The sequence below is a fragment of the Lineus longissimus genome, chromosome 2 (genome assembly GCF_910592395.1).
Source record: "Lineus longissimus chromosome 2, tnLinLong1.2, whole genome shotgun sequence".
NCBI lineage: Eukaryota > Metazoa > Nemertea > Pilidiophora > Heteronemertea > Lineidae > Lineus > Lineus longissimus.
The window spans coordinates 12176197-12248285 of record NC_088309.1 but is presented as its reverse complement, the minus strand read 5'-3'; the positions used below and the strand labels follow the sequence as shown (position 1 = coordinate 12248285).

Sequence of the window (72089 nt, the reverse complement as noted above, 5' to 3'; positions counted from 1 at the left end):
CCGTTCTCAATGCTAGTCAAGGACTGAAGTCTCGTAATGTTCTGATTACGGCTTAGCTCCAAGTTGAATGCTGGCTCAGCAGGCACAGGTGATAGATGTTTCCTACCTCAAACCTCGAGATAAATGAGTACAGATCTAGCGGAAAATACGCACACCATGATATTCCCGAGTTTAATACTAGGAACGGTACTTTGATCTTATAGAGTCAAAGATGATGCACTGTTGGTTTCATATTCATTGGTGTCAAAAGAAAGGTTGTCAGAGTGGTAAATGGTAAGACCAATGTTGGAATTAATATTAATGCCAGCTGCACCTCTGCTGCAGTCATGGTTGCATCTTCCAGTCAGTGTACATCTTGACAGTCAAGGTGACTCTCTCTCACAGCTTAGCTACCTTTACTCTTAACTTGCTTAAGAGGCTGCGGTTTTCTCCCACCTCACATTACAAATCTCTCAGATTTGTTTTGAGCTAATAATTTTCTAAGCTATCAACCCAATATTTTTATTTTCACTAAACTAAGTTGACCGTGTTAGAAAACCTGTCAAACCATTCAACTTTTTGGACAGAACAAAAAGCACCTTACATCATTCCCCTTACCGAATCCAGAAACTTTTCTGGTGAAACCAAGGAGAGCACAAACTGCCCTATGACCATTTCAGGCCAGTTGAAATACCAAGCGGCACTGATCAAGCCTAGAACCCACAACCTTCCAATCACAAGTTGGATGCTCTTCCACTGCAGTGCCATCCCGTTCCCCAGTCAAAAACATCATGTTTAATTCTGATCACCAGGTACCTCGGTTACACTGGTGATAGAGTGGTGGTGTGACCAAGGCACTTTCATTTTGTCAGAGAACTTTTTTCCCATTAGAAAGAGAAATTAGGAGTACCTCATTCTTCTCTCGCCCTGCCTCTCAACAATTAGACTGTTTTATCACATGTTTCAACAGGGTGCAATATTTTGATCAACTTGCATTTTAAGACTGCCAGAGGTACAACCCCAAGACTCAACTTATGTTCCTCGCTCACCAAAAGGCCTTTCTGAAGAACCGAAGCTTCAGGCAACGGAGTAGTTTTACAAATGGCCACACCACAAAGCTCTCAACATGCTCACTGAGAGTGGCAGCACCGCACAGACCACAACAAATGGACGAAGGCAGACAAATGGAACTGTTCTGCACACCAGTAACAAGACAAGACAGATCAAAACAAACATTGCTCCCAATTATGTCAAGAGCCGTACAGACTGATCAAGTTTGTGAGCTGATAAAAAGAATTCCATGATTACTGTCAAACGATTGGCACACTGTAAAGACCAGAAAACAAAATTAAGTATAGGCTCCTCATCCCCACTAAGGAGTTAAGCTGTGGTGATTCTCACTCTTGACGGGAGTAGCAAGCCCTAGATTCCCTAGGACAGATTACCTCAAAGTTTCAGGTTGATAGCCCCAGCATCTACAAAACTGTGCCCTGTTAATGATGGAGGGACGGTGAACGAGGCATGATTGTAACATCTTGTTGAGCTAAAGATTACAGACATGGCTCCTGTTGTGACATTTCAAGGGCATTTTCTAACTGATCACACCACCCAAATGACAAAGTTCCGCTAATTACAGCTAATAACACAAAGAAATTCACGGAAGTCAAGGAAATGAAATATAGAAAGACCTATTCTCTGATCATGACTCAAGTTCGATTATCAAAAAGAGCTGGTGTGAGCAACAAGCACTGCAAATGATTTTCACTAATTTCCTTGGTTTATTAAAATAATACCTCTGTCTGTGTCTTTCACAGAAAGATTTGAATGACCTTTTTCATGATCTATACCAAAGCTACAAACACAGTTTCAAGTTTCAAGTCACCTGGCATAGGATTGATTCAGATCGCCCCGAGTCTGATGTTGAAAAGCAATAGAAAGACTGAATGGTGGAATAGTGGGAAGCAATAGAAAGAATGGTTGGATGGTGGGAAGCATATTTAATCAAAAAACTTGGAAATGATTTAAATCTACAGTGCATGTTTTGGGGAATTCAGAAATTTACTTGTAGAAGTATATGTCTGTCAATTTAAGAGTCCTATTTCACTTTATCATCATATCACTGACTTGTATTTTGGCTTGCTCATTGATGCTGGTCTAGATACTCAGTTTACTCTCAGTCCTATTCATTCCTGAACAACATGTATTATATTGATACTCAGTTCGCTCTCAGTCCTAATCTTTCCTGAGCAGCGAAGCAGCCTGTCGGAAAGACGCATACATGTAGGGCGACTAAAAAAAACCAACACATGAAAATGTAGATGAAATTCATAATCACTTTGTTTTCAAGTCCAGATTTTGTACACACTATCTCTAGTCGATACATGACCTCCACACAAAGTTTCAAGCCGGTGGGTCTATCAGTCCATCTGGCATAAAATTTTGAACAAAAAAATAGTTCAATAGTCTGCTTAAATATCCCTTCAAAAGTATTGCTTTCCGATTTTTCCATCTCAATGTTATTGAGTGGAAAACATTGCCTCAAAACATTGGTTTTTCGATTCATATCGGAGTTTTTTGTCCATATTTAGTTCTAGAGAATCAATATTTGTTTAAAAAAAATCAAGTGTTAATTCCAATAATATCTGGCCCAATCCAATGAATACAGATATGATTAGATAACTTTGTCAGTAAACATTAAAAAAAACTTTCTTGGGCCAACATTGAGAAAGCTATTGTGGTGTCTTGTGCACTCTTACAGGTCGGTCTGATCAGTACCGAGTACCAATCCCCCAACATGAAACTGACCAGATCCCTCCCCGAGCAATTCCAACCTGTTAGAGTACGAAGCTTCTAACATTAGACACTGACCTAGCCACTGGCACCAGAGATGCAATGAGTCATGTGCGAAGATGTTAGACGAGTAACACCATTGAACCGTGTCTAATTACTCCCGATTTAATTTCCTTTTACTGGTAGGATATCATGTCCTAATGCAGTGTTCCAACGAACAAGATCAATTTGTTATTCGAACAGGTGTCGGTATTGGGGAGGAGGATTCCGATGGCGCCAGCGAAGCAGTTTTACCTACGAATCTGATGTGTATTGATCTGGGAAAGATATGAACAAGGTTTCTAACTCAGAGAGTGGGGTTGGGAGGGCATTTGGATGTCAGTGCATTAAAAGGGTACACCTTTCATTAACTTATATTTACTGTTGGTCCAACTATATCTTTTTCCTACTTCTAATGCCAGGTGACACCAATAGTTAGTCATGATGCATGCACACGTGTGCATAATATCTATGCAACTGATGGGTGTATCAATTTTCCTGATCGCTGCATGTTAACTTACCGTAGCGTATATGTGCACTCATCGTCAAATGAGAATCCTACAGGGTAGGAGTATTGTTTCACTCATCAAAAATCGCCCAAAGAGTTTTTTCTTATCTTGGCAGTGGCATGTGTTTTCATGGAAACAACCACAAAAGAGAACAAACGTTGCAAGCTTTTCGTGAAAGCTCTAGATTTATCCACGTACATAAGTTTGTACATAAGTACATGCAAGTTACTCTCAAACCCTCTGAAGTGCTGTCGAGTACAGCAACCACCACAAGCAAGCACTGAGTTCGTCCACACACAGCTAGACTATAACGCTGTGTTGTAGTATATGTGTATACACATGTAGTGCTCACCATCATAATGAACTCTCTTCCGAGACAGTTGCCTGTCCGTCATTGTTCCTCATTCATCGCTTGATGGTAACTTCCCACTGAGTTAGCATGATACCCGCTAAGCTAGCAAAGTAAAAGAAGTTGCCTGGAAGTAAGCCACCTGCTAATTCACTTCTTGCTTTTTTGTCAATGCCCAACAGAAAAACCCTAAGCCTGAGTACAACTATTGTTTTCCATTAGTTCTCAAATTGTTGGTTTAAAGCAGTACAAGATATATTCACTCCATCATCTTATCCACTGTTTTATCGGGTGGCGAATAAAATTTTCTAAACTGAAAAAAAAGAATTCTCAAATTTTCCAGCCAGGGTCAATGAATATTTGGCGTAAGTGGGATTTTGTGGTAAGATTTTTGTATTATTTTGTGTTATCAATTTCAACTGAAGAAAAAAACTCTTGATTGTCCAGGTGACTTACAAAACCTAAAACACGTAAATGGAGAGAATTTTTTACTCCTGCTAAACAAATGATTTGACCAGGGATGTTTCGTTTTTAGGACCTTTGACTGGAGACCATCCACTCTTCAAATTTAACAAGTTTTGCACAAAGTTTGAACATTTATATTCACAAAGTGGCCAAGGTTAATACAGGTGAACAAGATGACAGATAAGAAGGCAATATGATTACAAATGGATAACCTGCTATGAATAGCCAAAGACAATAATCTCCAATGCAGAGGCTAATTCATGTCCTTTAGACGAGACAACATGGTGGTTGCGGACACTAAAATTTCATCTGCTTTTCAGTGCCTCGTAATTACATTACACAAGACCTAAAACGAGGAGCCTCATAGCCTAGTGGTCAACACTGCTGGCTACCACGCAAAAGGGCCCGGGTATGATCCCGGGGAGAACCCAGCATATTTCTGGATGAACCGGAGTGGCTTTCAAGGAACTAAAATTCCTGGATCTTCACAACATGTACAACGCATGAAATACTCAAGGGTCTGTTGGATGAGACTAAAAGCAGTGGTCCCTTGTACCTAAGTGTAGGGTAGTTGTAAAACAAGAAACACAGAAACGAAACAGAAACACAGAAACGCAGAAACGAAACGCAGAAACGAAAATCAAACGGGTTTTCATAAAAGTTGGAATCAATCGGCACGCCGATACTTTCCTTGCCCAATCCGTTGTTATTGTCGTTTATAAGTAAAATCTGAGGTTGGTGGGTTGCAGCCAGCCGGAATGCAATAGAGTTGTTGAGGGGATACATGGAGCAACTTGGGGGGGGAGGGGGCGGCACGATATGGGTGAAGTCTTTTGAGGTGGTGGTGTAGTACTTTGGTAGGTTCGATTCGATTCCTACAGCATGTTATTTTAAATGAAGGTGCAGTGCAACATCTTGCCTTGTAGTGTTCAATTTACATGAAGTATCAGGATTATCCTACAAATCCCGTCTGATGCAGCACTAAATGCAAGGTACGGTACCAGTACATGGGTGAATCATTTCGACGTTATGTGAGACGTGAGAGACCAATTTTGGCGACTAGAATAGAGTAAAGTGGGGGGGGGGGGGGGGGCGGGCACTAGACTTGGACTTGGAGTAACTCAATCTTGCCTGCCCAGCTGCTGCCTTTAAATAGTCCCTTTAAATATCTGTTTATGTTAATGAGGTTGCAGTAGGGAAGTTCAGCCTAGTGTCGTGCACAGGCCATGGAATGTACAAAAGAACAGGACTCGCTATTCGAAGGACTATTTTCTATTTACGCCGTGTAGTACATACATGTAGTGTATTGGCACGATCAAGGCCGGATGCTGCCAATCTGCGCACACGTTGATGAGGCTAAAAGGGGTATTGGGAAATGAGCATTCCTCCTTCCATTCCGACTGAATACCAGTTTTAGTTACACCCGCGTTCGCGGCCACAACCATGGCAACAAGATGGAGTCTGCAGACCAGAATTCGCCACAAGACTGGTTTCTGCGTTTCGTTTCTGTGTTTCTGTGTTTCTGTTTCGTTTCTGTGTTTCTTGTTTTACAACTACCCCTAAGTGTATATGCCAGGACAAGTAAAAGATCTCACATAGGTCAACAGTAGCCTATAGTGGACTCCATACCTCCGGCAAAATCCAATAGGGTAACAACGCAAGTAATGATATGATATGATATGATATGATAATCGTACACTTGCAACCAGATTATAGACCTCAGTAAGATGATGATGATGATGATGAAAAAGCAGTTCATTAATACCTTCTCATATTTTGTGAGAACAATGTACCACAATGTCTTACAATGGCCTTGCAAGTTGCCCCGGGAATAAGCAAGATGACTACAACACAGACTGCCTTGACAATTTGGCAGCACTTGAATTTAGGATCAAGACAAATCAGCACATTACTTCTTTCTTCTCTCGATTAAGGTGACCTGCCAATCACTGTCAAACTTTGTCAGGGCTATCAGCTTCCCTCCACATGATGGATTCCACCATGGATGCATTGATTTTTTCTCCCTGACAAGGATCTGGGAGTGCCTCCAATTCCTTCCAGATTCACCAGAATGATCTGATGGGCAGCCTATTATAAAATCCATTAGAATGTTCCTATATTTAGATCATAACTGAATCAGTTTTTTGTCTCATGATTGATCGGTCATACACGCAGAAAGGTACACGCGCTGCTGCCAAATCGATTAAGGCAACTCGCCTCGTTGTTGCAGTTCAATGAACACATTTCAGTTTTTTAAAGCCTTTTATGCAAAAATATTTCAGGAGCAGTAACGTTTTCCTAATAGCCATTAACCTCTTTCTATGAGAAACAGACAATGATAACCGTTTTTGTTCCCTGTACTGTAGATTAATTTGGCACCGGCACCTTTAAAAAGTGTTGCTATCATCATATTATATCTTTAGGTCTGTCCTTGACTTCTAGCTGCCATTCTGATACCATGGGCAATAATACTGATAACATCAAAGGCTAGTCTTATTAATTCTTGATGTCAACAATGTTTAAAGATAAAGTTTGCCACTTTTCTCGATACGGCGGAGATGGTGTTTTCTGTTGAAACCCTTCATTTTCTACATTGGTGTAGCATTATACCCAGATCAATCAAGGAGAAGGGTACAAACCCGGTTATGTATCAAAAAGAGAAAATGTAATGGTAAAATCTTATTCACCAGCTATATTCATCTAAGTATCTTATCTTGCATTGAAAGTAAGCTTCCTCCCACCAATAATCTACCGGTATGGATATAGATCCAAGTCATAAAGGTTACAAGAAGTAGTGTTCCAGAAGGATGGCTGTCTCTTAGATCAGGTTATTCAATCACAGTCAGAGGAAATGAACATGGCATCTATAATCTCCAATATCAAATCTAATATTGTTTTTCTGTGCATAAAAATGAGCCAACTGACAAGATCTCGCTTCATATCTAGACATGATGAGAAAAAGTGATACTTGGATGAAAATGTTAATCAGGAAGACAGGTCAGACTGAATCCATTCATGAGCCTTCACAGGCCACAACATATCTTCGGACGTATTTTTTTGTTACCTTGATTAATGTCCTTGGGTAATCTTGGTAGTTGTGTTTGACAACCAAGGGTTTTGGTCATTCCAACCCAGGCTATCTCTGAAACAATGGGCCGAAAAAAAGCTGTTTTAATCCTTGAATATGAAAGCAAAATTAAGCAAAATTAGCCTCGTCCAGATGGTCTCTAAAGAGAAAAACAGGAAGTTGTCTGCTAAATGATCGAAAATTGTTAAATTCTATTCGAGGTTGGGTTCATTCAGATTTACTCCCAAGTGATGACATCGAGCCTCTTCAACTGCTTACAAACCTATAAGCTCACCACAACCTTGGTCTCTCTGATGCCATCAAGCCTCTTCAACTGCTTACAAACCTATAAGCTCACCATAACCTTGGTCTCTCTGATGCCATCGAGCCTCTTCAACTGCTTACAAACCTATAAGCTCATCATAACCTTGGTCCCTCTGATGCCATCGAGCCTCTTCAACTGCTTACAAACCTGTAAGCTCAACATAAATTTGGTCTCTCTGATGCCATTGAGCCTCTTCAACTGCTTACAAACCTATAAGCTCATCATAATCTTGGTCTCTCTGATGCCATCGAGCCTCTTCAACTGCTTACAAACCTATAAGCTCATCATAATCTTGGTCTCTCTGATGCCATCGAGCCTCTTCAACTGCTTACAAACCTATAAGCTCATCATAACCTTGGTCTCTCTGATGCCATCGAGCCTCTTCAACTGCTTACAAACCTATAAGCTCATCATAACCTTGGTCTCTCTGATGCCATCAAGCCTATTCAACTGCTTACAAACCTATAAGCTCATCATAACCTTGGTCTCTCTGATGCCATCGAGCCTCTTCAACTGCTTACAAACCTATAAGCTCACCATAACCTTGGTCTCTCTGATGCCATCGAGCCTCTTCAACTGATTACAAACCTATAAGCTCAGCATAACCTTGGTCTCTCTGAGTCTGATGCCATCGAGCCTCTTCAACTGCTTACAAACCTATAAGCTCACCATAACCTTGGTCTCTCTGATGCCATCGAGCCTCTTCAACTGATTACAAACCTATAAGCTCAGCATAACCTTGGTCTCTCTGAGTCTGATGCCATCGAGCCTCTTCAACTGCTTACAAACCTATAAGCTCACCATAACCTTGGTCTCTCTGATGCCATCAAGCCTCTTCAACTGCTTACAAACCTATAAGCTCACCATAACCTTGGTCTCTCTGATGCCATCAAGCCTCTTCAACTGCTTACAAACCTATAAGCTCACCATAACCTTGGTCTCTCTGAGTCTGATGCCATCGAGCCTCTTCAACTGCTTACAAACCTATAAGCTCACCATAACCTTGGTCTCTCTGATGCCATCAAGTCTCTTCAACTGCTTACAAACCTATAAGCTCACCATAACCTTGGTCTCTCTGATGCCATCGAGCCTCTTTAACTGCTTACAAACCTATAAGCTCACCATAACCTTAGTCTCTCTGATGCCATCGTGCCTCTTCAACTGCTTACAAACCTATAAGCTCATCATAACCTTGGTCTCTCTGATGCCATCGAGCCTCTTCAACTGCTTACAAACCTATAAGCTCACCACAACCTTGGTCTCTCTGATGCCATCGAGCCTCTTCAACTGCTTACAAACCTATAAGCTCATCATAACCTTGGTCTCTCTGATGCCATCGAGCCTCTTCAACTGCTTACAAACCTATAAGCTCATCATAACCTTGGTCTCTCTGATGACATCGAGCCTCTTCAACTGCTTACAAACCTATAAGCTCACCATAACTTTGGTCTCTCTGATGCCATCGAGCCTCTTCAACTGCTTACAAACCTATAAGCTCAACATAACCTTGGTCTCTCTGATGCCATTGAGCCTCTTCAACTGCTTACAAACCAAGCTCAGCATAACCTTGGACTCTCTTGAGCCACCGTAGATAAGTCTATCATAATAAATCATTTTGCAAATAATGAATAACATTTCTTTTTTGATAGATATTGTGCCAGTGTGGCGGCGGTGGTTCAAGACTTAACCATTGACTTGCCAACAGAAATCAGCCAGAATGGATGTCCAAACTATCAAAGGTAATCTTTTCCAGAGAAGTAAAATGTTTTATTTTGCAATTTTAGTGAAGGCATTGACAAATGTGAACAAATTAACAATCAGCCTCAGAGATTTGTCACGGATTACAGTTATCTGTATCTATATGAACAGATTTTAAGCTGCAGATGGTCAGTTCAGAATTCAATATGAAATCCTTCCCTCAGCATCAGCTTGCAGTAAATGGTCATAGACAAATTTAGCCACGAAGACCCATATTACGCACCTTTCTATAAAATCTATTCATCCTCTGCCCAGGGACGTGCAAGAATCAAAAGATGTTAAGTTCCTTCAAATATGGCACGAAATAATTTGCTATTAATTTTGCAAATAGTGGTAAAACAACCAGAAAACAATGCAACATTTCCTGCTGTACTTTCTCCAAATCTGCATGAAAATTACTTGCATACAAGAAGACACTGTGGTCTAGTGACCCAGACTCTCAAGTAGTGGTCAACAGGTCCCTGGTTCGAACCCCTCAGTTTATGTGAAACTGTGGGGTCTCTTTGTATGACTTGCCTTACTCCACCCAGGTGTATAAGCCTAAATGGGACAGGTCAGAAATATTCGAGCTAGCTGCAGCTCTAAATTAGCAGTTCATCTAAATTCTACTCAAGGTTTTACGAACACAAGTGTAAGAGTGTGAAATCAATTAACCTCTACTAAAGTTGGTAACAAACTAAGAATTGAAAAAAAAGATCATTTTAAACAAAAGCTGCCAAACATTCAAAACCCACGATTGAGATTCATGATATTAGTCGCCTAACTTCAGACCATCAGGCCTGGTTGTTCAAAACAAATTTTGTCACTTACTTGGCATTATCTCCTTCAGTTAAGCCTTTAGACCTGACACCAAGGTAAATTAACGCTGGCGTAAGTGACAAAACCTGTTTTGAACAACCGGGTCCAGAATTTTTTCACTCTCACTTTAGAGAATGTAATAACCAACTGTAACCATGGAAACGTCAAAAAGGTCTATCACCATCAGAGATGATTTGGGCGACAACGCCATAACAATCTTTATAGTGAACTGATGAAGCAAAACATAAGGCAGCGCCTCCTAGTTCGTGTGGCAAAACTGGGTAACTGGTGGCCTGAATAGCTAGGACTAATACTTCATTTCATGAGAAATAGTATGCTTTTTGGTGTTTTTAGAAAGCAAACACAGCAGCTCAACAAACTGTATTCTTTGCCAAAACAGGACGACACATGACCAAGAGCGAGCAATTGGAAACGAAACACAGCCAAAATTATCATGGCTATTTTCATAATTTTCTGCATGCTTGCTAACCACTTCCAAATTGAAATAATTCACAACACACCAAGATTGACCCTTCACCACAAACTTTACTAACTCTGGAAAACTCTGATGAAAGAAGAAACCTTAATTCTCTACAGAAATTTGCAGATTAAAAGCCCGAGGAAAGATTAATCTCCACCATAGAGTACTAAGTGTCACATATCCTGCAGCCAATGCCATCCTGACAAAATCACTTCAAGAAAACCCTATCAGCCTAGAGCAAGGTATGTTAGTCTAACCCCCGGGTCAGAAGCAGCTCTAAAAGCACCGCGGGTAAGACAAGGAACGACTCCAGCTCCTCTTGAACCAATCCATTTTCTCTCCGGCAGAAGCAATCATCAAAATTAGTTTGACTTCAAGTGGCGTTTTGTAATTTTGAAAAGGTTTTCCATGTTAGAGAAGGGGCAGGATAACCAGTTAACTCCTTTCCCCTCGGTAATTGATTAACTTCAAACTACAATTCTATCAGTGACGAAATGCCAGATCACAAAAATAGTCTCTCCGTCTTACTTGTAGTAAATTACAGGCCAATAAGACTCTGAAGTTAATTTCTTACCTCGTTAAAGTACCAAAACTTTGTAAAGAGTGCAAAATAAGAAGACCAAAAATCCAGCTACAATCACTTCTTTAGTAACCAGCAGATGCATTCTCTAGGGACAAGGAAAGAAGGGGCACCAAGGCGTTTTAATGAAATTTTCCCAAAGTCCGTAATTAATTTTGCATCTTTTTCTGAAATAAAGAGAGGTGGCATACCCAGTGTGCAACCCGTTGGATTAGCTCCCGACACATCCTGGTATTTCACTGTTTTTCTGGAATCTTTTTCTTGCCAGATGCCTGCAATGGGTAATGAAGGAGAAGAATGTCACTGATATGCTCATTTGGCGAAATATCGAGAAATGTGATGGAAGTATGAGAAGGATGTCATTAACCCCACATGAATGCCCTTTATAAGAGCAAATAATTTGGGAGAATTTATTTTTTGAGTGATAACGAGAAAGATTAATAAATTGGTGAATGACATGACAGCGAGTGATTCTGGTTCTTGACAGAAATGGATATGATCTGAAGGTGAGTTATTTGCCAAAAATGATTTTGGCAAAAAGGTAATTTTTTGCCCAGAAGAATTAACACTGGGCCGGATGCTGCTTGGTAAATTTCATTTAAAGTGTTTAGGAGTTAATTCCACCTCAACTAAAACATCAATTTTAATTGAAGAAAACCTCTGTTTACAAACTTAGAAGAGACTTTCAAAATATAAAAGCAAGGAAATTTCTACTCAAACGAGATTGACCATTTAACTGGAGAGTAATGATGAATGAAGCCATGTACGCATCCAGACAGTTACTCTTTGATTTAAATATTGCTCTACTATATAGAGATGTCCACATTGAGGAATGCTAAGACACCATCTTACCATACCTCAAGACTGAACATGCACTGATACCTAAAATTCGATATAAACTCACTGGATTGAGAAGCACCAGGAATCTGAATCTACTCGCTCAAAATCATCTGACTGATGAAGTTCTCACTTTCTAAAGATGGCAGCACTTGCTAGATAGTGGATGTAGAGAGATGCCTGGTAAAGGGACCAAGGTGCCATCAGGTTATTTTTATTCGGCATAAGATTGTGTGACGACTGCCAGTATGCAGCATAACGAGAGGCAACCACCAACATTTTTTTCAGGGCTACTCCAACAAACCCTAACCCGGTTATTTTATAAACCAAGTTGAACACAGATTTAAAGGTGATCAGGTGCAATAATCGCAAAAGGAGGTTCATAGAATTTCTACTCTACCTAATGATTAAAATCAATCTGCAGCACACTGACGGTGTGCCTCCACTCTAACACAAACTAAATAACAGCATTTGCAAATGGCCAATGACAGTCCCAAGTAAAAAATTTGCCAACCTCTTGTAATATCCTTTTTTAACAGAAGGTTTTATAACTACTGGAAATACAAAAAATATTTTCAGTAATTTGGTGAACAGGAGACAAATTGAGAGAAAGGCTATGATTCTTGTGATACATTACATCTGCTTTCTCCTCTCTAATCAAATATTCGTTGATACGACAGATTCAACATACTCTCAAGAAAATGAATTTCAAAGTTCAAATAAGTCTTCTAAGCTCTCTAAACTTTTCGACAGAACAATCAGATAACTTTAGTTGACTAGATGATAAAGGCAAAATGAAATCTGCAGGTTCTTCAAGTCCAAATTAACTTAAAAGCCTGATGTGGTACTGTTGAAATGCACAACCCTAATACCATTAATAGTTCTTTGTCAGATATCGGCCTGAAGCCAAGAAATGTCATGACACAAAATGTGATCGAAATTCAATTAGCAAGCTTTTATATTAAGTTCAGACCCTATCAGCAACACTGCCGAATACTTGTTCTATACCAGCTCATTCACTGGCACTGGTTTAACGATTTTTTCATCATCTGAACAGCGTTCAAAATAGATTATTCTTCAGTGGCGGGGTAGGAAGCCTACTGGTACCATTCTCCAACAGCAGGGTACATTCCGAGATAAAAGGCAGTGTCGGGGTAAACACCTCAGTGTGGGGGGAGGGACATTCATCAACGAGAAATTGTGTCAGTGATGTGGTTTCAACCTGATTTTTTTTGATCAAACAAGAAGGACACCATTATTGTGACATTTTGGACCAAGATTTTCGCCTATTATTCATTGAATTAGACTGTGTAATGCGCATCTCCTTACAAAAGAACTCGTGTTCACTGACAATGACAATCCTCATTAAATCATTTTCGGACAAAATACGGAAGACTCTAGGCAGACACTTCTCTCTTAGAAAAAGTCTTGATAGTTTTCAGGTCTGCACAAATATGGACCCCTTGAGGTTTTCCTGCCAAGTGAAAAACTCTTTTTCACTTTCAAAAGCCTTTCGGGAGTTTTCATTTTACCCAAAAATCTCTACAGGGTACAAATTTGTGTGGGCAAAAAAACTTTTTCAAAGATAAATTCGAAGAGTGTAGGGAAATATCAAGCCCAATGTTTCCTAAAGGCTTTCATTTGCAAATTTTCCTACAACAACAAATACAACATTGGACCATACTGATTTTTTTTGGTGACAAAAACGGCAATGGAACTTTCCACATGTTCCTAATTGATTCCAAGTTATTGGATGAAAATGGCATGCCGTCAATGCCAATGGGCACTTTCTGGGTGCCGCAGGCTAAATGGAGGAAGGTTGCCTGAAATGTCAGGTGCCAATAACCCATTAGAGCTATCGAGGAGAAATGGTTGCATTAGCCATACGTGTGAATGACCAAGCCCTTCATAGAGTGGCTGGTGGTCATTAACCCTTCTAAAGAATGGGATGCAGGGAACCACATCAAGCATTTCATATCTTGGATCCCTTAACCATACACAAACTTATAAGCATTAAAAGATATTCAATATTTTATATCAGATCAAACCTCTCCCCAAAATCAACGGATTCCAAATTCACTATAGCTGCAGTGGCGGCCATATTGAATATCCTAAGCGGCGATTTTGAAGGAAACCTTCCCCTGGTCACTCTCCCATAAGCCCAACAAAAATGGTACCCTCGAGGGGGATGTTTGTTTGATAAATGATGGAAAGCGGAAAGATGCTGACACTGCCATCGACACACGGGCCAAGACAAAAAGTCCAAATCACAGTTGACATTCTTCCTGCCTGGCATCAGTTACGTGCAATGTATGCGAATTGCACCCCAGTGATGTGCTTATTTCTCTAGGTTTCTGTTAATATGTACATATGCCCAATAGGTGTGTGTCTACATATCAAAGTTGAAGAGTCTAGGACAATTAATGACGAAACATGCCCTTTGCTGAAATTGAGTTTGACCTCTGTGACCTTCAAAAGTAGGTCAAAATTAAAAACCTATACATTATGTCTTGTAGTACCATCAGAAATATTGACAGTAAACATTTCATGGTTCTAGTTCTAAGCGTTCATATTGACAAAGTAAGGTTTTCAAAGATGACCGCCTGGAGCCCAGAAAGTAGGTCAAATGACGATGATTTTTTGTGTGTCAAGTCATGTTGTCATAAGACATCCAAACCCGAGGTTTCAACTTCCTAGTCTCAAGAGCGAGCAAATGTGCCACCATTATTGACGGATGACAGACCAATGGACCAACGGACAGACCCGACGACAGACAACGGACAAGACCTAGGTGAGCTAAAAACACAGGACACATGCTGCCCTCTTCATGTACATGTTGCTGCTGGTCATCTTTCAACTCAAGAAAAGAGGAAATTTGAACAACAATGGTCTCCAAATTGACAGCCCCATGCTCATCTCAACATTTAAATCTATTCAATTAGACACACAACACAGATTCATGTTCAAAATAAATCAAACAGAACTTCCTATTGAAGCTGTCTACTTGGTATGCATGCTTCATCATTTAGTACAATTCCATCTGATGAAAACACCGAAATAAAACTGAATTTGAAAAATCTTCCCCTACGCTGCCAGATAATTTTTTTACATTTTGAAATCTGTGTGCCCCAGCATCTAATGAAGCGCTACAAACCGGGAAGATAGGCAATCATTTTACATACCAATTAAACCGCTGTCCCAAGTGCACGATTTATCATCGCAATCTTGCCTTCACTTGTGACGAGATTTCTGAATTCTCAAATGCCATATTATCATCTTAACTCTTGTCAAACTGGAATTTGACTCGGCGTGTCATTTTGCCAGCATTTTCATTTCACGGTGATCATTTTCTTTTTCTAGGGGAGCAGGGATGCTGGAGGAATGTCATTACTATTTACTGTTCTTGACAAAGCCTTTTTTAAATCCCCGTAATAAGAATGTGTGAACCTTTTTATCCCAGAGATTTTTTAAATCTCTGAAATATGTGAAAGTAATGTTGTATCCTTTTATGACTTATTTGCATGTAACCTTGAGGAAGTCACTTCACACTTTCGTTTTGGTCACAGGTTCTTTTTTTAATATACATGTATATAAATATATATATACATGTACGCATCTTTATTCAGGACACTAATGAATATTTCAACATTTCACGAAAGGGGACATCAAAATATTGCTGGCCATATGCTTCAAGTAAGTTGTTTCATGCATGTCATAAATCCACTTAATTGATGACTGATACAACTCACTTAAATTGTCTTAAAGCTTATAGTGATCAGATAATGGGCACCCTCTCCTTGCCACATCTAGCACAGAATTAAGCAAAAAAAGAAAATTTTTCCACCATATTTAAATAGGACTTTCCTTATACATATGCCATATAAAGAGCACATGGGTAAAGAAAAAAATTTCGAAAAATGATGGTGGACCTGAACCACCAGGCCAGTACCACACGTGGGGAAACAACGGATTCAGAGGCCTGATGGTGGACACAAACCATCAGGCCAGTACCACACATGGGGAAAGAAATGATTCAGAGGCCTGATGGTGGATACAAACCACCATGCCAGTGCCACACGTGGGGAAAGAACTGATTCAGAGGTCTGATGGTGGACACAAACGATCAGGCCAGTACCACACATGGGAAACCATTAGGCCAGTACCACACTTGGGGAAAGAACGGATTTAGAGGCCAGTACCACATGTGTGAAAAGAAAGGATTCAGAGGCCTGATGGTGGATACAAACCATCAGGCCAGTACCACACATGGGAAAAGAACAGATTTAGAGGCCTGATGGTGAACACAAACCATCAGGCCAGTACCACACTTTGGAAAAGAACGGATTTAGAGGCCTGATGGTGGACACAAACCATCAGGCCAGTACCACACATGGGAAAAGAATGGATTCAAAGGCCTGATGGTGAACACAAACCATCAGGCCACTACCACACATTGGAAAAGAACAGATTTAGAGGCCTGATGGTGAACACAAACCATCAGGCCAGTACCACACTTTGGAAAAGAACGGATTTAGAGACCTGATGGTGGACACAAACCATCAGGCCAGTACCACACATGGGAAAAGAATGGATTCAGAGGCCTGATGGTGAACACAAACCATCAGGCCACTACCACACATTGGAAAAGAACAGATTTAGAGGCCTGATGGTGAACACAAACCATCAGGCCACTACCACACATGGGAAAAGAACAGATTTAGAGGCCTGATGGTGAACACAAACCATCAGGCCAGTACCACACGTGGGAAAAGAACAGATTTAGAGGCCTGATGGTGAACACAAACCATCAGGCCAGTACCACACATTGGAAAAGAACGGATTCAGAGGCCTGATGGTGAACACAAACAATCAGGCCACTACCACACATGGGAAAAGAACAGATTTAGAGGCCTGATGGTGAACACAAACCGTCAGGCCAGTACCACACATGGGAAAAGAACAGATTTAGAGGCCTGATGGTGAACACAAACCATCAGGCCAGTACCACACGTGGGAAAAGAACAGATTTAGAGGCCTAATGGTGAACACAAACCATCAGGCCAGTACCACACATTGGAAAAGAACAGATTTAGAGGCCTGATGGTGAACACATACCATCAGGCCAGTACCACACATGGGAAAAGAACAGATTTAGAGGCCTGATGGTGAACACAAACCATCAGGCCAGTACCACACATTGGAAACGAACAGATTTAGAGGCCTAATGGTGAACACAAACCATCAGGCCAGTACCACACATTGGAAAAGAACAGATTTAGAGGCCTTATGGTGAACACAAACCATCAGGCCAGTACCACACATTGGAAAAGAACGGATTTAGAGGCCTGATGGTGAACACATACCATCAGGCCAGTACCACACATTGGAAAAGAACAGATTTAGAGGCCTGATGGTGAACACATACCATCAGGCCAGTACCACACATGGGAAAAGAACAGATTTAGAGGCCTGATGGTGAACACAAACCATCAGGCCAGTACCACACATTGGAAACGAACAGATTTAGAGGCCTAATGGTGAACACAAACCATCAGGCCAGTACCACACATTGGAAAAGAACGGATTTAGAGGCCTTATGGTGAACACAAACCATCAGGCCAGTACCACACATTGGAAAAGAACTGATTTAGAGGCCTGATGGTGAACACATACCATCAGGCCAGTACCACACATTGGAAAAGAACGGATTTAGAGGCCTGATGGTGAACACAAACCATCAGGCCAGTACCACACGTGGGAAAAGAACAGATTTAGAGGCCTGATGGTGAACACAAACCATCAGGCCAGTACCACACATTGGAAAAGAACGGATTCAGAGGCCTGATGGTGAACACAAACAATCAGGCCACTACCACACATGGGAAAAGAACAGATTTAGAGGCCTGATGGTGAACACAAACCATCAGGCCAGTACCACACATGGGAAAAGAACAGATTTAGAGGCCTGATGGTGAACACAAACCATCAGGCCAGTACCACACATGGGAAAAGAACAGATTTAGAGGCCTGATGGTGAACACAAACCATCAGGCCAGTACCACACGTGGGAAAAGAACAGATTTAGAGGCCTAATGGTGAACACAAACCATCAGGCCAGTACCACACATGGGAAAAGAACAGATTTAGAGGCCTGATGGTGAACACAAACCATCAGGCCAGTACCACATATTGGAAAAGAACGGATTTAGAGGCCTGATGGTGAACACAAACCATTAGGCCAGTACCACACATTGGAAAAGAACGGATTTAGAGGCCTGATGGTGAACACATACCATCAGGCCAGTACCACACATTGGAAAAGAACAGATTTAGAGGCCTGATGGTGAACACATACCATCAGGCCAGTACCACACATGGGAAAAGAACAGATTTAGAGGCCTGATGGTGAACACAAACCATCAGGCCAGTACCACACATTGGAAAAGAACGGATTTAGAGGCCTTATGGTGAACACAAACCATCAGGCCAGTACCACACATTGGAAAAGAACTGATTTAGAGGCCTGATGGTGAACACATACCATCAGGCCAGTACCACACATTGGAAAAGAACGGATTTAGAGGCCTGATGGTGAACACAAACCATCAGGCCAGTACCACACACGGGAAAAGAACAGATTTAGAGGCCTGATGGTGAACACAAACCATCAGGCCAGTACCACACATTGGAAAAGAACGGATTTAGAGGCCTGATGGTGAACACATACCATCAGGCCAGTACCACACATTGGAAAAGAACGGATTTAGAGGCCTGATGGTGAACACATACCATCAGGCCAGTACCACACACGGGAAAAGAACAGATTTAGAGGCCTGATGGTGAACACAAACCATCAGGCCAGTACCACACGTGGGAAAAGAATGGATTCAGAGGCCTGATGGTGAACACAAACCACCATGCCAGTACCACACATGGGAAAAGAACTGATTTAGAGGTCTAATGGTGGACACAAACCATCAGGCCAGTACCATACATGGGAAAAGAACTGATTCTGAGGCCTGATTGTGGATCTGAACCAAAAGAACCACACGTGGGGAAAGAAAGATTTAGTGATCAAGGTCCTTAACTTGGATAGCGGAAACCAGCCAGTACCTGACACTACATGGGGTTATTCATAGAAAAAGTGATATATTTCGTGATCATGGTCTCTTGCATGTCAAACAGGAAGGCATGACTGGCATGCGCTCGGCGGAAAGAAACATCTATAATTAGGGAGGAGAAAGGGATCAACTCTGGCAACGGAAGCAAATAGAGTGGGTGAAAAAAACACCCAACGAGATAGTCTTGATCTGCTTGACCACGGCTCACATGCAAATAACCAGGGAAACGGAAAATGGAAGAAAAAATGACGAGCTCGTTTTCTCGATGTATGACATGATAAGGAAGATGTGCTTGACATACAAGTCCTGAGTTGCATGTCAAAACTAACTAATTTTTTCGCACTTTTTTATGGGGAAACTTTAGAAAAGCAAAACTTTGTAAAATGAAATCAGATGAATTTGAATGCAAATTATAAATGTCACACAGAAGTTTGCGCTAAGAGAAAGATTTCAATTAATTTTTTTAAGAATATGAAAGAATTCACCTGATGTAGGATTATATCTTACCAAAGAACCATAGACCATAAATTTCATCCAATCACCTCGAAAACAGCAAAATATTTTGCCCAAAATAGGACGATATAATCAAATGGAAGAAATCTCATAAATTTAACTGCATGCCAGCCATATCTGTAATTTTTCAGCACCGAATAACATCAATTGTTTTTCTGTCACTTTTCAAAACTTTAGGACCAATAGGTTACAGAAAATTCGCTTACATCGATTTGTGATTTCTCGACACCAAGATTGCTCGAAGATAAAACATGATTGCACAGATTTTTAAAGTTTTGAATCGTAAACTGCTGGAGGCTGTATTCCCTGATCATAATCAATGAACTGTAATAATGCACATCACGGTAACTCCAGCCTTGACGTGACATTTTGAAATATATGATCTGGCCATAAATGATGGAATATGTGTAGAAGCTACCCAAGCGTAACGATAATGATGAATGGGGCTCCGATATTTGTAATTTCTTGTCTCGATGGATGACAAAACGACAGATGACAAGGGCCATCAGTAGTCAAGCATAAAATGCGGGAAGTACTTGTTGGTATATGAGCCTTGACCATCCCAGGGTTCAAAGATCTAAGTAAAAACCAATGGGGGGAAGGGAAGGCAATTGTATGGGGGTCACAACAACAGGAATATTAGTGAATTAGATTGCCTTTGGCGTCACATCACTTCACTGTCTGATATAGGTATGTGAATATGGAAAGGTAGTGCTCTGTTGCTTGAGTTATTATGATATTGAGGAGAATGACTTGGAGTGGTACTTGTATCAAGTGAGCCTAAGAAATCTCAGGGACGTTAGATTGGTTCATATATCTAGTTTATTAGAGCTTGATCTGCAGTTTTTCAGAGCTAACTGCCGAAGCAATTGTCAATTGGTGAGATTTAGCAATATATATAATATTTTTTAAATGTATGAAATACTCTACATTCTGCGAGGTTTCAGCACAACTAGATCTAGCTATTTCACAAAGCTAGTCGTGGTATCTCCATGACATAGTCAAGGGGTTGTCACTGGAATTGGCAACAACTGCCCAATCTGTGATCCGTGCATGAGTTGTAAAACCAAGGTTCATTATATCTGTTGCCTATATGCTAGGAAGACTGCACAAAGAGAGATTTGTGTAGCCTTCATGGACCTCTGGCCGAGGAGAAAAGTCAAAGGATCAATGATCCAATTTGCGCCTAACCATAGTGGCACATAAAAAGCTCATCCCGCCTATGAGGAGGAAGTTTCTGTGGAACATAACACCTCCAATTGCAGAGCGAACGCTTAACAATGCTGAAGAAGATCGTTGGTATGAGTAATCTGAACCATTATAACCATCACAGAAATAAATAATACCGACACTTTAAAAAGTGTTGCAAAAGGCAGTTTCATTGTCAGATTCACAGTGGGAACTATAAACGATATGTTAAATGAACTTGAGAGATAGGACACAGCAGGAAGAGAGATGGAACAAAACTCTAAATAAAATATTGACATCCAAAATGTTTTGAATTAAGATTACCAATGTACTTTTACATTGTTTGACTTAATAAACAAGATGAAGGTCTCTTAAGTCAAACTAGGCAAACAAATAAAAGCAATTTCATAAAACTTGGTCCTGAAACTGATATTCCAAAATCAATCCATAACGCATGAAAAGGATTATTTCAAAATGAAATGACTTGGTACTCCTACAAAGAGGATAACTCACAAGGTTTATACGATTTAAGTCAAAGGCATTTATGTCTTCATAAGCGACGCTAAACCGCTTATGATAATCTCCGGCAAACAAACCCCTAAAAACCAATAAACGACATTTGAAAGGATCGAAGTCAATTGGATTGGTGAGAAAATGATAAGAGCAGAACATTCTTCTTTAGCTAAAACGACGTTCTTGAGCCTAATGTTAGGACTGAGGAAATCTCATCGCTCAGTAATGGTTGACGAAGATAGGACGGGCTGCGCATACAACCACTGATGATAAAATTCAGACTATATTGGATTTGGCGAAATCTGGTTATCTCGAAATTCTCTTCCAAATAGCATTACGCATACTTGATAGGCTAGGACATTTCCCATTGATGCTAAATGCTGCGACTGCTCGGCGATTTATTCAAAGATTTCACGCACGCGACAACATCTCCCGCAAAATATTCTATAGGCAGAAGATCAATGAAGTGTCGTCTGCAATAACATTTTATTGATTTCCCGCCGTGAGCTGTTCAACATTTTCAATTCAAATGCCGTTCTTTTGCCTCGGAGCTGTCTAAACACTGCTATTAAGAGTCCCCTTGCATGGCTACAACCAATAAAGTCATAACTGTCATGATGAGTTCAAATAAAAACCTTCCCCAAAGAAAAATTCCCACGTCACAAATTGACATCCGAAGCAGCTATAGAATATTTTCTAATTTTTAAATGGGTAGGTAACGATGATGAACTGGAGATTGAGTTACAATACCCCACCATAAATATGATTGCCTGAATGAGAGGATTCCAATGAAGGAAAATAATATGTCAGTTGTAGATTGAGGTTAACTTTCATTTAAAAGTTTGAGCATCATCAAGAAGAATCCAATCATCAAGAAGTAATTCCAATGAAGCAAAATTTCTGATAGACTAAGGTTAACTTGTGCTTGTTCTAAAGTTTTAAATTTGGCAGCACAGGCATCATTCAGAAGAATGACAAAGCAATTCCTCCTAAAGAATTCCAAACATCGGGAAAGTATTTCTGCACTAATTTCCAAATGCAGCCACATCAAAGGTTCTATCAGTAGCTTTGAATACTTGTTCATGCAGCAACAGCAGAATTTCCATCTGTTACCTTTTTAATGCTCAAAGAAGTACAGTCCAAATCACAAATAACATCCGTCCTGCTTCGCGTCAGTGACGCGCAACGTACGCGCAAGTTACATGCCGAGTTGGGCATCAATGACGCACCAGTGACGGTTTATCTCTCTATGTTTCATGTAAATTATGTGCGACCTGCGATGTACCCGCGACCTACAGGCTGGGTAATGCGTCTCAAATGACGCGCCAATGACGCAAAACTAAGGGATGACAATTGTGATTTTGCCTGGATCCATTAAATAAAAGCCTGGGAAATTGAACCTATATACACATGACTGAACATACTGAAATTTGCTGTTTTTCCAAGCGATTTAGTTTTAATTGCGCTTTTGTTGTCAGCTGTCAGAGTTGCGGTCGGAGAATAAATATCACTTCACAGACTCCGGTTAGGCATTCCAGCCAAAGTTACTATTTTCCAGCAAGAACAATTCCGGCAGCATCATAGCTGTGGTTGCTGTGGAATGCCCCAGCAAACATCATTCGGAATGGCAGAATGACATCACCAGCTGGGAAACCACTCGCCTGAGGCAAGCTATGTAATGGCATGACATGGAAATCGCAGTTCGGCAGTAAAGTACCTCGAGTAGGGAGCGATGATCCCGCTAGATAGCAATTAGTAACCACTGACCATGTAGCACTTGTACCCAACGGTCATCTGCAACCCTCCAAATGCCAGGGGCAGTGATTCACACCAGGGTCGACTCTTGACAAACCACCTCATTAATGTGTCCTGGACAGTTCCTGGCATACAATTAGCAGCGTACCAAACCTCAGGCAACTAAGTTGGGATTCTTCAACCAACAATTGACAGTGAATAACGCTATGCGAAATGAATTAATTCGTACTCCATTCCGAATAGAACCTCAGAAGTTCAGTTTGGGTAAGGTCACTAACTAATTGCTAAAAGATTCTTTACCCAAGAGGCCAAACCTCTCTCTAGGGGACTGGAACACCAGTGTCTCTTCAAGAAGTCTCCTTATGATTATATCGCATCTCGTCAAAACATTGTAAAGTGTAAGGTCCTGTTGACTTTGCCTACTCGCAAAAGACGCCATCACCATAAGACATTCTTGATCAAACATCGCGAGAAGGTAATGAATCAATAGTGTTCATGATATGCACATAGTTTTTGCAACCATTCTTTAGAAAATTGAGCAAGCTGCCTGTACTCTGTAAACATCATTTCTCGTCCATGATAGAACAAAAACAAATCCAGGCTTGACACTGTTTTGATAATAGATGTCTGCTTAATCTTGCCTTGGGTGTGACCATCTTGGTCAATTCTATCAGGTCCCCTACCTTACTTGTTTCAGTCATAAACTGAGTAAAGTGACAAGAAGCCTTTCTGATCATGGAATGGAAACAGTCAGGGAAGGATCATCCTGAAGAAATCTAGGGTTAATGTTCGCTAACAGGGCCGGAGAAGTGAACATTAACCCCTGATTTCCTCACGATGGAGAAGGATCAGCGATGAATGGGTGACCCACCCAATCAAGCTTTTTGCCCAAATGGCAGGTCAATTTGCCTGTCAAATCAACCATTTTGCCCAAATAGAAATGATGCCAGCCAATCGACCTGCTGTCCACCAAAACTCGAGTCAACCAGAACAATATGTGTAATATCATGGTTAAGGGGATTGCCTGCTGAAAAGATCTGTGCTGTCTTCTGCGCAGCAGGAAATAAGAATTAACGTTTTCCTGGGGGGGGGGGTGAAAATGTAAAAGTGGGCTTAAAGTTGGTTGTGTAAAATGCACTTTAATCTCTGAGTGTGAAAAAATGTGTGCTACATCAAAACTATATATACATATAAAAACTGTTTTGATAACTGTATATGGTAAAGGTTGATCGTGAAGTTAAAGGTTGGTCAAGCAGCACCAGAAATGATGGAGTAGAATGACCCAGGCTGATAAATTCACAGTTAACAGTACATACTACAGTAGAACCTCTCTATTAAGGACAGCCTCGGGACTGACAAGCACTGTCCTTTATAGAGAGATGTCCTGATTAGAGATGTCAAATTGAATTAAAACAACCACTTTGAGACCAAACCTAGTGTCCTTAATGGAGAGGTTGTCCTTTATAGGAAGGTGTCCGCTAAAGGAGGTTCCACTGTACTTTTATTCCCGACTGACATCAAATATTCACTAACAAATGTATTTTTATGTTGTTTGTAAAATTTCTAAATTTGAATTCTTTCAAATTAGATTATCAGCATTATACCAAACTTGCACCCAAACACTATTCTCCACTTACATAACAATGGAACAGATCACACTATCCTACCATGTTCTACCATCCAAAACCTATTGTCACAAAATCCATGAAAGGAACAAAAAGACAAAGTGAGTCAATTCAAAAAGAAGCAAAATATCATATTTGTGGTTGATCAATATATCAAGTGGGTGATATGAGATATTGGATTCGGCCATCACTGACAGATCGAGCCTCATCATCCAATAACACACCCATGTTTCCCATTGATATCGAAGTGGCTTAGCCGACATGCGAAAAGGTTGGCCGATGATGTCATCAGCCGGAAACAGCAATGCCAATCAATATAGCTTACAAGGGCACTGTGGGGTATTGAATGAAATGGTCCAGGGACCATGTGCTCACCTCAGGTAATGTAATGCATGTCATTTGCAGTGGATATGGGGAGAACAGTTTCTGGCTAGTTTCATCAGTTTTGATTCCATTGAATAATATTATTCTTCTCGGCTCAATGGCACCAAAGAAAATTACCGGTACCATCTAAGTATAGCATTTTGGTTATAAAGTTGACTGAATTTCAGGGTTATTGAAGAGTTGTACATGTCACATGGAAATTGGTTGACATCTGTTCAACTGTTTAGGACTACTAGGACTTTGTTGGATTTTCAAGATGGAGGCCTGGTGGCCATATTTGTCATCGGATTTGACTGAAAATTAGGGATATTGATAAGAGTGCATAGATACATAATCACATGCAGTTTGGTTGCAATCCGACCATTAGTTTCAGGGTAATAGGACTTTGTCTAATTTTCAAGATGGCCGCCTTGCGGCCATATGGGTAGATGGATTTGACTGAAAATCAGGGATGTTGTAGAGAGTACATAGATATACAATCACATGAATTTGGTTGCAATCCGGCTTTGTTTAATTTTCATAGATGGCCGCCTGGCGGCCATATTTGAAGTTCGAGCGGGACAAATTTTTGGGGTAAGATAGAGAGTCCTTAGATACATGTCCTCACAGGTTAAGAACCTTCTAGCTAAAATTGAAACGAAACGTGCCACCTATCGGTGATTTAGTGAACTTTGACCTCTGTGACCTTGAAAAGTAGGTCAAATCAAAAAACCGGGTGATATGTCATTTAAACTTATTAGATACACCCACCCTAAATATTTCGTCACTCTACGTACAACCATTAGCTTTGAAAAGGCAAAAAAACAATTTCTAAGATGGCCGCCTGGAGGCCAGAAAGTAGGTCATATCGTGAAAAAGAAAAACAAATCCGGGCATATTGCCCAAAGCTACCATCACACCAAGTTTCAGCCATCTAGCCCTAGCGGTGACGAAACGTGCTCCACTAACAGACGACGACGACGGACAAAGGCGGACGACGGACGCCATGGTATCGTATAAGCTCCCCAGAGGTGAACTAAAAAAAACTATGGATTACAAAACACTGGACTGGACTGGGAATGTCTTGACTGACAGTCATCACTCTCCACCCTGTCTCCATAACTATTTGCTTGAATTTTTTCATCAATGAGTTATAATGATGCTCATCAGCCAAAATGTCCCTTTTTCACAAACTACTTCCAGCTTTATCTCATGAATGATGTGCGTAGTCCACTAAGCCAACTTTACTATCATGTCACCTTCAGCGTGTGTGGGCTAAGGGCTAATGCTCGCTTTGCGATGCTATTTTTGTGGGTTCCTTTAATAGGGTGCTATCCCAATGTTCCCCGGGTCCCAATCAGAATGGCAGGGTGCTGCATGGGTGAGCTAGCCACGCGTTGGATGTGCATCTTTTGGAGACATACTAGTAACCGAGTGACCGAGAGACTAGCTGGGCCCAACATATACATGCAGAACACTGGTCTTACAATTGAGGGAACAAAGAACTCTGTGAACAAAGATACACACACCCTTAATAGCACAATCAATTATGCCCGAGAAATGATTAAATAATGCCAATTTGCCCCCTAGGCAAATGCTGATCCACACCTCACATTTCGTGACCCTTCTGCCAAGTGTCTTGTCCAAGGACCCACACCTCTCACTTGTGACCTTCTGCATGCCAAGTGCCTTACCCAAGGACCCTCACCACTACCTTTGTGACCCTCCTGCCAAGTGTCTGGTCCAAGGACCCACACCTCTACCTTTGTGACCCGTGTGCCAAGTGTCTTGCCCTAGGACCCACACCTCACACTTTGTGACCCTTCTGCGTGCCAAGTGCCTTACCCAAGGACCCACACCTCTACCTTTGTGACCCTTCTGCATGCCAAGTGCCTTACCCAAGGACCCTCACCACTACCTTTGTGACCCTTCTGCCAAGTGTCTTACCCAAGGACCCACTCCACTACCTTTGTGACCCTTCTGCCAAGTGCCTTACCCAAGGACCCACACCTCACACTTTGTGACCCTTCTGCCAAATGTCTTGTCCAAGGACCCATACCTCACACTTAGTGACCCTTCTGTGCACATGCCAAGTGTCTTTCCCAAGGACCCACACCTCTACCTTTGTGACCCGTCTGCCAAGTGTCTTGCCCTAGGACCCACACCTCACACTTTGTGACCCTTCTGCGTGCCAAGTGCCTTACCCAAGGACCCACACCTCTACCTTTGTGACCCTTCTGCATGCCAAGTGCCTTACCCAAGGACCCTCACCACTACCTTTGTGACCCTTCTGCCAAGTGTCTTACCCAAGGACCCACTCCACTACCTTTGTGACCCTTCTGCCAAGTGCCTTACCCAAGGACCCACACCTCACACTTTGTGACCCTTCTGCCAAGTGTCTTGTCCAAGGACCCATACCTCACACTTAGTGACCCTTCTGTGCACATGCCAAGTGTCTTTCCCAAGGACCCACACCTCTATCTTCGTGACCCGTCTGCCGAGTGCCTTACCCAAGGACACACTTCCCAACTCACAACATTAGCACATGTTCTCAGCTACCGATTATTCCCACTCGGATATCATAATGTTGACAGCACACAGGCGGTGGAGAGCAAAGACTGCCAATCCAGACTTTCCCAGTCCAGTCCAGTGTTTTGTAATCCATAGTTTTCCAATACCCGGCACTGGGTGGTGTTGTGGGGGAAGGGAAGGAGGGGGGGGGCTGGGGGGGGGGAAGGTTTTGTGTTCTTCCAATTACTCCTCATTTTAACACAGAAAATGAGGCTTCTATGACTGACAGTACCCAGCCCAAAAATTATAAAACTAGTATTTTTCCATGGTGCTTTACAATCACATGCCCAGATCCAGCGGGCAGAAAATGCATGCTGCATACCGTCTGCAGACTGGGGGTTTTCTCATGAGTCAATAGAATCTAAGGTTTGGAATTAGGGGACCATATCAGTAGTTGCTTTGCGCCAACTTTTTTTCAAAGTTTGTTTTCTTATATTTGAATTACCTGTGAATCATCTTGCAGGAAGATTTTTTTTGGGTGTGCATGACAGATGACGTACTTAATACAGAACATGTATATTGTATCGGCTTGTGCCTCGTGCGCCTGGTTGATTGGCCGGCAAGGTTGGGTTCGTTTCAAAGGCAGCATTTCATGATAAAAAGTGCTGAATGACATGGGTAAATATAATTAAAGATAACAGAATGAAGAAACCCAGGGAACAGAAAACCATTGTATATCAAACACCCACCTTGACAGTTCTCCTCTGTCTCTTGATGTTAAGTGAAAATACCGGCCTCTTTGACATTCTAAACAGGTGTTGTTAGGCCAAATAAAAAATGTTTTCAGGCAAATGTTTATTACTACAGTCCTGGTCACAAGATACATCCTAGCTGATTAGCATCATGTAGGCCCTACGTGCTAAATCCGTGCGAGTCACACATACATGTAGCGTGCCAGTGGATGCACTTGGTTCACAGTTAAAGGAATTTAGGCCTACACCCCAACTCGTGGTGTATCGCAAAGCCTGTTTGCACAACGGCCTAGATAATCTTTGTTCTTTGTTATATGTTTGGCATATACCTGAAATGGCCTCTTATTTTTTAGTGTGAAAATCACATGGCAACTGTTGAGATGGTCCCCTAATTCCAGATCTTAATTTTAATACAGAAGTTGGCTGAAAGCAACTGCTGATATGGTCCCCTGATTCCAGACCTTAGATTCAATTGACTCATGAGAAAACCCCCAGTCTGCAGACGGTATGCAGCATGCATTTTCTGCCCGCCTTGCCAAGACCAGTCATTATATCGCGATATAGAGGTTCTGTTTGCGAAAACCTGTCTCAAAATCATCTGCAAGACAAATGAGCTGTAAAAGGAGAATTTAAGAAGAAAATAGCTTTTTGTACCTGGGCCTTAACAAAGAATGGAAAACCCTACCTAATTATGGTATGTGTCTTGCCTTCGACCACCAAAAGACTAAGAACTTTCACTCAGCAACATCGCTTTACAATGCAGTTCAGCTCACACCATGCTGGCTTACTGGACATTGCGCAAACGACGCAACCAAGGTGGTTTAGGTGGGGGGTTATCATTGCAAAAGTAGGCCAAACGCAAGCTGGAGTCAAGCAAGCACACATAAGGTTTTATGATAGGATCGACTGGCAGCCAAAACGAAAGTATGCAAATGGGCAAACTATTATCTTGTCACATTAGGATAGTTTGGAATATGAACTCGGCTAAGTTCATGGGTATGGATAGGTGGCGCCAGCATCTAACCGAGCATATTTATTTGCCATTATGGTCATAGAGGGCGCTACTAGTGCAAATTAATTTAGAACTACTCCACAAGCTATTGCTACTCCACAAGCTATTGAACTAGTAGTAGCGGTCCATGGGGATGGATAGGTGGCGCCAGCATCTAACTGAGCATATATTTGCCGCAATGGTCATAAATAGAGGGGCTACAAATGCAAATCACTAGGACTATTACGCCATTCACAATATGGGGGTATTCTGTGGCCGTGTTAGCCCCTAGTTTATTTTAGGAACAAAAACTGGCGGGGTCAAAAATAATGGTCGCTCCCCCATTTCGCTTGTTGCGTTGCGTTGCGCAAAGTCCAGTTGGCCCAAGCGGAAGGGTGAGACTACAGAGCGACATGACCAATGATGTCATTCCAACAGTTAAAAGCTGTATCATTCCCTGCGCGTGCCGGAAAGTCCTTCGGTAGTTGAAAAATATGTTGAAACGAGCCAAATGAACGATCCAAATAAAGACTTTGAGCCTGAACGGCCCGAAAGATCAAGTTTACATGTAATATTAATTGCAGGATTCGGTCAAGTATGTTCATGGCATAAAATATAATATCATTCACATAGTTCCATTCGATTTGGTTCATTTTAAGTTTTTCATGGTGCACAATGGAACGTTTCTTTTACTCATATCATATTATTACCGGTGTGACAGCGGATATAGTCCCCCTGGAGTCATAGTCCGGTAGCATTGTATTTGACCAAATAAGCAGCATGATCTATTGTACCGCTAACCCTAACCAAAACATTTAGCAATGCGGGCTATTGTTACACGGACTATCAGCCCTAGGACTACTATCCCTTGCACACCGGCGTCGTAACCCTATTGGATTTTTGCCGGAGGTATGGACTATAGGCTATTGTCCACCTATGTGGGATATTTTACCTGCCCTGGCAAAGCCACTCAGGTACACGACTTTTAGTCTCATCCGACGGACCCTAGATTATTTCATACGTGAATGTATGTGTTGTGAAGAGCCATGGTGTTAACCAGTGAACTCGTTTATTTTGGCATGTTTAAAACTAAAAAACTAAAAACCAAATTTAATGGGCCTGATTGAATAAAAGTGCTTTTTCGTTTCAGGCAAATATCAACCTAACGCTTGCAATCATATTGTATCTAAACGTGATCTTAAATTTCACGTCTAGAATGTTTATTCGGTGCGTTTCGTTTGGCTTGTTTCATTTGGCTCGTTTCAACATTTAATACTACCGTGTCCTTCCCTACATCGTTCCCCGATACTGCGCCCGGTGGAGCAAAAAACTAATCTGATCTCAAGGTAACGTGTTCACAACCAGGTCCATGCTAAAATGGTCTACAATAATTAGGCAACCAATTTGGCCCACTCAACTACAATTACTTCTCATCGGTATGTCCGCATCACTTCCGAACCACTCAACAAGAAATCCATCAGACGTGATCAGCTACAAGGCTTTTCCACGCTGCCCAGTGCGACTAGGTTAAAGGGGTGTTTCTTTTCTATGGGCTGCTTCTTCTATCTTCTCAAAGGCCATGGAAGGGAAATTGTTCGTTTCATTTCAAGGACCAGTTTTAAATTAATACTGGCATTAAGTTAAATCACCGTTAAGTCTTAGGCCTTTAGGAAGGAGGTTACACAAGTCAACGCCAGACCAACCACGGTTCTGAAATATACAAGCACTGCCCCTATCATCAGATGCTAATACCAGTTCTACATTGCTTTTCAAGGTCGCCCTGCACTGCTAAACTAATGGTGTGCGTTTTACCCTTCTACAGGAGAGCTGCTAAGAGACCACAGAAGGGCAAATGTTACACAAGTCCCACACTGCTTTCCACATTGCCCAGTGCAACTAAACTAAAGTTATGAGTTTCAAGAGGCCAAAGTTAAATCATTAAGACTCGTTTACCATTAGGTTGTCACCCCTTTATGTCACAAGGACAGAATGTACCAAGTGACTAACCGACCCCAGCCTGGTGAAACCTCTGTCTGAACTTCAATATCGACATCTTCTAGCCACAGCAAATTGATCTGGACCTGATCTATTGATTCATGCATTTTCCTATCATTAGCTAACAGCCAACCTTTGATACATAAAGAACACATCGATCCAATTAAAAGTTTTGTGGAGGATAAAAGAATAATGATGCTGGGCAAATATGACACAAAAGGCATTGTCTGCAGATTTCTTTTCTACTTGTTTATATGTTGGGCAAGAAATTTGTGAACGGGAAAACACTACTTTTAAGTTTTTGGGCTTTGACCCCCTTTTCAGGGGTGGGGTTCAGGGTGAACATTCTTCAAAAATACAATCAAGGACAAAAATGGGCCTAGCCGACTGGCCTATGCTTTCTGACCTTTTTATCACTAGACTAAATTGAAAACGCATCTCATGGAACCGAGATATTTATTAAATTTGTATTTTAAGGTAGATATAGTCAGTATACCAGCAGCTTTTAATTTGAAAATGGTCTGAAATCGTATCACAGTGCAACTAGACTAGTGTAAACCCACCCCTCAAAATAATTTTTGTTACCGATCATCATCTTCACCATCCCAATAACGCCACAGGGAAGACGTGCTAGTTCAGATTTTTATTGATAAACCCTGCATTTAGTTACACCTGTTCGAACATGTTTATTTTTACTCGTCCCTCATTAAACAAGTCTTGCATTGTCCCTTTGTGGATTCAGTGCCCATTAATATGGTCTGCCTTCACTAATGAAGTCTATCGTCTCCATTAATGATCAACCCCATTCACATTACAGAAACACAATCGTCGTGTATTTTCGCATCTTTTGTCTATAGTGACAAGAGTGGCAGTAATTAAGGACCTATCAGTATGTTGGCCATGTTCCATTAATTACATAAGCATCCCATTTCCTTTGATACTAAGTGCTGTTGGTATCAGGTTGATGATCTAAGATTTCAGGCTGGGTGTGGCCAGGTGCTCACAAATCTATTAACTAGCATTGGCAAGGAAAATATGACCAAAACTACACTTCAGCACGAAAGCCATGCCTTTGCATGTCGTGATATGGCCAGTGGCGGATTTGGGGGGCAAATGAAATCGGTGCCCCCTGTTTATGTGAGAAAGCAAATATTTTCCAGGGCACCTCCCCCAAGAAGCAAAAAAGTTTAAATTTTAGCCCTACATGTAGATGCCCATCTGGCATTTATATTTAAGACTTTCTGGGGGGGGGCCCTCTCTTTTCCAAGGTCACACCCTGAGTGGGCCTACGCCTTGATCCATCAATGATGGCATATGTGTGGCAAGAAGATTTGTTGTGCTTCCATCACAACTTGGTTGTTGGCCTTAGCTTGTTCTGGTTTTTTTAGAAACAGGAAGATGGTGTTACCTCATGAAATGAATTCATGCAGCTCTTGATGGTACGACAGACATTTGTACTTCACCATGTTCAATGTTTGAAGTGCTAGAAAACCTGTCTAAAGTTGCGCAACCCCAATAGACAGTACAGAGAGATGGACCGAGAGTAATAAAGCAAGATATCTACACAATTTGACCAGCTTTTCGGAGCACCAGCTAATGATGTTCAAGGTATACCTGCAGCCTACTACTCCTGCAACACTACCCATTCCATGACCGCCAGCCCAGACCAGCAACTTTGCGATCCAAGACAGACATGACAAACAATCAAACAGTTTAGTCAGTTTGGAGGCATCAACATGCGTCCTCGTCATTTCAGAAAAATTTATGAGATAAGCCAGGAATATGAGTCCGAGGCATCATCTTTCTTTGAATCCTGGATTTGCTCCTGGCCCTTGTTGATGTGACACTTCTTCTGCAGCAACTTTAAGAAGACGGGACACTCACATCACCCCAGTGAGAGAACCAAGAGAACTGGGTTGCCATCACTAAGACACACCACTCGGCAAATTAACGGAGACAATTATACACATGGCTGATCAGTAAACAGCTTCTGTTTATCAATAGCAAGTGGAGCGTCCAATCACGGCATGACAAACCTTCGCAGTGTCTTGCTATCTAGCTTGGTTAATATGGACGTCCAATATTGCGATCCGACAGAACATGCATGAATACCTCCACAGAAGATATGCCTCTAATATAAGATCGATGCAGGCAGAAATGGGAAAATAAAATCAGAGCCAGAATATTGGGGATGTGTCCACGTATGTCAGTATTTCGAGACAACACCTATCATGATGACAAATTCATTGAGAGACTTTGAAAAGGGTAATCTGGGGGTAAGGAGAGGTAGCTGTGTCTGTTCGGAGAGAGAGACTTTGTAAGGGATAGTCTGGGGGGAGGACAGTTAGCTGTCCCTGTTACGAGAGAGAGACTTTGTAAGGGATTGTCTGACATGTCTCGGGGAAGAGAGGAAGCTGTCCGTGTTAGGAGAGAGAGACTTTGTAAGGGATAGTCTGGAGACTTTGTAAAGGATAGTCTTGGGGAAGGAGGAGTAGCTGTCACTATTAGGAGAGAGAAGGACTTTGTAAGGGATGCTGTTAGGAGAGAGTGAATTTGTGAGGGACAGTCTGGGGGGAGGAGAGACTTTGTAAAAAAGGGATAGTCTGGGTGGGAGGAGAGGTAACTGTCCCTGTTAGGAGAGAGATACTTTGTAAGGGATAGTCTTGGGGAAGGAGAGGTAGGTGTCCCGTAAGGAGAGAGACTTTGTAAGGGATAGTCTCTTGGGGAAGGAGAGGTAGGTGTCCCTGTAAGGAGAGAGACTTTGTAAGGGATAGTCTTGGGGAAGGAGAGGTAGCTGTCTGTGTAAGGAGAGAGACTTTGTAAGGGAATAGTCTTGGGGAAGGAAAGGTGCTGCACCTGTAAAGAGAGATAGACTTTGTTACACTTAATCTGGGCGGAGGAGAGGTAACCGTCCCCATTAGGAAAGAAGGACTCCTACTATCAACTTTTGTCTGACCTCAGAGTGGACACACTAGCAAAAAGAAGGTGTAGCAAAAAAGCCAGTTCAGGGAATTTGAATGAGGAGCAGGATAGATCTGTTGTTGTTTAGCAATAGTTCTCATCACTTCCAAATAAGTCACATCTCAATCTCCAACGATCCTGTGTAACTTACACATGTCTTATTTTGTACGTTATCTTTTTATACGAGAACGAGTCAACACCATGCCGATCTACCGTCTATATCCATCCTTCAGGAGGAGACTTACTGCCGGTAAGTCGGCATGGTCAACACTTGTACTACTCTCTTGATGGGCTGGACTAATGTTCAGGATCCTTCACAGGGCCTACCTTTAATTTATACCTGTCTGTTTTTTTTACTTGATTTGATTTCCCAAAGGGAAAAGTTACGAATTAATTCCACTTTCTCCACTTTATTTGGTAGTTTACAACTGAAATGTAACGCAAAATGTGGCACGGCACAGGCCCGAATGTCATCGTCACCCCCATAACAGACTTAGTGTTGAAGTGTCATGGTGACTACTGCTGAGAGAGTAACATTCAAATTGGCTGCTGATAGCCTGGTCATCATCATTTCCTAAAAAACCAGGGTTTTCTAACGAGTGCCTTCCCTAACGAGTGAAAAAAGAATTGGGATCTCTCAGCCAAATCATTAGCAAGGGAGTTTCAAAGATGGCTGCTCAGCAGCCATGTTTCCAAAGTGGCACTGCTAACTATTGAAAGAAATCTTCTTCTAATCACCCCCAATGAGTCTCAGAAAATTGGGATAAATTGTCTACAAAATGAAAGTACAGAACAGCATCGACACTCAAATGCGTGCAATTGAATGAGCAAAAGGCAGCCATTGAATATTGAATCCACAGATTTTCAAAAGGTTCCACCCTCCAGTGACTCTCAATAAGTCCCACAAAAATCAGAACAAGTGTGAAATAGTTCAGTGATGCCATCTGCACTAAGATGGCAGGACTAAGGTTAACACCAACAGTTACGTGATGAGCACGGTTGTCACTAGTAATCGAGCAGAAAGGAATTTCAAAGCGGACCACAAGAACACTGATGGTGCATAAAGAATGAGAATTTGAACAGATATTGTCAAAATTTACCCTGGGCCATTTTACCCCAACCGCGGGGCAAAATGATCAACCCCCATAACTTATCCCCATAAATACACCAGGCACGGTCCGAGTGTTCTTAAAAAGTACTGGGTACCAGCACTGAGTACGAAAATGAGGTAACATATGCCTTCCTATGGCCGAGCACAATACATTTCGTGAACCAAACCGTTGTATTTGAGGTTCATGCCCATTTCGCCTTGTCTTTTTTCGCCTTTTCCCATTTTGCCTTTAAAAAATATACATTTCGCCTTCTCCTATTTCGCCTTTTCCAATTTTGCCTCTTCCCAATCCGCCTTACTCTATCTCGCCTTTGTCTTTTTTCGCCTTTTCATTTTTCGCCTTATGCTATTTTGCCTCTGTTTTATCTTGCCTTATCACAAGTTGCCTTATCCATTCTTGCCTTCGTCTCAGTTTGCCATTGTCTTAATCTGCCTTCTCCTATTTCACCTTGTCCTAATTTACCTTTGTCCTAATTCGCCTTCATCCTATCTCGCCTTTACCCGCCCCGCCTTTGTATATTTTCGCCTTCTTCCCATTTCGCCTTCTTCCTACTTTGCAACAAACTTGGTGTCTTTACCCAGGTTTGTTGAGTCAATCTTTCATATGAAAGTGTCTTCAACAGTGTTGAAGGGCTTCTAGGGTCCATTCGGGGGTACCCCCAACCAAAACCCGGTGGACATTGCCAAAATTACAAGTGTAGATAACTTCTCAGCCATTATAGTCATATTACATTACATACCATATTACAAAAGACTTTTGTCTCTTTTACCCATGTTTGTGGGGCCAATCTTTCATATAAGAGTGTTTCCACGAATTATGTTTTGGTACCCTACCCAAGGCTGTTGTTTAATTACCAATATTTTCAAATCTTCATAACTTCTGAACCATCCACATGTAAGCTTACATGTATCTCCAAAACCAACTTAGTATCTTTACCCATGTTTGTCAAATCTTAGAGTTTTCCAAGTCTTTCATGGAAATATTTTGGCATAGTGTTTTGGCATTCTTTGATAAGTAAGACTTGTGACCTGGTACTATATAGGAGGGATGGGGGTGCTAAGTATTTTATTGATCATTCAAAGTGTGAGTGCTTCTGAAGTTCTTTATTATGGACTATGGTCAATAGGCCTACTCAAATCCAGCAATCTGGAAGATGTATTCCTTTGATCATTGGGGAATTATGAGGCCTTCTCACAGAACGAGTTAGCTCTCAAGACAACAAGGCAAAATAGAACAAAGGCAAGATAAGCAAAGGCGGATTGATAAAAGGCGAGATGAGATATGGCGAAACAGGAGAAGGCAAAATGGGAAGAAGGCGAATTGACACAAAGGTCAATCAAGAAAAGGAAAGATGAAATAAGGCAGGATGAAACCAAGGCAGAATAGGACAAAGACGAAATAAGAAAAGGCAAAATAGGATGAGGCAAGATGAGAGGAAGGCGAGTTAGGAAGAAGGCCAATTGGAACAAAGGCGAGATAAGACGATGGCGAAATCGTAGAAGGCGATTTGAGAAAAGGCAAGTTAGGAGAAGGCTAAATGGGAGAAGGCAAAATTGGATAAGGCGAATAAGGTTAAGGCGGAATGGGCAGATACCGTATTTGAGGGGGGACATTTTATAATACGGCCCTTCTGGTGCCAACGACATTCGGTGAAACATACCATCCTGAGGGAATCGAGAATTAATGTTCACCTCGTGCAGGGCCGCAGAAGCGAACATTTACCCCCGATTACCTCAGGATGTCTAAAAACATTACTCCGGTATGTAAAGTTCCGATTGCTCACTGTCATTCCCCTTAATATTTTCGCGCAAGAGAAGAATTCGGCGACTTGTTTCTCAATGTGTCATGCTACATCTTTATAACCGTTGGAGGTATTGATAAGAAAATGATAAATTCATTGATAATTTGATTGATTGTTACGGCTTATCCCGTTATTCTCTGTTAGGGAACATCGAAATGGGGTAAGCGAGGCCACCGGGGTAGGTAATTTCTAACATTAGAACAATGCCGCCTTCTCCATACACGCTCCCCCGAAACGTTCAATAAGAACTGGTTCGCCCCGGGGATTTCTCAGCACGCTCCTTGACCTACTCCTTTGTCAACCGTGAGGTGATGGCCCACTCGTCCCATAGAAACTGGCTTTTGCTGCACGACTCCCTCCATTGCATTTAAATCGATAGGAAGATTAGGTTCTTCATCAGGACGAAAAATTTGAAATCCAAATAAGCGGCAATTTCTTTTAACGAACATTTTCCTGTTTTGATTTTTCCTGTTTATTGAAATTTTTAAAAAAACAACGTCCAAAGGACAATAACGGTGTATCACTGCAATAAGCATTAAATTTATCATTCAAGTAATGTTTTTAATTTTTGTCTTCAGGAGCATGCTCTCTTTCCTTTTGCCAGTACAAATGAAGGCCTAATTCCTATAAATTGGGTAAAATTGTAGGCCTCTATTTGTTATGAGGATTCCGAAGGAGTTATGTAAAGGATTTTCAAGGTCATTATATATGTATATACACATTATAAGCTTAAACATAGGGCCTACAAAGATATACGCTCGTCATTACCCCACTCTGGCTTGAATTGGTGTTGGATCTCAAGTTGGTTCAACTTATATATGGCGACGATGTTCGATTTCGAGACTGATGTTCCACTTTTGGGCATCACGATTGACCCAGACAATCCAGAAAAAAGCGTGAAAGAAGTTCTTAAAGTCACAAAAAAGACGTGGAGCTTGGAGGATGTTAAATTAGAGGTAAGTGTCTGGTTTTTTTACTCCCAAAACATATGGCGCATGTTGAAATCTCGTATGTGCACTTATGAACACGATATCTGGAGAAGCCAGCGACGTATCAACGCAAATTTTTTGTTCCATATAGGAATAAAGTAAGAACCTAACCCAAAGAAACTAGGTTTGAACATCCCCATGAACGACATTGTAACATCGGTAACTCAACTTTACTTCATAGCATCCCAACACAGAAAAGGGTGCCTGGCTGCACCTTGACCGTGGGGTGCCCCAAAAGGTGGCATTCGTCCGAAGCACCCTTTCTGGCACCCCGGTTTATATAGTGCAGAAATAGAATACGTGATTGATTTTCTATTGCAGACAGGTAATATCGGCTATGTCAACAAAACACTTGTAGCCGTGCTAAATGGAGGTCCGGAGAAAGTGGTCTTCAGGGTGTTTACCGAATCTTTCGCAGCCATCATGAACAAGGAACGGGAGAAAGTTGTAACCCTCCTGCTCCACGAGCTGAAAATCGCCCCGAGCGTTATCTGTGTGTTCGCCAATGGCATCTGCTTCGAATTTATCGAAGGGGAGACGTTCCACTGGAAGGATTTCTCGGCGTTTGACGATATTCGCCTTGTCAAGTAAGTTACATGTATAAAATGTATAAAATCATCACACTACGCTAAAAAACGGATTTTCTTCTCATTTTCTTGCTGCCGGTCGCCGAGGGGTTCTTCTTCTTCTTTTCCTGCTGCGCTCGATTTTTGTTGATGGCTTTCATTTTGGTCTTTAGGCTTGTGGTATCATTGACTGTCTGAACCTTAGTCAGCGAGGCAATGATATTCTCTTAGACATTGACAACAGAGGCAACCATTATCTTACAGCTCAGGACAGGCTACTGTCGACTTAAAGCCGGGCCTCCGTCGCTCGTTAAAAAAATTGAGATTTGTAATTAAAATTGAAAATATCTAATTACGTAAATACGTACTGAATATGATATTCTACATTGCCGATGTGTAGACAGATACATGTATACCTGGTTCTGTCATGCCGACCCACCGTCGTTGTGCATAATCCATTCTTTCACGACTTTAAGACTGATATTCAGCGCCGATAAATCGGCATGGGTTCTGTATGTATAGTATAGCCATATGAAATGGCCAGGGCCATTGTGCTCACCTCATGTGGAGGAAAGATGGATAAAGAGCATGGTATTGTGTCATGTAGTGTTAGGTTTGATGTAGGTCCAAGCAATTACAATTTCCCCAAAATGGCCAATTTACATAACATTCGACCTCTGTGACCTTGAAAAGTAGGTCAAATCAAAGAAGACCCGGGTGACACATTGAATGGTTGTTAGAATTAGATGTACCTATGATATAAAATTGGTGCCAATCGGGCAAGTCATTACTAGGAATAATGGCATTTTGAAGAATTTAGGATTTGGCCCCCTCCCTGGAGGCCAAACGGCAAATCAGATCGCACCAAACTTCGGTACCTGAGATCACCTGACCAAGGGGTACATGTGTACTTAATTTGTGATCAATAGTCATTGCAGTTAAGAAACGTGCCATAGTTACGGCCTGACGGCGAATTTACGCCATTTGACCTCTGTGACCTTGACAAGAAGGTCAAATTAAAAACCTGTGTGACATATACTGTATGGTGGTTAGATGTACCCATGATATCAAATTGGTGGCAATCGGGCAAGAAGGTAAGGAATAATCACATTTTTAAGGTTTTTGGATTTTGCCCCCTGGTGGTCAAGTGGTGAATCATATTGGACCAAACTTCGGTCCCTGAGATCACCTGACTAAGGGGTAAATGTGTACCAAATTTGGTATCAATAGTCATTGCAGTTTAGAAACGTGCCATCGTTACATCCTAACGGCCAATTTACACCATTTGACCTCTGTGACCTTGAAAAGGAGGTCAAATCAAAAACCCGGAGGATATATGATGCACCTTTGCTAGAAGTACCTACCATATTTTTTTCAAAATTTCCCGACTACTATTAAGGGAGATATTGCATATTTTCACTTTTAACGTTTGGCCCCCTGGTGGCCAAACCATGAAACGAATCGGACCGAAACTTGGTCTCCAAGGTGTCATTACATAAGGGTACATGTGTACCAAGTTTTAACTCAATAGCTCTAACAGTTACGAAACGTGCCCTGCTAACGGACGACGGACGACGACGGACGACGACGGACGACGACGACGACGACGACGACGACGACGACGACGACGACGACGACGACGACGACGACGGACGACGGACGCCACGGTATGGGATAAGCTCACCTCTGCTAAGAGGTGAGCTAAAAACGTAAGTCGAATGCTAAAGAAGAAAATGAGAAAGATAGAAGAATAGTGCGGTCTCTACTCTGCTTATAGGTCAGTCATGAGGGAACTGGCCCGTTTCCATAGCCAAAAGTCGCGCGATTTAGCCATCAACAAATACCACTTGGAAGAGACTGACTTCCTGAATGGTCACATGAGCAACTGTTTGAAGATGTATCCAGATGAAGAGAGGGTTCAAGCCTTGCCAGATGGAGAGGTCAAATAATGGTAAGTTCCAGACTATGTCTTTGCCCAATCTCAGGCAGTTTACTTTTGCAACACAGCAGAAACAAGGCTCTCCTATTTTGGGGGGGGGGGGATAACAGTAAAAATTTTAAATGCCTGGCCATACGCCCCTCGCCTCCCGAAATGCGCTAGTCTTTTGTCTGTTCTTTTTTTTCGCATGGCCTCTCCAGGAAACACGTATTTCAAAAGATAAACCGATATATTTACGCACCATGATAGTAAGGCAATGACATTTTGACGAAACACTGGTTTTCTTGAACTTGTTAACACGTTGGAGTAAGAGGTATTCCAACCATATTCTATTAAAAGCTTTGAAGGGAAATTTTAAAAGATATTACATATACGTATGATTGTGCCTCTGAAAAACCCTTGAAAACCGTCATTCTAGTAGTAGACTACATGCTAACTAAGAAATAAAGGTTTTTGAGCTTTTGGAAAACCTTTAAATGTCTTTCCCTGAAGGTTTTTGAGACTCTGAAAGACCCGCATTTCGCTAAAGACCCTCTGCAAATCCCCCGAAACGCCAACGTCGACGCCTATCTCATTGATTGACCTCCTGATAACGAAGTCGAAGAATGTGGACGTTTCGGGGGCTTTGCGGAAATTCCCTTATGTTGGCTAAAAAACCTTCTAAGTGACTGTATATTATTCATTTACTTTCCAAGTCTATGCACGACAGCGCCACCCAAGGCAACTATCATCTCCGAGATGGATGAGATGAGAAAGATAGTAGAAGAGATGAATCTTCCTCTGGTACTCTGCCACGATGATATTAATCCGACCAACATCATTTATAATGGAGAAAATGGTTAGTAGAACTTACGTGATGATTTTAATCATCCCTTTACAAGAATGTGCAGAAGAGAGAATATCACTCCGGTCCTTAACTCACTCCATTGACACGGTTTGAGTATACATAATTACATTTCAGAATCTTGCACTTTCGTTGACTATGATTAGCAACTACAATTTTACGATTAATATAATTACATTTCAGAATCTTGCACTTTCGTTGATTATGATTAGCAATTGAAACCTATATGATTAATATTGTTACATTTCAGAATCTTGCACTTTAGTTGACTATGATATGACCTGTTTCCGATTTGCGGAGTTCGATCTGGCTATTTTTCTTCAATCAATATGCCAGGGTAAGTGATAAGGGATTTAAATATCAAGTCAACACTGCATAGGAATCCGGTATGCATCTCATAAAATTGTCAGTCACGTATAGAACGAATAATGAGCCCATTGCATCAAGATGTGATAAGACTAGTCTTTGTCAAGTTTTGGGAGTCTAATCAACATAAAAATATTGTCAGGAATCCAAGCCACTTTGCGTTGTTACCTGTGCCAAAGACTCGATTCTGCTTTCACTCTTCCTTATTAAAATATCATTGCTCATAGTATATCATCATCACTGTCAGCAGTTCGCATAATTTTTGCGATGTTCCTTGTACCAAAGACTTGATTCTGCTTACACTCTTTCTATAATATCATTGATCATAGTGTAGTATATCATCACTTCAACACTCCCTGCAGGTTTCAATCCGTATAGTATCATCATCATTAGCAGTTACCATAACTTTGCGATGTTACTTGTATACCAAAGACTTGATTCTGCTTGCACTCTTTCTATAATATTATTGATTATAGTATCATCACTCCCTGCAGGTTTCAATCCGGCGGACCCTTCCCGGCCCCGGCGCCAACCGGAGTTCTGGAAGGAGGCTCTTTTGGAATACCTCAAAGCGAAGGCTAAAATAGACGGTGTAGATGAGGGGGAAGCAGCTGGTCTCCTCGAGCAGTGCTATGTCAGAGTCAGAACTTTGGCACTGGTGAGTATGTTCTTTAGGGACGAATTGGAGAAGCGTGAGACCGTACACCGTACACCGTACACTGGACATATACCTCAACCTTTTCCTCGCTACATATTTCAGATCTTATCAAAAGTGTATTAGCGACTTTGGCATGGTGGCGACCACCTTTTTACTTATCATACCGTAAACTCTTGCCAATGACTTACCGTGCTAAGTTTTGCCAATCAATACGTACTTTCTTTACTCTTTGAAGTACATCGTCTTTTGTCAATAAACAAGGGTGCTTCAATTCAGCTAAAGCCATGGCACCTTTTGGGGTGCAATGAGAAGAAGGGTGCCATGAAACAAAGTTGAATAGCTAGAGATAAAATGAAGTCCAAACGCTTATATGTTGCTCCACTCATTCATCACCGTCTGGCCTTCAAATTAGCCAGAAGAAATAAGTCATGGTATCCCAAGCTCCAATCTTGAGGAGAAGTTTCTATAGCACCCTAAGGTACCGTGTGGGCAGCGAATACAGCACCCTAGTGGGGTACTGTATAGGGTGCTAGTGCCACCCACAGGGCACCCGGGCATTAGGGTGCCACAGAAATCTTTCTTTAGGGATGCACTTGCAGTGCGAGTTCCCTTGACTTATTTATTCTGGCTAACTTCCTGACTGGACAGTGATGAATGGGTGGAGCAACATCCAAGCATTGGAACCTCATTTTACCTCGAGTTATTCAATTTTGTTTCATAGCACCCCATTTCGAATTGGGGTAGCATAGGGGTGCCGTGGTGGTACATTAGGGTGCCGCAGTAGTACTTGGGGTGCTCTGTAAGTCCTAGCACCCTAGTTTTAGAGTGCGGTCTGCTTCAAATGCTTTATCCATGGACGTAATGCCAGTTTCTTTCAACGATCTGGAATATTGCCGCCTGGTTTTGATCGGTTTTTCAACGTTATTATTATCAGCATTGGCGTTTTGTCTACGAGTATATACAGGAGACACTGAGAGAATTCTGTAAGGCAATGATAATTTCTGCTGTTTAGTTATCTTTACACATTTTACGCGTTTTACAATCTTCCGTAGAAAAATACTACGATGCAAATATTGTTGGCCGTAATCCCCTTATTTGCATAATGATTGTATTGCATTATATGACGGTCGTCTGTTGATTTCTTTCAGATATACAGCCTGATATTTGTTACTTACTGCTTTAACGTTGGAGTGTCCAACCCCAACCCTCCTTACGGGGTACCAATGGACTACATAAAGTGAGTATAAGCATAAAAGAATAAACCTTAAAGGTCTGGCTACTCGTTAAGGAGACTGTAAAGTGAATAATAGAGATCTGCAAGTGCCCAATGATGGTCAAATTCATGAATCGAGCAGACGGCTGGTATTCTAAATGATTTTTGTTTGGTTATCCGCGCAGTATTCTATCGTGGCACGATTATTCTTCGGAATGAACTGATGGTTTCTGTATGTTGAATCCGGTGGAACTAAAATTGCTAATTTAAATATTTCATAATAGTTGCCTGTTTCGCTCATGATACAATTTGATATTAACTGTGCACTTGCAGATTTATTCGCCAAATTATTTTGTGTATAAAAATTGACACCCAACTCTGGTACATACGTTGTCAACACAAGTGTGTAGCCACTACATGTCATTTATTTCCTAGTTGCGGGGGCCGACTCAGTGATATAATGCATGAGTCGGCACGTGGCGGACTATCCCGACCTCTGACGATCGCTGATTCAAAGTCCGCAGAGGAGTATTCCAAAAGGGATTTTATTTTTCCATACACGTTCTTCTCGTTTTTGCAAAGCCTTAGTATAACAACGTCTGTCCAAAGGGACGTTTTCTTTTTCAGGTAATTTGCAAACTTTTGACTGAGCCCAAGTCGAAAACCTAATAAATGTATTTTTCTCTTCCAGTGTTGGCCTGGGCGCATACCAGACAGACTACCTCAATGTCAAGAATGAGATCATCCAACCCTTTCTCACGGATTTAGGAGGATTGTGATAGATGTTTCCCTGGGCCAGATGGGTGCCCTATCATAGCAACACAGATTTGGGGAATGAATGTAAAGCGCTTTAAGACAGGACTAGTACAGTATAAAGCGCTATGTAAGAGCATAGATCTGTAAAAGGATTTATTTTGTATATTTCTACATTTGATTCCAAGGTCATTTTGCCATATATCCTAAACGTTTTTACCATATGTCGAAGTTTTTGTCGACCTAACTGGTTGTCATCCTCAGGTATTCTGAGCAGTTCCCAGTTTAGGATGTATCGCAAAATGATATCTATACGTTAGTATCTTTATTTATTGATAACGCAGTTCAGCAAATAAATAATACGAATATTAAACGTGTTTCTATTTTAATGTTGCCAATTCGGGACCCCTCGGGCAGAACATCCCGATCGGCTGTTGACAGGCCTTGGCGACAGTTTAGAGTTGTCTACTGACACGTGTATGTTCCTTTCTCTTGAACTGAAGTGTGCGTATCACACTGGGTTATGGTTCACCGCTTGCACAATTGGAGGTTGAAGAGCAGGATAACCGTAATGAAAAACACAAAACGTAGCAGTTAGAATATGAACTATGATAATTATGATTTGTTCATCCCCTAACGGGCTTTATTTATTCATACATTCAAGGAAAAGGGAAGGATAGAAACCCAGATTTTCGTACTGAAGCCTCCGGTCTCTGTGGCGGTTGACCAACCTATGGTACTGGAGACAATGTCACAACCGATCTCTGTGGTGGTTGTCCAACCTATGGTACTGGAGACAGTGTCACAACCGATCACTGTGGTGGTTGACAACAAATGGTACTAGAAACAGTGTCACAACCGATCACTGTGGTGGTTGACCAACAAATGGTACTGGAGACAGTGTCACAACCGATCGCTGTGGTGGTTGACCAACCTATGCTACTGGAGACAGTATCACAACCAATCACTGTGGTGGTTGGCCAACCTATGGTACTGGAGACAATGTCACAACCAATCACTGTGCTGGTTTACCAATCTATGATGCTGGAGACAGTGTCACAACCGATCTCTGTGCTGGTTGACCAACCTATGGTACTAGAGACAGTGGGTGATATGAATAAAGACTAGCAAATGCTTTTATCTAAAACTCCATGTACATTTACACTGGGCCTTTCTGTACAAAACTGAAGTAAAAGCAATTGCTAGACTTTATTCATATCACCCAGTGTCACAACCGATTACTGTGGTGGTTGACCAACCTATGCTACTGGAGACAGTGTCACAACCGATCACTGTGGTGGTTGGGCAGAGACCTGTATTCATCCACGACTGGAAGTGTGGCACAGTCACATAGAGCTTATCAAAATGTCAAGTTGTGGTAAATACATGGCTGGGATGGACCAAAGTGGAATTAATTCTCAATCTGTGGTTGATTCTTAATCTACAGAGTCAGGCCATCACAGAAATATGCTTTTTGATAATATATTTAAGAAAATGTGGTCTCACTGGTCAGTTTAGAACTTGTACTTTGACACGGCCATATCAATGCGCCAGTGACGTTTTGATGGATATGGTGTACGGAAATCTTTTTTTCTCAGGCAATCGGTATTGGAATTTTTAAAAACTTTATTATGCTATTGGCAAAGGGTTCTTCTTGACACATATAAAATTTTGTGCAGATTGATTGGTCCAATGAGTACTTTTTTTACCAAAACCTATGCACTACAATGTACACGTAATGTACACATGTTTTAATAGAGGACTCTGGCCGGTTGACCAACCTATGCTGTGGAGACAGTGTCACAACCGATTACTGTGGTGGTTTAAGGAATTAATACCGAGCTGGCGGTCATTGGTTGTATAATCAAGACCGCTCGGGTAGACCGAAAATGCAGTCCAAAACCCGAGGCGCTTCGCCGAGGGTTTTGGACGTAATTTGAGGTCTACCCAAGCGGTCTTGATTATACAACTGTAGTGGTGGCATCATTCCTACTAGCCCAGGCTAGAGGGAAATTCCCTTTAGCTCAGTCGGTAGAGTGATGGCCTTATAAGCGAGAGGTCCCGGGTTCGATCCCCGGTTGGACCTTGATGTTTTTCCTCTGTTACATTTGGCGCCCAACGTGGTAAAAGGGTACTAATTATTTGTTTAGATGCTGGTGTGTCTTTGGACAATGAATTAACCCTTTGTATCACGGAAGAACCCGGTTGTGAGGACACAACTTTCCCGAACAGGGGGAGTATGTAGTGGTGGCATCATTCCTACTAGCCCAGGCTAGAGGGAAATTCCCTTTAGCTCAGTCGGTAGAGTGATGGCCTTATAAGCGAGAGGTCCTGGGTTCAATCCCCGGTTGGACCTTGATGTTTTTCCTCTGTTACACAACCAATGACCGACAGCGAGGTATTAATTTCTATTCTAAAAGGTTTCAAAATTAAAACAAATTAAATACGATTTGAAAGGTATATATGTTCCGTTTTCGTCAAAGAATGATCCAGCCTGGTGTCCGGAACTCCGCCATATTGCTGCTTGTGAAGATGACGTCACGCAGCAAGGGAATTCCCAGTCAAGTGTCGTGATTTCCCGAGGCTCCTGATTTCTACCATTTCCTCGTCTTTGACCTCTTCTGAATCCTGACTGACGACCTCGAAAGAGTCCTCGGGTATCCTCCCTACTTCACAAATCCCAATATCGGGGAATACTTCAAAATCTCGTGTTCTTGACATTGTTTTGTGGGGCTGAGTCGTTGCTTCTTGGTGAAAATAATTCGTCTGCTAAAATTCAGAATTTTATACCTACCCAGGCGGTCATTGGTTACAATACCAAGACCGCTCCGATCAAAACGAGGCGTAATGTATTTTGTATTAGAAACAATGATATACTGTGACTAAGGCCTTTTAGAATGACCAACCTATGCTGTGAAGACAGTGTCACAACCGAGCACTGTGGTGGTTGACCAACCTATTGTCTAGAGACAGTGTCACAACTGATAACTGTGGTGGTTTACCAACCTATGTTATGGAGACAGTGTCATAACCGATCACTGTGGTGGTTGACCAACCTATGTTATGGAGACAGTGTCACAACCGATCACTGTGGTGGTTGACCAACCTATGCTACTGGAGACAGTGTCACAACTGATCACTGTGGTGGTTGACCAACCTATGTTATGGAGACAGTGTCACAACCGATTACTGTGGTGGTTGACCAACCTATGCTACTGGAGACAGTGTCACAACCGATCACTGTGGTGGTTGACCAACCTATGTTATGGAGACAGTGTCACAATCGATCACTGTGGTGGTTGACCAACCTATGTTATGGAGACAGTGTCACAATCGATCACTGTGGTGGTTGACCAACCTATGTTATGGAGACAGTGTCACAATCGATCACTGTGGTGGTTGACCAACCTATGTTATGGAGACAGTGTCACAATCGATCACTGTGGTGGTTGACCAACCTATGGTACTGGAGACAATGTCACAACCGATCACTGTGTGGTGGTTTCAGGAAAAAACCGTTCGGAGAAAGACTTGAAAAACACACAGTTAACCTTTTTTGAATATTTGAAATAAAAGAAGGCACAAAAAGTCCAGTAGGTACCGAGATGAGCCATTTCAGCTCATATGGATTCAGTGGCGTCCAATACCAGCAATGACAGTAGGACCGCCTCATCACACTATTATCACGGAGTAGTGTGACTTATCCACACTGCTGGAGTTTTTGAATTGTGTTGCTGATTTTTTATCATCGCTGGTTTGAAATAATTTTGAAATGTCCCCAGTAATGCAAACTGGTCTTCATCGAAGGAGTTGAAAGAAAAATTTTGAAAAGAGAAGTTTAACAATATACGGTACCTGTTCATTCAATATTTTATCATGATCATGTTATATACAGACATAGAACATACTCACTGTACAAACTAGACAGAAAAGAAACAAAAGAATGCGCATACTATTCTATTCTGTCAACGTTTTGAAATCTTGATTTATCAAAATGTCCTCAAGAGAAGAGAATATCATTCTTAATAATTTGTTTGGGTCAAGCTGTCAATCGAAGATATGTAATCTCGCTTTATATATCTTAAATGTGTTATTCTTACGTTATACATGTCAAGCGGATCCAAGTTTGCCAATTGTAACAGCCACAATTCATAAATATCATTTCTGGCTTGTAACTTATTTCTAGCTGGTGATAAAGAAAGCCTGTGAATAAATGTTAGGCCATATCGCAATAGTATGGCGGGCGAAGTATTACCTTTGCATAGAAAACGTGTTATCAAGTGGAAAAAAATTATTGAACATAAAAAAAATTATTGACCACAAAAGTTTTAAGATCAAATAAAGCAACATTTGATTGACAATTAAGTAAGACTAACATGTGGACACGCCTTCTGCAGTCCCTCTCATTACCATATCTTGCTAGGTCACAGTGACGGCCAAAATTTTGCATAATTACTAATTTCTCTGCTGTTGAAATTGCAGAGAATGTTAGATTTGATACCTGTTTACCTTAGGTCTTTGTTGTTTTTCATATGTTATTATCAATAAATGCAGAAATTAACCAATATTCTATAGTTAGATGTAGTTTTGCACGAGTGCCACGGCGGCTCGTAACTTTGAGCGAGCTGTTCGCATTAGTGCTCTAGGCAAAGAATAGAGCAAAGCATCATCATGGACATATTTCCAGATGCCTTCCAAACCCAGTTTTTCACTTCAATGCGACATTCTGAGCAGAAACAAGGTTTCTTGTTACCACGTCCCGGTAGAAAAGATGACGAGAATCTTTCGAATGTCATGCAAATTGTGATTGAGGAAGAAACTCGGCCTCTGTTTGGACAATCTCCGGAAAGCAACGAACGGTAATCGGGAGCATAACCAGGTTAAACAATTCACGACAGAGTCAAGCCAAAAGGTTTCAAAATTTCACCACAAAATCACCCAAAACTCTGCCAAAAGGCAGAATTTGCTGAAATAACTCCTGTCAGACATGCCAATTACAAGACTTCAATGTGGCCCTAAATCTGGAAATAATTCCAAAATAATTTAGCCAGACAAAACAAAATTTTGAATAATTGGTTTATTCTATATGTCACCAGGCATCACAGACCAACAGCCAATACAATGATATGCAATATTGCAAAACCTGCAATTGAGCTCAAACAGTTATGACCAACACCAGAAGTATCTAAGCTTGCCTTATGTATTTGCCAATACAACAAGCTGTTTCAAACAACTTGTTTGACTGTGCTGTCCTTTGGCTTCCAATGCAGAACATTACAGGAATGGAGATGAGAGAGGAAGGAGATATGTAGGTGGGAGGCTGGACAGAGCCTAGAGTGGATGGTGTGAGAGAAGGAGGGGTAGGGATACAAGTAGACACACACAAGGAGCAAGAATACAAACAGAAGATCAGAACATATCAATTGAGAAGCCCGGATAGCAGACATTTTCATATTTAGATCAACAGAAAATGAAAGACACCGAAATTTTAATCTTAACAGTGCGTCCAATTAGATTTAGAATAAGGAGAATTTACAGAACCTTAATCTGAGCATCCTTAAGTTCTACTTTCCACATTACAAACATAAATGTACAGCAATGCTCACAAGTCAGAATCAGATTATGTTAGTGAAATATAACAAGCAGAAAATCACTGCCATGATCCATATTTGACTTAAGACTCTGGCACCAAAAAAACAGAAGCTATGGAGATGAGGTAAACGCAGAAAAAGCTGCTATTAAGGATGTCTTGATGTCACTGACCCACACGGTATACTTTGTTGTAGGTGCAACAATAGCAGAAGTGAAGTTTGGCAGTGATGCCAGGGAGGGGTGAAGGGCATTGAGCCCAAATTACAACAAAGCATGACTTCTAATCTCGATGAATATGCCTACAAAGAGAGTTACTTTGCTTTTCCTCAGCGTGTAGACAGACACAATTGCAGAACTTCGTCCTTGTGGGATTTTTGTGAAACTGCAGTCTTCTTTTATAAAAGCAATTTCTTGGAAGTATTTCACATGCGGAATCCTAATACAGGGCCAAAAACAAGACAGATACTATTATCATTCTCTCTTAGTCTACTCTAAAATGAAGAACACAATACATATACATGCTGGCATCCCCTCATTACCAACAATGCAAGGCCTGCAGTTTCAAAACAGTTTTTTCAAATGATCTTTTAACGTAAGATGACAATCACATTTTACGCTCCAATAACTGTTTACTTTTCCTAATCAGAAACAATACTTTACCAATCTCAATACCCTCACCAATGAAAATGTCTGTGGTCCCTGTTTTCCGCGTTTTTAGATCTATCTAAAATTACTGTTGCATGGTTGTCAAAATGCTAAATTAAAAGTATACTAAAGTAGCAATTTCAGAAAATCGTATAACTAACTGGCTGCGAGTATTTTCGGATTTACAATAACCCAACAACCTGCTTGCAATTCGCACCAGTGTCAAATAGAGAAGATTGTCATAATTGGAGTCTTACTCTTCTGTTCACTCACCAATAGAGTGATGGCATTGACTACAATTGCTTTGATCCAGAGCATCACTTATTGATTGTTTCTTCTTTGTTCATAATGTTTGCTGTAAATCCAATGTAACTAGGAGTCATTCCCCCACACTCGTTCAAGTCCTCAAATAGATGAGGTCTACTAGCTTTGGTGGAAAGATAAATAGAATATTCGAGAGAAAACTGATGGTCCACAAATACAACACTGTAAGTCATTTCGGACAAGAAATGAAAAATACATAAGAAAATTTTTTTTCACAAAAAATAATGGAAGCTGTTATTGACACGACGGTCGTGCCCCGAATGATTATTGTTAGCACTGCGGACCCGACTGTCGTTTCCGCAATGCAGGCTCCCTTCATTGCGGAAACGACGACGTCGTGCCAACAAGAACGAAATTTGGTGTTGCGTACCCGACCGTGCGTGAATATAAAACATGGACCGGAACAACCTGAATACGGCTTACCGACCGTCGTGCAAGCAGCGATGAAACTTAGTATTGCGGACCCGACTGTACCGTGGCACGGCCGTCGTGGCTGCAAGTCTTACCCTGCATCACTGCGGACACGACGGTCGGGTAATGTTCTTACAGATTATGGCGCTGTAGACACGACGGTCGTGACACGACGGTCGTGTCAATAGTCACTTCGAAAAATAATTGACTTAACAGACCAGGGGGGCTGCTCTCAATTCTATGCATACAGCATCCTTGAACCAGAGCCTTTTACCGGGACCCTCCAGTGGGTAAAACAATCCCAATTTGTAGGCAGGATACTGCTATACGTGCGCAAAGACAACCCCTCACACTGGTACACACTTTCTGCCCACAACTTGAGTGTAGGGGATATGAATGAACTTTTGTAACCTGACTTTGACAATAAGGGGCCTATGGCAGGTGGCCGGTAACTTTTAAAGTATGCTCCAAGGCCTACTACAGGGCTTGACTAAAAGATAGGGCCTCTTTGCCCAGGCCAGCATGTATCACCTTTTGCCGACAGAAAAAACACCCCCAGTCATTCAGTTTTGTACAAGGATGCTCTACACATGTCATCGAGTGTGACTCTCTGGGGTTTACAACGAACTAAACAGAAGCTTAAAAGTAACTGAGTGGTGGCCTATGACATTCAGTCATCGGCAAACAAAGCTGAGGCCATGGATCCAATCAAGGCAAATCATGGAATCATTCTGGCAACACTAAGTAATCGGGTGTCCAGGGCAATGGCGACTGACTGATTAAATGGTGAGTGAGATGACAAAAAGGCCCACTGCCTCTTCAACATCTTACCCTTCAAGTCTGGACTTATGCAATTCTCAAACATCAGAATCAGATCACGCCATCAAGAGCAAAATAATGGCAGACCCATGTAGCTTGACAGTCCTTCTCAAGACAGCAGGAGTTCAGCACACTGGGCACCCACTGCAGAAACTCATGAAAAAGTAACAAACAGCAATATGGCACCAAATTAATCAACCCTTTCCATCTCAAATAGCATTAACCAGGTTTCTGGTTCTCAAATAGATCATACCACCCAACCAAAACATAGCCAGTACCTCAGCAGAAGCAGAGCATGCTCACTGAGGAATTCCTCATGGTTTCCTGACGCAAGTTGAGTTAGTTGCACTTAATCCAAGTTAGCCAGAATTCTGGCATGTCTTATAAGAATTTTAACTTGTTGAGACAGGTAAATGTTCCTACATAACAATCATGAATATCATTATTATAATAACTACCATTGATTAGGTAAAGGATGAGAATGAAAGGGTTGATCAAAAACATAAGCATTATTTTGTCTTTCAAACAAAACTATCTTTCATTGTTTGAGCCATGCGCAAAACAACTCAAATGAGGCAAAAAAACTTTGACCTGGCGTTTTGGACTCTTTATCATAAGAAATGAAGCAGATCTGAGCAGTTATTTGATTGTCGTTAAAATGGCGAATCCACTCTTCTTGCTCCTTTCTTGGCAGCTTGGTGAAAATGGGATTCTAGTTTATCTGAAAGAAAGAGAAGAATTACTAAAGAAGAGAACATAATAGATTCCTGATTGAAGCTATTTTGATGCCTTTCACAGTGTTGATATCGCTCATCGTCAACGTCTACATCCCTAAAATGACGTCATTTCGTTAATGACGTCATATGCATGATTTTGACGGCATTTGGGCCGGTACTGCATTATTGGGAACAGTATCTGATAAATATATTTCAGTGAATTATGTTAGCTGATCACATGAGTTTTGTTCCAAAAGATTTTGTATTTTCAATTTCTAATCAATTTGTCAACACCGATGGCATGGCGGCAATGGAGGTACTGGAAATCATTTGTTGACTCCTTTTATAATATAGGTGACTGCACTCGTAGTGAACAAACAATTTAGTATAAAAGAAAGCATGCATATGGGCAGCAAGTGATTATTTAAATCCTTTACGTGTTCAAATTTTACAGGTCATGCCATACTTACACAATTTATGCTTTCCTTTCATTGGAAATTTCACAACCAGCTCATGTGGGTCTTGGCAGATGAAAACAAATGGTGAGGCAGACTCGCCATGAGGAAACTGTAATGGATTAAAAATTACAAGTGACGATAATGTCCGACGGTGTTTACATGTAACCATTCAATGATTATACCCTGCAGGTACCCATGGTCGCACTTTGTGTCACTCACCCTGATAGACTAATAATACGAATATCACTGTAGTCGAGGACATCACAATGCCATAGTGATTTCCCAAGCTCTGAGCAGCATGGTGCCAATGCATCAATTGGCACAAAGACGATCTCTGCACAGAGAGCTCACACTTGGAATTTTAATTGTGGAAGCCTTATATTACTGCTAATTCTTAATTTTTCAATTTTTTTGTGGAATGCGGTGGTGGAAGATTCTACTGTGACGTGGAAGGTGACTTGGCAGCCAAAAGCTTGGTAGTAATGGGGATAATTACTCTGTTGGTTCTTCAGCAGAACAAGACTGTTCATAACACGACTGTTCATAACAAGACTGTTCATAACAAGACTGTTCATAACAAGACTGTTCATAACACGCCTGTTCATATGATGACATTTGGTATGAAGTTGACACAACAAATGCAATACTGCTGATCCCCAACTTCAGGAAAATGGTCGATCGATAGTCAATTCAACAACTACATAACAATATATACACTGTTCAAGAATACCCCAATGGAGGTGAAATTAACAAAACTTTGCGGCTAGAACTTGCTAGATGGTGCTGCTGATCCTTTTGTGGCACTCATTCAAAAGATACTTTTTTTACAGATTTACGTGAACTTGATTCTTTTTTTGAGAGGCAGAATCGGTGTCTCAAAATGGATGAAATACGATAAATAGGAAGTTTGGAATATCTGTAATTGCTAAAAAAACCATTATACATCCTAGTATTGTTGGTATCTTGAGTGATATAACCCAACTTGACACTTACTTGTTTGTCATAATCTTCTTGTGCAAGACAGTCAGACACTTCAACACAACCAAGGAGACACCCTACTGGGTAGTGGTCAGGGAAATTTATACTTCTGTCTGGAAAGAAACAAATGGAAAAGTTTGTTGTGGGTCACTCAATGGTCAAGAGTCGCCAGGTCATATTCATAACAATGTTTAGTTCTTGTAGAGCGCTGCTAAAAGTGCTTTTGAGATACCATTATTACCCGGTCCCCCACAAAAATCAATTCATGTCCATTTCATCTTTATGATTTGGGAGGTTTCTTTGGGAAGAACAAAAACACAAGAAAATTTCAAATCAAACGAATATTAGATTTTGCCAACAACTGCAGAATATCGAATTGTTTACCGTCAACTAAAAAATGAACAAATTTGCCAGGAAACTTTTGGTGCCAGGAAAACTAGTGAACTTCAATCCAAGCTTCTTCCTTTCTTTTTGCAAAGACTTGCAATTTTACTTACTTTTATAGATAGCTCTATACTGGTTTTCAACTTGGTCAATATCTGTTTGTAAAGGTGTTTTAGCGGTTGCAGCTATCCATAAGCGGCCTCTATGACTAGTATACCATGTCCGCCCTTCATGCCTAGAAAACAGACATGCATTCAACACCTAGATGACGACTTTCAAATAGAATCACTCAACAGTTGTTTTAGTTTGCGACTGAATTTGGCGTGACCTTTGTACATGTCGGTGGATCCGAGATCATCTGGCGAGGCAGTGAAGTCCGACAATGGCTTAGCGTTTTTATTCTCAACACTTGGTTGGACATTTAAATAGAAGGTCCTCACTCATGTCAACAAGGTTTTTGCGAGTCATGTGACGACTGCATCATAAAGATCCACACACTTGGTCAGCAGCCTTGTCAACAGACTATTGTAATAATTATTTTCTTCAACCCCACTTTAACTCTTCAACATGATTAAAAGCAATACTAAAGCAATGCCCTTGTATCTTTTCCTTTTTTATGATTTTCAAATATCTGGAGCAATGTTTTTTTACACATAACCCACTATGACTGTGAAATAAGACAGAAATGACTCACTTTTTGATTCCCGCTACAAGTAAAGAAGCCCAAGGTTGGTGCATGCTCATGCACATGCCTTCATCTGACATCTCTTGCAGCTGTCGGTCTTGGATTCTCAGATTCTTCCTTTCATTGGAAACTGCACTGGATGATGAACTGCCTTGGGACACAGCTTTACTAAAAGGCTGCTTTAATCCCGTCTCAACAAACTGAGAAAAGAGAACATGTTGTCTTTAATAAACGTGAGTGTTAAATTCCAAGGACACAATAAATAGTATCCTCGTTTTTAATAAACATGAGTGTTAAATTCCAAGGATACCACAAATAGTATTCTGAAGTCAAAGGAGAAAGTCAAACACACCTAAGACAAGTACATTGTCATTATGAAAAGGTGTAGATGATCACTTAGCTTCTGTATTAAGCAAGACCCCACCTTTATTCAGGCTTGTGGTAAATAATATTTCATATTTCATATTTTAATCTAAAAGATTTCAGGATGGAGTGACATAGTTTTGCTCAAGACAATTCTGATATTGATACCAACTGCCTGCACTGCATAATATCAGTAACTACTGTACCCCACACATCATCTGGAATCAATACATGTAACTAAGATACAATAAGAATAACAAACCTGTGGTGGTTCTTGCACAATTCCCGGGTTCACCAAATCACCAAAATCTTCTGGCCGGAATGCATTAGTGTCATTTTTTGGCTTCACGCCATAGAAGACCTCCTGTACGACCGAGTCCTCTTTATCATACATATTAGCACCACTATCCTCTGCATCTATCACACGCCTACCCGCAAAGTCAAAGGTTATTTTTCTGTCCCTCCTTGATCCGTGTCTGACTGACCGCAATTCCTCCTCCCTTTGCTTCAGCTTCTTCCGTTCATCTTTATTGAGCCATTGATTGCCATCAGTAGTAAAATAATCCGATTCATCATCGATCACCTGAGTTCGCCGCACACTGAAACACATGATGTTAAAATGTCAAACACTTTTTGGGGGATTTGCCAATCTTGCACTTGTTAACTGTCAAGGTGTTTTTTAATCAGTTTTTTTTAGTGAACATATTATTAGATTGCGGCATAAAGTGCAAGCCTTGGATTCACTGTGTGTGCCAGTCTGTGTTGACACCTGGGTATATGAGAAGTAAGACTAATTGGTTAGAAGTGTAAACTGATGTTAGTTTCTCTATCAGCTCAGGGTGCAAAGGCCACAATTACACACACCAGCCACAAGCCACCGCCACAAACACCAAACCCGGACATGCCAAAGATGGAAAGACCCCAAACACTGTCGTGCCAAACGATGGGAAGAATGATTACGTGGCTTAACTGGCGAAGTACATTTGTCTCTCTGAACGCTCACCTGGTTCTATCATACTCCAGTAAACGTTCCTTCTGCTCCACAGCACGATCAAATCCAGATTTAAGTTTGGCCGACGCATGCGGTAGTAAATGTCTATCTTGTTTCATTATAGCACCATTTTCATCTGTCATGCCTTTCCTCATCAAATCCTGCCGTAAACGTTCACTCTTTTTAGAGCCTCTTGCCAGAATTTCTTGCTCTTCCTTGTTGCATACCTGGACAATTGACATCGAGAGTATGGTAAGAAAAGTGTGCTCCCATCTTTCCAAACATCAGGGATTTCCAAGTACAGTAGAACCCCTCTATTAAAGACACCCTCGGAACTGACAAGTGTGGCATTAATAAAGATGTGTCCTGATAAGAGAGGTCAATTTGAATGGAAACAACCAATTTGGGACCAAAACTAGTGTCCTTAATAGTGAGGTTCTACCGTACGATAATGAAACGGCCAGGGGCCATTGTGCTCACCGTATAGATATTTGGTGCTTTGTAATTCATCCAGATTAAGACACATTGTACATGTATAGTATATAGGTCAAACCAAAGTCGGTATGACATGTGATGTATCGTTGCTTGGAGTAAGTACCATAAGAATATCATCAAAAACAAGTCAATAATAAACGAGATATTGCACTTTTTACCTATTTTAGTTTTGGCCTCCTGGTGGCCGAGTTGAGTACCAGATCAGATCGAAATTCGGTGTCCGAGGTTACATGACGTAGGGAGTCATGTGTATCAAATTTCAAGTTCAAAGCTTTAGTGGTTAAGAAACGTGCCATAGTTACAATCTAACGACAAATTTACGCCATTTGACCTCTGTGACCTTGAAAAGCAGGTCAGATCAAAAACTCATATGATATGTGATGTATCCTTGCTAGGAGAACCTACCATAAAAATGTTATTGAAAACGAATCACTAAAAATAAGCAAGATATTGCACTTCTTACTTTTTCCATTATGGCCCCCTGGTGGCCGAATAAAGAATCAGATCAAGCCAAAATTTGGCATCAGAGGTTATCTGATGTAGGGGGTTATATGCACCAAGTTTCAAGTTCATAGCTTTACTGGTTAAGAAACGTGCCATAGTTTACACTCTAACGGCCAATTTACGCCATATGACCTCTGTGACCTTGAAAAGTAGGTCAAATTGAAAACCCGTAAGATATGTGATGTATTCTTCCTAAGGGTACCTACCATAAAAATTTTATCGAAAACAAGTCACTTATAAGCGAGATATCACACTTTTTAGATTTCCACTTTTGGCCCCCTGGTGGCAAAGTTGAGAATCAGATCAAACTGAAATTCAGCACCAGAGGCTATGTGATATAGGGGGTTATATGTACCAAGTTTCAAGTTCATAGCTTTAGTGGATAAGAAACGTGCCATAGTTTACACTCTAACGGCCAATTTACGCCATATGACCTCTGTGACCTTGAAAAGTAGGTCAAATTGAAAACCCGTAAGATATGTGATGTATTCTTCCTAAGGGTACCTACCATAAACATTTTATCGAAAACAAGTCACTTATAAGCGAGATATCACACTTTTTAGATTTCCACTTTTGGCCCCCTGGTGGCAAAGTTGAGAATCAGATCAAACTGAAATTCAGCACCAGAGGCTATGTGATATAGGGGGTTATATGTACCAAGTTTCAAGTTCATAGCTTTAGTGGATAAGAAACGTGCCATAGTTTACACTCTAACGGCCAATTTACGCCATATGACCTCTGTGACCTTGAAAAGTAGGTCAAATTGAAAACCCGTAAGATATGTGATGTATTCTTCCTAAGGGTACCTACCATAAAAATTTTATCGAAAACAAGTCACTTATAAGCGAGATATCACACTTTTTTGATTTCCACTTTTGGCCCCCTGGTGGCAAAGTTGAGAATCAGATCAAACTGAAATTCAGCACCAGAGGCTATGTGATATAGGGGGTTATATGTACTAAGTTTCAAGTTCATAGCTTTAGTGGTTAAGAAACGTGCCATAGTTTACACTCTAACGGCCAATTTACGCCATATGACCTCTGTGACCTTGAAAAGTAGGTCAAATTAAAAACCCGTATGATATAAGATGTATATTTGCTATGAGTACCTACAACAAAAGTTTCATCGAAAACAAGTCACTAATAAGCGAGATATCACACTTTTTAGATATCCACATTTGGCCCCCTGGTGGCCAAGTAGAGAATCAGATCGGACAGAAATTTAGTGTCACGGGTCATCTGACCTAGGGGGTCATGTGTACAAAGTTTTAAGTTCAAAGGCCTAGCGGTTAAGAAACGTGCCACTGTTTTTGAACTAGGATACGACGGACGACGACGACGACGACGACGACGACGACGACGACGACGACGACGACGACGACGACGACGACGACGACGACGACGACGACGACGACGACGACGACGACGACGACGACGACGACGGACGACGACGGACGACGGACACTGCGGTATTGTATAGACTCCCCTACGGTGAGCCAAAAAACAGCCAGACAGCAAGCTGAAACAGGGGCACTAGAAAACTGTCGGGCTACTGTCCCTTGCAGCTTGGTTCAAAAAGAACAAGGATTTTCACTTCCCTCATTTCTCACAACTTTCCCACCACACATGGCAAACACAATTTATCCCATAATGTGATTGTGAGTTCATGAGTTCAGGGATGTTGTGCGCCCTATCACTACAATAGAGACCTTCAGCAACAGGCTGATTTAAGGAGAAGTTTAGCAAACAGTTGGAAAACCCTCAAACTGTTTGCTAAACAAAGATTTATTTGCAATTATTTTTTGGGCAATAGTTTGATACATGCGATCATATAAAATGGACAAAAAACTTACCAGAGTTGAACAAAAAACACATGGTCCCGAACCTTCTTGATCACAGACAATTCTACCACATTTCATGCAGTTGCCAACAAGTCTATGTTTGGAAGCTTGGCACTGGCATATATGACGTCCTGTAATAAATAATGATACAATACAATGAACTGTGAAATGTTCGCAAAGCTAACAGTTGGTGATTGCTCATGACATTTCCAATTTGCTAAATTCCACATCTGCAGCTGAAATTTATTGGTTCAATTTGCTAATAGTAAATTCCACATCTGCAGCTAAAACTTATTGTTAATGCATTAATAGAGTGGTGTCATTTCTATAGGGGAAATTTGTGTGAGTTTTAAGAACCGATACGGCATGGTACTTCATACATGAGAAGGTGTTTTCTTAACAGACTACCGTAGAAAAATCAAGACTCCACTTTCATGGTGCTGTAAACTGAAATTTTCGCAAGCGTTTTAAAATTGCATTTTTTGTGAATGCACCATCAAATGTAAACAAAGAAACAAGTCAGTTGAACTCGATCTTTTATTTTCCATTTAGCCTACTGATATATTCAAGAATTATACAAACCTGGTAATTTCACAATAGCAGTATCCTGCCCCTCTTTACTGTACAGGGCGACATATTTCTGTTTCTTTTTATTGGAAGTGTCTTTCAGGGGTGGTTCATCAACTGAAGTACTCTGAAATACAACAAGAAGATTCAAATAATTATTTACATATTGGAGAAAAAAAAGAACCAGGTCAAAATTACATTGAAGTCAGGTCGACAGCTATCATCTGAAGGCACATACACCAAAACAACTACTTTTTGATCAATTTCTAATATTATTTTGTACCTCTTACATGTTATTTTGTATCTCTTGCATGTCACATTCAACCATAAATGTAATTACTCAAGAATGTCAACAAATTCATTATTGTTCAAGTTGCAAAATGCCAATGACCTTTCATTCGATTCACATCAGAGTTAATTGCAATCCTGTAGGCTCTCCAGGCCTTGTAATGAGAGCTTCTTGCATCATTCATATCACCAAGCTAGAAGAACAAACACCTACCTTGCTTCATTTCATTATGACACAGACAGGCTGTCACCCTTGTACACCACAAAACTAATGCAAGACATAATTCTTTCAATCTAATATCCCCACATCATCCAGGGTTCTAGCCCAACCTTTTACATGTGCTGGTCCGCATGTGTACTGTCACAATTTCTTTCTTATCACTTTATCATAATCTAAGGCAGTACAGTTTTACACTTCTAAATTTCAAACTGTACGTAATACTGGTACTTGGATTAGAAATGCTGTTTTTTTTATTTCTTATTGATGGATAGTGCTGTTTTTGGAGATTTTCTCGAAACCAATGTCCAAGACGGCGCATCACTGGACCAGGCTGAGCACAGTGTGGGAATATGATTGTTGTGACTAGTAAAAAAAACATGGCTAGAACCATATCACCATTGAACAAAAAATTGGGATTAGATTTCACATGGCTTCACTTACATTCACACCCACACCATTTATTCCAACACCTTGGTCTTCTTGCCGTACACTATGTCCTTTTGATTTCTTCTTGGATTTCGATTTATCAGGGTTGTGGTGGAACAACACTTCTTGATCAGTCTTTTTGTTGTAAGCCTGTTAGTGTAAAATGAAAACAGTACACGATTATAAAACTCAAGTGTAATCAACTGAGTCAATGGATAAGATAATACATCTATACTATAATGCGCGTTGTGGCCGCTAAATAGGAGGCGATTTTTGTTTCAAAATTGGGCCTCGAAAATGCGTCGAATTCTTGCAACTTTTGGTTTCGTAGGTGTGGATCATAAGTAAGAGTGTCACTGAGGGTGTCATACGTCGAATATCTTCGTGGTTTTAGAACAAATAACAACTTTTCAGAGAGCACGTCGACTGGAGAGCTCCGCTCATTCTCAAAAGCATGCACAAACTTCACCCATATTCTCCCTGCCACATCAGTATTAGCTTCCAGCACGTATGTAGTGCTATACAACCTGGTCCATGGTGCAGGGTATTAGCAGGGAGATTAATGATTAGCCTGTTCTATTTTAGTTCTATTCGAGAAACACTGACCTGAGTGATAAGGCAAATTCTGCAGAGTGGCCTACCGAAACATGTAGTCAGGGTATCAATAAACAGTTATGCCAGGATGGACAAAATATGTACAGTGGCCAGCGCTTGCTCTTTGTTTTATTCTTTACTGACTGATGTTGTCAGTTTGAAATGCGTTCTGCATCTCTCCATGCGCCTGGCTTTGGTCCGACAGTGGCATTGGGTACGGGAGTGGGTAGGTGATATGCCTAATATGTGAGGGCCTTATTTGGAACAGGACCTGCTGTCACTGGTCTCAACGCATTGTGCAAAATAGCGTACTCCAATCAATCTATTGGGGGTTGCATGTAGATAGCAGCAATAAGTCCCTAAATGCAGTTTATTTCGTGTTTAACCTTTAATAAAACTTCAGTAACGTTAGAAATTTAATGTAGCTCAATCATCATGCCCATCAACTAATGTATATTACATTTCAACTTTGCCCGCTCCATGGGTATATGCTAGTGTAGATTAATGCTCAAAGATTAACATCACATTCTGTCATTAATAGGACACTGAATTTGATGCCAAAGTGTGATTGACCGATTCCAAGCCGGAAAACTTCCTCAAGTACTTAATTGGGTGGGAGAGTGACATTCCCCAGCAATGAACAATTTCATCTCCCAACATTGTACACAACGGGCCCTTCAAACACAATATCATATCAGACATTAGTATCAGACATTTTATCGGGTCCTGATGATCTTTCATACTTCAGAACTCAGAGAGCAGTGGGCTGACAATACACAACACTGGCAACAGATTTCCAACTTTGTACAGCAACACAAAATTAAGTTAATATCTTACTGTAAAGTTATCTGGCACATGACCATCAATCGGTCTTGAACGTGCTTTCCATCTTCTCAAGAGTTCATCTATGAATCTTCGATTTCTTGGTTTGGTGCCATCCAACAATTCACACATATACTCCTCCAGGTCCTGCTTGTTTCCTATGGCCAAGATGTAACTGAAAGAAGATGTCATTGAGCATTATACAACATAGCAGAGCGGAAAGTGATCGAAAATGTCAAGTCAAAGGCTGCAATAAATTTAACATTCAACAAGACATTGCACCATCAGTGATTTGTCACTGTCAGTCAGACCTGGAGCTGTTGGTTGATAGGGTAACAGATGATGTGCAAATAGAGCCACATGTAGCATTGAAAGCTTGGGCTAATGAAGCACAGAGCTTCTAACCAGATGGCAACTTCTGTATGCCAAGTTGATGATTTCACCATAACTTCAATGCTAGTCAGATAGAGTGGAGAGGGCGCTTCATCACACACACCATTGAGGGAATGTTACTGCTGGAACACTTTGTTTGCTATTTTCTGACGCATTCAAAACTGCCCTCCATACCACAATTTTAACAACTGTACAACAAATTTACAAAATGTAGGCCCAGTCATCAGTGAATAGGCACAATTTGTTTGGGCACTGTCCTGAGTCACGTGTTTCACCTGGAATAAAGGCTGCTTTTTCTGACATGTTCTGACTCAGAGTGTGCGTAATTGATTTGTTCGAGGAGCTTCTCATCCATTCATGCATTAGGGTAGCCCCTCTTCTCAGGGATTTGTTCAAGATTTTGAGCAGAGGGGAGAGGGAATCTGAACCCCCTGAACTGCAAATTTGAGTGTGTCCTTTTGTAGTTTTGAGTGAGGACAGTCTCCTAATGTATGATAACACCAATGAATGAGGACAATGTCTCCCATGGCTACTGTCCTCCCTGTAGGGGCACCACCTGGGGACATCCACTTTAGTTAAAACCGAGGTCAGTCTCATCCATGTTAGGAGGTCCTTCCATCCTGAAGTGAAGACACCCATCTGGCATCTCCAATATAAGAGTGAGGAGACTGTCTCCAAGGAGTCCGTGCTCTGGTCCTCCATGCAGGGGCACCACCTTGGGACACCCAATAGCCCCTAACATCAGTAACAGACTTCTTCAAAAATCGTCCAGCGCCATCCTCGTCATAAGATCCATGCACTTGATTGGGAACAACGTTTACGAAGACGTCGCGTCTCGTCACGTTACAGTAATGTAAAATGCATGGTGACGTGACGACGGCCAACACTACGTCATGTAAACGTTGTTCCCAATCAACTGCATGAATCTATACTATATAGCCATGGACCAAAAAATGACAAGATCTTCATTCAATGAAATTGAAAGTAACATCCTGGCACTGGGATTGGAAATTTTGCATATGGTTACTGCTTCATAAATACTTATATTCACGCCGTCCTATTTCATAGCAGGTTGGGGTAGTTGTGCAACACCATCATGAACATAGGCATGCGCGCATGTATGTATGTAGCCTATGTATGTATGTATGTACGTAGCCTCAGTTCGCGGTCGCCCGGTGCCGGTACCAAATCCCTGAAAAGAAGTGTCATTCTGAGGGAAAATAAATAGCGAGATGCGACAAAAGACTTCTTTACGTGGGCAGTTCGCAACCAATAGCATTTCGAATGTCATCTTACTTCGCAATGTCATCGTTGGCATCAAAATCGAGCAATTTTGACAACTCAGCACAAATCCAGTCGACCATGGACGCTGACATGTTGCCGTCTTCCAGTGACGGAACGACCCGAACTACCTTCGGGTGATTTCGGACGGCTTGCGGGAAAATTAACGCGGGAAGAGTGCGTGTTGTCATTCATTCACCAAAAGTTCAGTCTCTGAGTTTCGTACTTACAGTTGCGGTACACACTCTCGATAATAGATAAGAGAACAAGATGGTTAGAACAAAATCAGATAATACTGCACGGAAAGGTTTGTTTGTTTCATTGTTTATCTGTTTCAACGTCCAAAATTCGTTTTCCCACCAGCATCATGCCATCATCATGCATGTCGATGTCGACTCTTACATCAATGTATATTGTATACTTTACATGTACTGCTATATTTTACTTGTAGTGTACGTGCTAGGACTAATGATAATGATGCACATGCTTAGCAACATGGACAATGAATTATATTGAATAGGCTTAGGCCTTTTCGAACAAGACGAATCAACACCAAAACAAATAAAATGCGCACACTCAGATTTGCCAGAACACGTCAGAAGGCCTAAGCCAACTTCAGACAATGCATTTCACCTTTTATTAGTTTTAATTGAACAAAGCAAAAGGCTTTTATGATTGATGGCATTCTCCAAAGTCTGCTTGCCTTACTTAGCCTTGGGCCTACTCCCTTGCTTGTCTTTGTCGAAATCTGCGCACACTCGGAACACATCAGAAGGCCTAAGTAAGCCGACTTCAGACAATGCCATACCACGTCACTAGTGTCAGACGGCCGGGCACTGTGAGTGTCCCTTTGCTTAGGTTGGGTATCGACAATTTTTCATCATGATTCTGTCATGGAATGCAATTCACCTGGAACACGAACAAGTCATGACTCCCCAGTTACTAAATGCATCACCAACTGCAGCGATTTAGCCGTTAGGGGGGACGGCGCTGACCAATCAACCCGCTTCCGCATTCACCTACCCCAAAAACAATTTTGGTTTCTATAGGTTTCCAATACAGCTGCAACTAGGCACAAGGCAGTTTCACAACTTACTGTATACCGTACCGGTAGAGTACACAGTCCAGTGATGTGAGATCATCCTTGTCCTGATTGTCCAAACCCAATGAATAAGAAAGGCACAAAAAACTTTTTAAAACTTGACATAAAAAATTCATGTATTTGTAGACATCCCCATCCGCCGATCTTTTGAGAACAGTACATATTTCACAATAACCTAGCCAGCACCACTTTGATTTAATAAATTCCATTTCAGCTGTAGCAGCAAAAGCACCTAGAAAGGCCCTTGTCACACCTTCCCCACGGGCGGGTTTATCATCTCCAAAGGGACGATCATCAGGTAAGCACATGCAATGCTATGATATTTTTTTGTCAGAAGAACTAATCTTTTCTTCAGAATAAAACCTAGTGTTCTTCTTGGGAATTCCTGTCATGCCTTGTGTCCTCACTCACTGAAGTAATGGGGGGAGACTGGCCTCCTTACAGTACTTAGCCCTGGTAGGCAACCCTGTCTTGGAGAGAAAATTCCGAAATCGAACTGGCTGGTCAGGGCTCATCAGTTGGGAAATGGCAAGCAGACGAAGAGCTGGAAACTGCAAAATAAAGCAAGACTGAAGATGGATCGCACTGGCCATACTGGCGTCTAACCGGGTGTGCACTCAACAATAGCCACCCACAGCTAATTTGAAGTATGAATGAAAGGCGTAACAATTTCAGTTGTGAACAAGACTGTCCGAAATGTTTCTGCTTGTTCGAAGAGGGAATTCAACTGTAAACATTTGTAATTTGTTGACTGCTCAATCAATGGTTAGACACAGATCTGCAGGTTAAGATTGTGACTAAGTGTGTATGACTAAAGAAAATATTCCTTTCAGGGTCGAGTAAAAATCGTTGGGCAGGTGGTAACCCAGCCGTGAAGAGAGAGGTACCAGACTGGCAGAAACCAATAACCGGCTTCTTCTCACCAAGTAAAAAAGATAAAGAGAATTCCACCCCAGAAGACGAAGAAAATGACATCGTAGAAGTAGGACAAAGCAGTAATGATATTGAGGAAAGTGAAACGTAAGTACCGACTGCTGAGGCAGGTCAGGCTCAAGTATGCAGTCTATGAGCAGTTCCTTGAAACCCCAGAGTACCTACCTATCTATGGAGATTGGAGCTTTTACAGTGTGAGACGCACTTTGAGACCATGAATGTTTTGACCATTGGTAGATCGAGATGTCCTGATGTACTGTACCCCCAGTTATATGGCACGGCTTAACCCGCCGGCCATGGAGAAATTCCTTTATGGCTGAATGGTTTGGGCGTTGTCTCCGGTGTGAGAAGTTGAGTGTGGTAAAAACTCGGATGGGTGACCAGCACGTATAACACACCTGACACTGATTTTCAAGTCAAGTGTCAAATGTCCAAGTGGACATACATGTAGGCCGAAGGCAGTGAGAAACCTGATGAGTGTTAAGATTTCAAGTGTAGTGTACAGTAGACTGACAAGTGCTGTCCTTAATAGAGAGGTGTACTGATTAGAGAGGTCAAATTGTGTTGAAACAAACAATTTGGGACTAAAACTAGTGTCCTTAATAGAGAGATGTCTGCAAAGGGAGGTTCCGATCACTGTATAAACTATTAAACAGCAGCAAACGCAGCATGAAGTCATCCCGCCGATTGAAAATATGATATGATCAATCAAAGTCTGTAGACCGTGCTTGGTAACTTGGGTGTTTTCTGCAGTTTTTAACCTCATTATTTACAATTTCAGCCCCAGCGCACAATCCAGTGGCTCATCAGAAACAAGCAGCAAAAGCAACAGTAAAGATGACTTAATGGATAGTGATGATGACGAGTGATTCGTTACCTTTTAAATAGACCTGTTAAAATTCAGGAGAAACTTGTGGTGCTGTTGACCTACATTCTGTTCTGTGTTTAGAATGTTTACGTACACATTTTGAGGCAAAATGTTTGTTTTGGAGTGTGCTGCATTCATCCCCAAAGCTTCGGAGATAAGCAGCGCCTGTCAAAAGCAATATTAAGTCCGAAAATATGTACGTATACATTCTACACACACTCTATGTATTAGTCTAGCTGCGCCAAGTAGCCTTGGCCTGCAGAACAAATGCAAGAGAGAGAAATTATTGGCATAAATCTAGCCAAAATGTGTCATCAAAAACCAAAAATTGCTACCATCTTCAATGACTCATCAAATTGAATTGAAAGGTCTTTGTGAGTATGTATGGACATGACAGATGATAACTGTAAAACAGGGAATGCTGATATAAATTTTGCAAAAGTTATGAAGACTATGTTGGATTTTTATACGATCTTTGCCCACACTGCATCCTGCAATGTTGGCTCTGAGTGTATCTCGGGATAAGATGGTGACGTTGAGTCCAGATAGTGAGATAATAATGTGCATCTAAATTATTTCAAATATCGAACTATCCTGCACGCAGGGAATAAAAAAAAGGGGAAGACTGTCTGAACTCTAGGCTCTGAGAGGGAACATTTTCACTACTTGAACTGTGAAAATGGGCAGAATTTCAAGAGAAAGCTTCTTGTGGAGTTTGTCAATTTTTAAATTGCCAAATATGACAGTGAAATTTCTGTATTCTTTGCTGCCACTTCATAGCCAAATTTGGTCCTCTTGAAGGTTAGAGTTGTTTGATTTGAACAGTGTATTATCATCACTTGTGCACAAATACTCGAAAATGTGATGCATGAGACATTGCATTCAATTTTCATGAGCTACCCTGCCACACTAAAATTGTTTTTATTTTGGGGACATTTCATTTTCACCTCTATTGTAAATACACACTCTTTCATCATATTTTATCGTGGAATTATTTTTTGTTTGCAATAAAATGTGTACAAAATAAATATATGTTTTGTAATGATCTGTTTTTCCACCCTTGATGTAAATACTCTCATAGTGGTCCAATGCAAGAAAACCAAATTAAATTCTTTGCAGAGCTGCTGAATAGAGTTAGGGGAAAAGGGTTGTCTTCTGCCTAGATTTACAGCAATACATGACGAGGTACATGTATTGCTTGTTTTATTGTCTGGGATTGAGGGCCATGGCTTGACACACCTTCATATGCTAACAAATATTATGTTGGAGAAAATGTCTTGATTGCGTAAGGTATATTCAGGTTCTCACAGTTGTCTTAAAATGTAAATGCTGGTTGTGACAATCCTCCTCGAGGTTGTCTTCAAATGAAAATACTGGCCGTTGTGACAATCACCCTCCTCACGGTTGTCTTCAAATGGAAATGCTGATTGTGACAATCGCCCTCATCAAGGTTGTCTTCAAATGAAAATACTGGTTGTGACAATCACCCTCCTCACGGTTGTCTTCAAATGAAAGTGCTGATTGTGATTATCACCCTCCTCACGGTCGTCTTCAAATGAAAATACTGGTCCTCCTCCTCAAGGTTGTCTTCAAATGAAAATACTGGTTGTGACAATCACCCTCGGTCCTCAAGGTTGTCTTCAAATGAAAGTGCTGGTTGTGACAATCGATCAGTCACATGCTGCTTGTGAAGTCCTCTCCTATCTGGATCAGTACCATGATTCCTCTTCCATGAAACCATGCATCGTCTTCTAAATTTCCGAACATTCATTTATCATGCATAATCAACTAGAGTAATGTTACAAGTTCAGTCTGCTGTGACATGTGATAAATATTAAAACGGTAGATTTCAATTCATTACTTGTCTCAGCAATGACGGGTAGATAGTTTCAATATCGACATCTGCAGGAGAACCAACCAACCAGCTGCTGCCCTCTTACTAAAAATGAGACTCCTCCGATGATACTCCAAGCCACTTGTCTTGGCTCTATATGTATAGGAGTCTCAGGTCTTCAGCGTGATGGTTGTGACCATCTATCGCAGAGTACTTCTGATCACGCTGAGGCACACACAATCAGCCTCACTCAGTCCTCTTGCTCAGAATGCCCTTGCTGGAGATCCATTAGACCATGAGTATCAAAATCCGCTCCTACTCTTAACACCAGCTGTCCAAGGCTTTCCATTCCAAGTACCATTTATTGAAACGTAAGGTAAACTATAAAGGAAAAGCGGCAATATGCTCTTTGAGGGGGGATGACTGGAAATGATAGCACCCCACGTGACTCCATCCAATCGTGTGCTCATGAGGAAGAGTATTGGGAGGAACTGAGCACGACATCTGCAAAAGCAGAAAAGCGAAAGGACGGAGAACTAGGGTGGGTGGGTGTGGGCAAAGCAAACGTCTCAAGAAAGCTGACGACGCTATTTCTAATGTATGAACTAGGCCTATCAATTAGACGAGTGCATGTTTTTAACTCTCAAGTATATATTTGGAGAGGTTTTGAAAAAATATTTGCTGCGGCAAGTCTACAGATATAAAGAAATTATTTGATGAAAAAATTTATTTCGAATTTTGCTAATTGGGTAATAGGGGCGTGTTTTGAGTTTTTCTGCCAGTTGGCTGAAAAGAGTGGAAATATCAAAGTCTGTCTAATTTGTCGATTATCAAAAAATTTCCGTGGTCAACTACCAGTTTATTTTTCACCATTTACTTGCCCGACTCTCCGGAATAACATAATCTAAATTTCAGATTCACAACCCCACGCAGTATTTGATGCGTCGCGGTCAAACATTGACAATTTAACTGCTAAAAGGCTTAAAAAATCAATTGTGGTCATGTCTCCTCGAACGGGACAGCTGGGGAGCAGCCATTCTCCTCCCCTCTCGGGGCAAAAGGCTGAATGAGGCCGAACAAAAGGATTTCGCACACGGGTCGATGAAGTCACGTGGGGTGTGATAGCACCCCACGTGACTCCATCCAATCGTGTGCTCATGAGGAAGAGTATTGGGAGGAACTGAGCACGACATTCCTTCAATTTCGAATGCGCCAGGCAAAATCTCACTCATTCCTATTCCAACACTCCCACCACTCCCAAAACTCCTATAACTTCTCCAACGCGTGAAAGAAAATTATACAAGGCGGATATATCTTATACAGAGATACTTTTCATCCTTTGAACCAAGACTGAGTACATGTATATACGTGACATACGGCTACAGAAACGGGAATTAACATGATGCAAACGCAAAACGTATTATTACCGAAATCACTTCAGTGAGAATGATGATAGAAGCTAGAACTTGATGAAGAGTTTTGGTTTAGGGGCTTGCGATTACCGTGATATAGAAGTCATCGTTGTGAACATATATGCATGCATATCATTGAATTAATGAACTAATGTAATTGAATGAGCTCTTACAATCGTATTTTGTGCTGAATCAGATTTGCGTGAAAATTATATAGTGCTGGCGGCACACTTGAGGAGCTAGCCAAACTAGGGGCAACGGCGATAGCTCGCTTCAACGAGCCTTCCCTAGTGTAATAAGCATAAGATTTTCTTGTCGACCAACCCACGTGCCTCATCGTGTCGGTGGCGATCGTGTCGGTGGCGTTACTTTCACGAGGGTGTAGAGGTTGCTGCGCATCGGAAAGTGCTAGGGTGATAGAGCAACCCGCTCTTATGCTGTGAGGGGTCTCACCCTGGTATATGCCGAGGGTACGTAGGTAATGGATCAGGCGATGATACATAGTAGTGTATGATACAGGTTTATTTAAGACGGTACCATTTTCCGATACCACTCTAAAGAGATAACCTAAGGAGAGATCCACCGCCCATGAACGAGCCCAGCTTACATAACGGTCAAGACCCGCAATCGGGCAGGTAGCAACATTGGCACAGCGTGTAACCGTAAAAGTGTTGCAAACGCCGGTAGCCCCCCTAATCGCTTTTGTGAAGGAGTGCGATATCGCCACACCCAAGTTGTCCGTGAATCGCCGCACACCTCTAAGTTGGCTTGCGACTCTGCCTAAATCACTGGCACGATCTCCCGCAAAGAATTGTAGTTTGAAATTTAGCTTGATCTCTGTGTAGAGCGAAACGTTGCCTTGGCGACAGGTTACTGCGAGTTATTTGATCATCTTTTGATAATTTTTGAGAGAAACATGGGCTTGGCCTGAGTGGGAACAACCTGAGCTCTTGCTTGCTCCCCTGCCATGTTTTATGTACGCTTTAACGAGCGGAGATGCCGCCGGGTTTCCCGCGCCTAGGATGTCACAATAGGAAGTACCTCTACCGCATTCTCTAAAGATGGCTTTATTCTTTGTTCCAACTCTGATGCAATAAAGCTTGCAAATTTAGCACAGGAGGGCGAATATTGGAACGACTCAGAAGGCGGGCGCTGAGAGTCAAATGCTTGCCCTTTAAAATTTCCCTTGAAATGCTTAAAAAATGGCTCTATGTCCACTCATATATGTAGCCAGTGGCTGTACTGTTGCGACATAGGGTCGTCAGGGGGAAGAATTTCATCCCAAGAACTGGCATGCTCGTGCAACTGGCTGGCAACGAAATTATCTGGGTCTCTTAGCGCAATACTATTTACATCAAAGCTTAGCCGCCGGGAAAAAACGTCCTCAAATTTTGGGCAAAATTGGGCGGGGAGTTGGGCTTTCTGTCCCTTGAGGTTTACCCAGCTTGGCGAGAACTTTGCAGAGCGCGAAGCTGACACCGGATCAAATGGCGTTTTAGTTCCCATGTTGGCACGTTATACGCTCTAAAGCGTTGATTCTGCAAAACAAAAAGAGGATACATTTAGGAAGGACAGAAAGCTCTCAACCCCCCACCCACGTGAAAAAGATCACTAGGGAAGTACCCCGGGTTGAAGTAA

At 41.4% G+C, this 72089-nt stretch overlaps 4 protein-coding genes across 6 annotated transcripts; 3 read left to right on the top strand and 1 right to left on the bottom strand.

Annotated features, from left to right (window-relative positions):
* Positions 1-37899: 37899 nt before the first annotated feature.
* Positions 37900-44879, top strand: LOC135483673 (ethanolamine kinase 1-like). The gene is made up of 8 exons (XM_064764671.1): positions 37900-38134; positions 38489-38754; positions 40511-40684; positions 41368-41510; positions 41767-41853; positions 42377-42540; positions 43689-43777; positions 44445-44879. Exons 4-8 carry the CDS (start codon positions 41411-41413, stop codon positions 44530-44532), a joined length of 528 nt encoding a protein of 175 aa, XP_064620741.1. The 5' UTR covers positions 37900-38134; positions 38489-38754; positions 40511-40684; positions 41368-41410; the 3' UTR covers positions 44533-44879.
* LOC135499703 (ethanolamine kinase 2-like) lies at positions 37997-40682 on the top strand. The gene is made up of 3 exons (XM_064790635.1): positions 37997-38134; positions 38489-38754; positions 40511-40682. Exons 1-3 carry the CDS (start codon positions 37997-37999, stop codon positions 40680-40682), a joined length of 576 nt encoding a protein of 191 aa, XP_064646705.1.
* A 3507-nt stretch (positions 44880-48386) lies between the features above and the next one.
* On the bottom strand, positions 48387-64493 carry LOC135482639 (activating signal cointegrator 1-like). Of its 3 annotated transcripts, none has more exons than XM_064762865.1 (12): positions 64318-64493; positions 62644-62803; positions 61228-61362; positions 60294-60405; positions 59724-59842; positions 56885-57099; positions 56144-56480; positions 55528-55718; positions 54947-55068; positions 54465-54562; positions 53484-53580; positions 48387-53018 (listed from the first exon to the last, which is right to left on the bottom strand). In XM_064762865.1, exons 1-12 carry the CDS (start codon positions 64491-64493, stop codon positions 52951-52953), a joined length of 1830 nt encoding a protein of 609 aa, XP_064618935.1. In that variant the 3' UTR covers positions 48387-52950. The 3 variants fall into 3 exon arrangements, with proteins under 3 accessions (XP_064618935.1, XP_064618937.1, XP_064618936.1); XM_064762867.1 differs by having other exon boundaries at positions 64276-64373; XM_064762866.1 differs by lacking the exon at positions 64318-64493 and adding an exon at positions 63297-63492.
* LOC135482640 (PCNA-associated factor-like) lies at positions 64466-68190 on the top strand. Its single transcript, XM_064762869.1, has 4 exons — positions 64466-64609; positions 65619-65702; positions 66238-66424; positions 67119-68190. The coding sequence occupies exons 1-4, from the start codon at positions 64573-64575 to the stop codon at positions 67204-67206; spliced, it is 396 nt and encodes a 131-aa protein (XP_064618939.1). The 5' UTR covers positions 64466-64572; the 3' UTR covers positions 67207-68190.
* Positions 68191-72089: the final 3899 nt, after the last annotated feature.

What these genes read in the sequence shown, in the direction of transcription:
- LOC135499703 (XM_064790635.1), top strand. Translation starts at nt 37,997, where the DNA reads ATGGCGACGATGTTCGATTTCGAGACTGATGTTCCACTTTTGGGCATC. An exon ending in TGGAGGATGTTAAATTAGAG is followed by an intron (nt 38,135 to 38,488) that starts GTAAGTGTCTGG and finishes TTTCTATTGCAG; the next exon opens with ACAGGTAATATCGGCTATGT. An exon ending in GACGATATTCGCCTTGTCAA is followed by an intron (nt 38,755 to 40,510) that starts GTAAGTTACATG and finishes CTCTGCTTATAG; the next exon opens with GTCAGTCATGAGGGAACTGG.
- LOC135483673 (XM_064764671.1), top strand. Translation starts at nt 41,411, where the DNA reads ATGGATGAGATGAGAAAGATAGTAGAAGAGATGAATCTTCCTCTGGTA. An exon ending in CATTTATAATGGAGAAAATG is followed by an intron (nt 41,511 to 41,766) that starts GTTAGTAGAACT and finishes GTTACATTTCAG; the next exon opens with AATCTTGCACTTTAGTTGAC. An exon ending in GAGTCAGAACTTTGGCACTG is followed by an intron (nt 42,541 to 43,688) that starts GTGAGTATGTTC and finishes GATTTCTTTCAG; the next exon opens with ATATACAGCCTGATATTTGT.
- LOC135482639 (XM_064762865.1), bottom strand. Translation starts at nt 64,493, where the DNA reads ATGACAACACGCACTCTTCCCGCGTTAATTTTCCCGCAAGCCGTCCGA. An exon ending in ATGTGCCAGATAACTTTACA is followed by an intron (nt 61,363 to 62,643) that starts GTAAGATATTAA and finishes TTACACTAACAG; the next exon opens with GCTTACAACAAAAAGACTGA. An exon ending in TGCTATTGTGAAATTACCAG is followed by an intron (nt 59,843 to 60,293) that starts GTTTGTATAATT and finishes TATTTATTACAG; the next exon opens with GACGTCATATATGCCAGTGC.
- LOC135482640 (XM_064762869.1), top strand. Translation starts at nt 64,573, where the DNA reads ATGGTTAGAACAAAATCAGATAATACTGCACGGAAAG. An exon ending in TCCAAAGGGACGATCATCAG is followed by an intron (nt 65,703 to 66,237) that starts GTAAGCACATGC and finishes TATTCCTTTCAG; the next exon opens with GGTCGAGTAAAAATCGTTGG. An exon ending in GATATTGAGGAAAGTGAAAC is followed by an intron (nt 66,425 to 67,118) that starts GTAAGTACCGAC and finishes TTACAATTTCAG; the next exon opens with CCCCAGCGCACAATCCAGTG.